This window comes from Elaeis guineensis, chromosome 2 (genome assembly GCF_000442705.2).
Source record: "Elaeis guineensis isolate ETL-2024a chromosome 2, EG11, whole genome shotgun sequence".
Taxonomy (NCBI): Eukaryota; Viridiplantae; Streptophyta; class Magnoliopsida; order Arecales; family Arecaceae; genus Elaeis; species Elaeis guineensis.
In genome coordinates, this window is record NC_025994.2 from 3,508,324 (window position 1) to 3,577,926 (window position 69,603).

Genomic DNA, 69,603 nt, shown 5'->3' on the forward strand with positions numbered 1-69,603 from the left:
GCGGTCGAGTTCGAAGCTCATTTAGAGAAAAAAGTATTTAGAAAAAAAATATTTTTAGGTAAAAATATTTAAAAAAAATAAAAAAATATTTATTATATATATAAAAGTTAAAATACGATTGGGTCGGGGTTGGGGGAGAGGCGAGTTAATCGACCCGAACCTAATCGGGTCGGCTCTGGGTCGGCCCAAATGTTTGCCCGAGCCAGCCCGATGGCCAAACGGACTCTATTTTTTTAGCAAGAGCTCGGCCTGAATGGTTTGGGATTGAGTCCGAAGTCCGGTCCGATGGACTTCGGGCCGGCCCGATGGGCATCCTGATGGTCCGACCCACTTCCAGCCCTATCCGCAGGACTGCCTCCACAGTGCTGCTTTTGATGAATTTGGAAGATGTGGGAGAGGGAGCGGAGGATATGCGATGTGGGATTGAATTTCATGTTATTATTTTATGTTAATATTATTTTACATGCTCAACTACTTATAGTTTATTTTATATTTATTGTATAAATTTTTTAGTATTACTGTTGAAATTTATAAATTTTTTATTATTCCACTAGCATAGTGCACATTGCTTTTATTTATTATAATTTAATTATTTTGTATGTTGTTTTGTATGCTTTTACTTATTATAATTAAATATAAAAAATATTTTTACTTTAGAGAAAACTCTATTGAAATTTTTGATGAAAAAATTTTAATACAGAGTTACTCTTTTTTAATAAATTAGAAATCCATCTTTGAATGTATGTTCCGAGATGGTAGTTAAATTGCATTGAGTCATAAATTTTTATTCAAGAGTTAATCTTGATCGAGATCGACTCTTAGATATCCCATATTCAGACTTTTTAAAAAAATAATAATCTTATTATTGTTAATAGTTGATATTTTATTTCATTATATGGTACTCAGCAGTTATCTGTCCACTGTTCTCCGAATATATAGTGGATAGGATGCGTAGGCGCTATATTCACGTCGTATACTTGGAGAATCATAGAAAGATACTGTCAAAATTTTTATAATAATGAAATAAAATATCGACTAATAATAATAATAAGATTATTACTTTTCTGAAAGGGATAAGACCACACCTGTTAGTAATGATTTGAAATGGATAGGATTATGTATTTTTACTTTATTAAATTAGTAGAAAGAGATTTTCTGTATTACTGTTCAGTTTATATTCTTTAATGCATGCTGTTTCGTATAAAATAATCTGTGTCTAGATCTGGATTAGGATTTGGTCTGGAATCCAGGTTGGGATCCAGTTCGGATGAATACCACTAAAATTCTTTTTGTTGTTAATAATTTTTGTATTTGTTGTTAGATGGATATCAACAAAAGTTAGATGAATGCCAGAGATATTTTTTTGCTTGAATATTAAAAAAATATTTGAGATTTTATTGAGTTTACATGGCATAAGGCTGACAGTGCTAGTCGGATAAAGTATCCATACAAAAAATATGTCAATATAGTATATCATCACATAATACTTGTTGAGGAGTATCTACTACATTATGGTATGGATAAGAAGTATACTTACTGGATATGGCATGAGGAGGATGATTCGAATGAAGTTGTGCGCGATGACGACGATACTGAAAATAATAGTGATGCTGCTGAACCTATGGAATATGGTGGTATAGGAGAACTATTGAATGATTTACATCAAGATATTTGTTCAAATGTACATATGAGTACTAGTGCATCTGAAGGCAATTTTGATCATGAACATAATATTCAGCTTGAGGTAGAAGAGACTTCTGAACAGTTTGTAAAGCTTGTAAGGGATGCATGAGAGCCACTCTATCCAAATTGTGCAAAATTCTTCAAGTTAGAGTTTTTGATAAAATTACTTTATATTAAAATCATGAACCGATGGAGTCAGAAGTTATTTGACTAAAATTTGATATAGATTAAAGCAGCTCTTCCCAATAGAGAGAGACTTCCGAAATCGTATTCTAAAGCAAAAATATACATGCGAGAATTGGGACTTGGCTATATTCCTATACATGTCTGCAAAAATGATTGTATATTATTTTATAAGAATAACGAACAGGCAACTGAATATCCAAAATGTAGTGAGCCTAGGTGCAAAATCGATAACATAAAAAGAAAGAAGATACCTCAAAAGATTTTGAGGTATTTTCTATTGATTCCAAGACTTCAAAGGTTATATATGTTCACAAAGATAGTTGAAGAAATGAGATGGCATCATGAGCAGCTGGTTTTGGAGGAGAACATACTTAGCCATCCGGCCGACTCCGTAGTGTGGAAAGACTTTGATGTAAAGCATCTGTATTTTGCGAGTGACCCGTGCAATATCCGACTTGGTCTAGTGACAGATGGATTTAATTCTTTTGATAATTTGAGTACTTCCTACAGCATGTGGCTTGTGATGCTAGTTGTATATAATGTGTCACCTTAAAAGTGTATGAAAGAATCATTTATTTTTATATCTTTGTTGATTTCGAGTTCGAAAGCATCAGATAATGAAATTGATGTATATCTACGACCGTTAATCGATGATCTGAATGAGCTATGAGAAAATAAAGTACAAACATATGATTCTGTGAGTCAAAAAAATTTTAAGTTGCATGCTTTAATTTTATGAACCATAAATAATTTTTTTGCATATAAAATTTATCTAGATGGAGCATCAAAGGATATCTGACATGTCCAATATGCAATAAGGATGCATTCTCTTTACATTTAAAGCATAGACGAAAAATATACTTCATGGATCATCGACAGTTTTTACCCAGTAATCACTCTTGGAGGATCCGTTACAACCAATACTTTGATGGTAAGTCCGACCGGCATCCGCCATCTTAAGAGTTAAGTGGAGTAAAAATTTTAGAACAACTTGAAGTCATTGAAAACATCCAATTTGAAAAAATATCGGATACTCACAAGCGGAAGTGTACTAAAGCTGAGCTGAATTGAACGAAGTGAAGTATTTTTTTCGAATTACCATATTGGAAGCAACTACTACTTCATCATAATTTGGATGTAATGCACATTGAGAAGAATATTTGTGATAATATCATCAGTACAGTATTGAACATCTCAAAAAAAATAAAAGATAATACAAAAGCTCACCTTAATTTACAGAAAATAGAAATCTGATCAAAGTTGCATTTAGTTCATTGAGGTGATAAATTTTTTATGTCATCTGCATGCTATTCACTGTTTGGTGAGGAAAAAAAATTTCTGTGGATGATTCAAAATTGTAAAATTTTCTAACGTATACGCTTCAAACGTATCACGGTGTATTGGCAATAATGATAGCAATATCTCTGGCATAAAAAATTATGACTCCCATGTGATGATGCAATGCTTGCTTTCTATGATCATGTGTGGCTATTTGGATGGTGATGTTCCAACTGCATTGATTGAGTTGGAAATATTCTTTCGAGAATTGTGTTGTCGAAAATTAAAAATTAACTTACTTGAGAAGTTTAAGAAGGATATCATGCTCATTCTTTGTCAGTTAGAAAAAAATTTTTCACCATCATTTTTTGATGTTATGGTGTTCCTGACTATTCATCTTCTAAAAAAATTTTTTTTGGTTGGATCGGTACATTATCGATGAATGTATCTCATTGAAAGATAAAAAAATTATACGTACTTTGTCATATCAGTTATAAGATATAAATATATTTTTAAAATTTAAATTTATTTTTATTTATAGATTCTTATGTACTCTAAAAAAATATGTGCGTAATAAAATACGGTCTGAAGGGTCTATAGCAGAAGTATGTATAGTTACGGAGTGTGTCACATTCTACTCGATGTATCTTGATGATATCGAAATAAGATTTAATCATACATATCATAACACAGACTGTAAATAGGGTGACAATAAACCGACACTGTCTATATTTAAACAAACGGTTTGACTCATTGGTGGGAGGAGATATGAATTTATGGACGTGAATGAGCTATCCAAGACACACTTCTACATTTTAAATAATTATAAAAAAATTAAATATTTCATTAAGTAAGTACTATCTTAGCATACTATTTAATATTTTAAGTAATTTATTTATATCGATGTAAAATTAAAAATCATGTCTTGTTGCAGTGAGCATGAGAGTATACTATGCAGAGAGAATAATACGGATGCTGATGATCGACATAGAAAAAAATTTGCAAAATAGTTTGTTGATCTTGTAAGTTGCACTAGTAATACGTTATATAGAAATAATTATTTGAATCAATATAATTTTTTATGTTATGGTGTAGATGAAATATAAGTATTTCAATAAAGAAGAAGGTGCAATCGATGAGTTGTACGATTTAGCATGTGGCTGCGATTGAAGGGTTAACCACTACACATCTTATAATATTGGAGGAATGAGATTTCACACAAGAGAGCTTGAGATGCAACGACGGATCCAGAATAGTAGGATTGCTATGATAGGATATGAAGGAAAAGAAGAGATTGAATATTATGGTGTACTGATAGATATCATAGAACTGCAGTATGGGTTCGGTAATTCTATATTCTTATTTCAGTGTGAATGGTGGAATATTAGCAATAAAAAGATTGGTATTTATATCTATCCATACTTTATCAGTGTAAAAATTACATGAATATGGTACCAGAATGAGCCGTATATATTAGTAACTCAAGCGAAACAAGTAATATATTTGAAGGATCTAAAGTATTAAGATAATTGACATGTCATACAAAGAATAACACCTAGAGGCGTATATGACATACCAACCTGACTAGAGATGGATAAAAATTCAGATTTATATGAAGAGAGTTTTTCAAAAGGAAGAACAAACATTAGCCGAGCTTTTTGTTGACGAAGAACTTGTAATAGCTTCTTTGAATAGGGCTGATCTGCCGTCCAATGAAGTTGAAGCTGATTTTGTATTTAATCTTGATGAGTTAGAGGATGACGATCAGTTCATAAATGACGATGAGATAGAAGAAGATACATTAGTCGATTATTGTGATTTAGAGGAGGACCTACATATCGAGGAAGATATGAATATTGATGAGTAGATCTATATTCTTTGTGGAATCTTCTCTTGCAATAATGGTATGCGATATAATTCAATTCATTAGAATGTAATTTATTTTTTTTATTATTATTCAATATTATATTTATTTATATATCAAAAATTACAGATATGGTAATAAGAGATAGACGATGACGTTCGCATTCGTAGTGTACTCCTGAGGCTGAGGCACCTTCATCTATTTCTACTATCGCACCAGCTCCGTTGTCAGAGGGTTCTGTACTAGCAGGTCCTAGTGAGGCATGTCCAAGTGAGGTGGATCCGAGTGAGGTGGGTTCGAATAGTATTATTATACTTCTTATATAATAAAATTTATTTATTTTTATTTGGATAGCTATCATACTAATGATTTATTTATTGTTGTTTCAGGTCAGTCTCCACCGATGGTGAGGTGAGGATGAGGTCCATCGAAGAATCTCGCTCTAGAGCATTAGAGATGCGAGCACTCAAAACAACGTCTCCGTATTGAGATACCACCCGGCTACATCAGGTCCATTCGGAGATGGTGTGAGTCGTGGCAGATCGAGTTGGATATCATATGCCACAGCTATGCCTCTGTGATATTTTTTGATTGGCATCATGTTGTATGGGCTTAGAGAGAAATTTTTTACATTCAGTTACAGATAAAATAAATTATACTGTGAATATTTAATTAGTACGGTATTCTTCTAATATTTGATATTGGCAGAGTGTATTTGATATTATTGATTTGAGGAAGATCGCGTGCGGTGAGCTGTGGACGCTCATTTATGTTTGCGTTTTAAGGAGTATTGCCACTGCATCCATTAGTATTGGTATCATGTGATGCAGGATCATGGGGTGGAGACAGTGCAGCAGCGGCTCTATGACAGCATCACTATAGATGATTGGGCTCTCATATATTGGCATTACAAGGATCCGGCATATTAGGTTATACATCCAAATTTTTTTAGAGTTTAATGATTAAATTATTTATTCTTAAATTTAGTTTATTACCTATTAATTTGATAACTAACTGTACAGAAATGATGTGCCCAGAATGTCATGAATCGGGCGAGACGGACCGTATCGCATTGTGGGAGTTCGAGGTCGTTCGTTCGTCATATGGAGCAGATCGTAAGTAATTTTTAATTAGTATATTTTAACTTTCTAACTATTTATAATTTTTTTAATTAATTATTCTCAAATTATAGAGAGATGCAGAGAGTGACGAGTTTTCTGATAGGATCGATATCCACTAGTGGACCCACCAGCGACGGTTAGGAGAGTGGACGACGGGGAGCCAGAAGCTTTTTGTAAGTTTTTTCAATTATTTTTTCATTCACAGTTTGATTTTTAGTATGAAATTAAAATAGCTATAATTTTAATTTTCAGGACCGTATGATAGTCATCAGTTTCCAGCCTGCTCTTGAGGGCTCGACCGCACCCACAGATGATGAGATCTGTGATCAGATATTTGGTACGAGATCCTGTTATGTTAGGGGTCTAGGGCATAGGATCAGTGCTCCATCATCCTCACGCTCGTCCAGGGCTGACATCCATGCTACCTGCGATGCTCGACTAGTGAGGTGCAGAGGCAAGCTACTGAGGATCGACAGCGAGCTGAGCAGCAAGCTGATGAATTGGCTACACGCATCGACGAGTACCAGCTGCTCCAGACCCAGATGATGGAGTAGATAGTGCAGATGGAGCGGATGATGCAGCTGATAAGGTAGTAGCAGGCCGGTCTGAGCTCTTCCGAGCTCTCTCCTTCTCGAGCCCGTTCTCTTTCTCCAGATGCCGACACTTGACGGTCTCTTTATGTAGCTTTTTATTTTTATTTCAGATCTTTTGTAATTTTAATTTAATACAATAAAATGATAAAATTTATTTATAAATTTATTATATATATATTTTTTATTTTTAATTTATAAAAAAATATTATAAATATAAATTAAAAATATATATTCATAAATTATTTTTAAAAAAAATATGTAAATTTTTAGTGATGGAATTATTTTTGATAAAATATTGATCGTCAAAAAAAATATAAGCGATGAAAAAATTAATCATAAATAATTTTTTAATAAGTTTAAAAATATTAAAATTTTATATTAAATTAATAGTGATAAAAATATTTTATTGTAAATAATCATTATTTATTAGTAACAAAAATTTACGTCAAAAATTATTATTTTTGCGATGAAAAATTTACGTCGCTAATATTTTTTTAAATTTAAATTTTTTAAAAAATTATAATTAAATTAATTATGATGAAAGTGATTCATCGTAAATAATTATTTTTTATTAGTGACGTAATCTTTCATCGCAAACTACTCTTTTTTATGATTAAAATTTTTCATCGTAAATAGTTTTCAAAAAAAATTTTAACGACGAAAATTTTTGGTCGGTAATATCTATTATTGACAATAAATTTTTTTTTTATCGTAAAAAATTATCAACGACATCATTATTTGTGACTAAATATTAGCGACGATAATTTCGTTGCTAATAATTATTGTCGATAAAAATTTATTATTAACGATAAATTTTTTATATCATTAATATTCGATTCTGTTGTAATATTAGTCTTTATTTATATTAAAAAAAAAAAGGCATCTATCTCCATCTCCCATGTTCAATTTATCAAAGATATAAAACAGATCTTCAATATCTTTCATGCTTTCTTTTGTTTTTACTTTTTTTGTCCTAGTCTTTTCTTTTACCCTATTCAACCATTCCGTCTCAAGGGTATCTCACGTGCAGAGGTCCAGCAAGTAAATAATAACAACTATCAAACAAGTGAACCAGGGGCGTTGTAGTGGGGGACCACCCAACACACCATTTTCGTACTTGGGTTCTACAGTAGAAGTGGGCCAACACGTGGCACTCCCGTGGCCCGCTCCATCTTTGACCAAACGTTTACATGGCAGACGGGCCCGATTCCTTAAAAAGGACTATCCCGACGCGGAAAGCAACGACCACGTGGCTTGTCCGCGAGCCATTCCCGTTGTAATTTTTTTTGGTAGAATTCCCGTGGTAAGTGATTCTTTGACGGAAGCACGGCGGGCTGGGGACCACGGAGGATGCCGCGGATCTCGAGAATCAGAGCGCCGAAATTTAAATACGCGAGGGAACGTGGTTGGTACCATGTACCATATCCAAACGCCCCTATCCCATCTTCACCGTATATAAAGTTGAAATTGGATCAGACCGGATCGGACACATTTTTACTTAAACCTGATCCGTAATTCTTTTATAGGCTTTGGACCAAACTTTGATCTGAAAATTTTTTAAAATATGAGGTCCGAGCCCAGCCTTGATCCAAGCTCGAGCCAGATCTACACCCAATCGGACCGACCCGATCCTAATCGATCTCTTTACCTCTACACTCCTTTCGTCTAAACCCAGAGATGGCGACAGGTGAAGACTGAGGATGCAAAGATCGGTATTGGTGATTATTGGTGACTCGATGGGCAAAGATGGAAGACCGATGTTGCCGTGTTGACGATGATAGGTGGGGGAAGACAGAATCTTGGAGTCAGTGATGGCAAAAAATTAGAAGATGAAAGATGGAAGCTGATAAAAATCGTCTAAATGTTCGACGAACACCGATAGTCGATGGGTGAAGAGAAGACACCCGAAAGTTGATGAAGGCCGTCCGAAAGTCTGACGAACACCGATGGCCGATGGGTGAAGAGAAGACATCCGAAAGATGAAAGATGAAAGTTGATGAAGGCCGTCGGGAAGTTTGACGAACACTGATGGCCGATGGGTGAAGAGAAGACACCCTCATCGGCGATGGGAGAAGACGAAGACGGTGACGGCCGGCGGATGGGCAAGGACCACGGTCCACTCCATAGCCAGAGGCTAGGGCATCACATAGAAAATTTGAAAATTGGGAAGACTGAAGTCCGAAGAGGCGAAAACGAAAGGCTAGGGCTGGGCGGCGGGCTATAAATCTATAGACTATAATCCTATTCGGCTCAGCCGCTCAGGCCCTAGGCCCAGGAAGACTAATTCATAAAAATTAAGAATCAGACTTGACCTAATGAGTTGAAATTAGACTGGTTCGAGCCAAAATTGATGGGTTGAACTTCGGATCGGATCCAGTCTGAAAGATAAATGGGCTCTATAATTAAGCCAAAATCCACCCTGAACTATTTCAGGCCTAGCTCGAAGCCCGGCCTGAAGTCGGGCCGGCCCGAGCCTATTTCCAGCCCTAACCATATGGCTGAAAAATATTAATTATCAGAATGCAGAAGGTTTTTTAATAATTATTTTTTAAATTATAGTAAATGAGGATTTATTTTCTAATTTACCGTCCATTACATGCCATGTGAGAAATCGTGGGGGTTCACCCAAGATTTCAAGTCTAGCGAGGATAAAATGATAGATTGAACGTATAATTTTGATCGACTGAATTGACAGTTGAAATCGTAGGTTCAATCTATGATTTTATTTTGAAATTGTGAAGAAAATTATGAGTTGAATCCTATGATTTCATTGAAATCGTGAATTCAACCCATAATTTCAATTTTCTTTAAAATCTAGATGAGCCCACCCTGCTCCCAATTGATCTATCCGAGAATCTTGATATTTCAACCCGTAATCCCTTATCCTCACCTTAAAATCCACCTAATACCTTTAAAAAAAGATTGTAGTATGTCGAAAGAAAAGAGAGCTCGGATAGAAAAAGAGAAACAACCTTCATGTAGGTATGAAGAAGATTTATTTTGGAATAATAAGTGTAACGAAAATTTTAGATCTGATTTTTCTTGAAGAAAAGTTGGAGGTGGAAGGATTGTAGATCTAAATCATTTTACTGATTTTCAAATCAAATTTTTATTTGAAAGGATAGATTGGCTGATGTGGGACAATCCTAAAAAGAAAATCAATCTTAATAATCAAGTCTCTTCTATTCATCAATAATAAATCACGTCCGCCAGGGGCTCATTATTCCCAGGACAGACAGTATAGTTGCCTATACTCTGCTCAGGAGGCGTGATTGATTGATACGAGACTAAAGCGAGATCAATCTAAATGATACAGACGAATGTCATTCGACAGATCAGTAAACAATTAGCAATAGAAAATTTCATAAACAGATAGCAGAAATTAAACATGCTCACGAGTAAATGTAAAAAAAGAAATAAGAATGGAACGAGAGAAAATAAAACATTAAACCCGTGAGAAAATCCAAGAAGATGATAAGAATCTGGATCATGGTAGTTAAGAAACTACTCTGATTAGGTCTCTTAATCTTTTAACCAAACAGATCTATCGATAAAGAACTAGGTCTTTACCAACATTGGATTAAAAAAAAATCAAAGATCAACTGTTAAGGAACGAAGGTCCTTGACAGCATATGATCTGTAGAATAAGAAATCACTCCTTCTCTCAGCACGACAGATGAAAATTCTGGAGGAGACAGATCTTCTCTTGACAGAATAGGCTTGCGTGGATAGATGGTGGAGTCGATCAGAGTCGCAGAACATTGAATCTTAAGTAGAAGGAATAGGATAGAAAGTGGGCCTCACACCCTCCCCTTGTGGGACAATTTTGGGTCTCACACCCTCTCCCTCTCGGAGCGATTGACATAAGTATTTGTGGAGTTTGTAAAATCATTCATTATTTTTTTTCATGAAAGATATAAGGATTTATATAGGACTCTAAGGGTCCTGTTTGTTTAGGAATCTCTTATCTTTACAAGGAAGAAATCAACCCTCCACAAAAAAGTAAAGCATTATAATCTACCATAGGAAAGAAATCAGCCTTCAACAAAATAAGTAAGTAGCCAAGAACTCTTAAGAAATTTTAAGGAAGAAATGAAACTCCATGTGGGTGCTTGATGCTGACACAACTTGGCATGAGCACGACACATGCTGGCATGCATATTTCTTCTCTTGGCATGTGGAGAGTGGTGGCTCCAAAGGTGACGTGGATAAATCCAAGTATGGCCCTATGGACCCAAAGCCAAATGCATTAAAATTTATTGACTAAAAATAAATAACTGAAGTAGAATCAATTTAATGAGGCTTCTTCGATCCAAATCGAACTTAAATCATGTTGCCGATTTTTGATGGCTCTGATGTCCACACCATTGGCTAGCTATAATTATGCTAAATAAATCAACCTATCCTAGTTTAATTAAATATTTTTACAGTAATTTTAGTTTTGATAGTTCAGTTTGTTCTATTTCATCGTATGTGAAAGAAAAAATTATCAAGTATGACTGTAGTGTTCTTGATCAAATTTTGGATATTCTATCATATGGTGATGAATATTTCAATAGTACTTGTTAGAGTCATCGAGGTTTCTATTAACATACATATATAATTAAATTTTTTTTTGAGGATGATAGTTTAGGTCGAACCACTAAATTTAATGTATATCTATTACCACTTGAAAATAGACTAATTCGTAATATTTTTACATTTAATTGTCTACCAAGAGAAGGTCATAGAGATAATGTATCACACCTAGATATTTATGTCCTCAAAATGATTCTTTTGGATGATAGAGTGAATTTGTCATATCTAATGATACATTTTATGAATGAATGTCTTCAAAATTTCAAAACATGTTTACCCTATGGAGCTATTATGGTCGCTATCTTCGAGGCCTTTGATATCCTTATCATTGATGATGATGAAGTTATTAAGCTTAGATCCATTAATACCTACAAGTATGCATCTCTGAGATATATGGAAAATATATTTACTGATAGGATATGAAGGCGTATCTGTGTATGTCTAAGGTACATGAAGAAGAAAATGATAGTGAGAGAGAAGATTAGCCTGCCGACAGAGATCAGTCTAGACATCCTGCTCAGCGTACACAGTCTACATGATTTGATTAGCAGTCTTTCGATTTACATGCATTGTTTGCTCAGATAGATGCATTGGAGATATCTCTCACCACATCGATCGATGCATGGACTGATAGTATCGAAGCACAATGGATGAGAGATTTACATGATTTGATCAGTTCATACAACAATTTTATCATTAGTTCCCTATGCCTCCATAAGATCTTGCAACAGATGATTAGGTTTCGGCTTCTGGTTGCAGTATATGAGGCTCCACCTGATGATGCATCATCTTTTTTATTTATTTTTAGAGTAATGCAATTTGGTTTGTTATAAGCATATATATATTTTTTTTGGTGTTCACCTAGTTGTCAAATAAAATCATATATTTTGATCAGTTTTATGTTGAACTTGAGATTTCTTATAAACTATTATATTTCAATTAACACTATTATTCTCATATATTTGTTTACTTTTATAATGGATCACCTGTACATTATTCTCATGCACTTATATAGGGATAGTCATAATCATCCCGATCAAGAACAGGTCCGATGTCTTCAATGGGTTGCATATATAGGTGCAACTTTGTATCGAATAAACAAGGATGTGGACTTACAATTGAAAAGATAATCTCAATATCTTCATCTTTGATAATCGAAACAGATTTATACTTCAATACTGTTGGCTGCACAACAGTAGGATATCTATATTTTATTATTATTCTATTTTTTCTTCTATCTATATGGAAGACTCTACATAACCTATCCTTCAACTTCTCAAATTTCATTCCATATTTAATTCTAATAACTTTTTGTGGTCGTCCAGTATTCTTTATTCTATATAGTCCATTAACCATAGAATCATTAATATACATAAGGTCATGACTGTTTTTTTCATATTTCACTACATATATAATTAATAAATTGAATAAGTTCAGCATGGTTATAATAAAATCACCGTACATACATTAAATAAATCCACTACTATAAAACTTAAGAAAATCAAAATAAAAGCAGGGATGCTTAACTACATCGAATAAAATTTTTATTTGTCATTAAATAAATTATCTGAATAAAATAATTTGAACTTATGATTTCCAACAATTGGAATAAATAATTTGCATAGAAGAATTTGAACTCATGATCTTCAATAATCTAAATTTGATGTCATGTCAACTAACAACAATCCAAAATTAAATTTGTTGGTGTATGCATGTTAGCATGAATCTCATTCTCATCAAATTCTAGATGTAGCTAGAATTAAAACATTTATAATGTTAGTATCTAACTTGCATTTGATGTATAGTATAGGATTGATGTCGGTTTGCCATTATCTAGAAGTCGAGACTTCCATTGGAAGCTGGCTTCAATTAAAACTAGATATGCAACTTGATTTGGGCTCAACATGAACTTGTTCATCTAATGCTCTATGCATTTTTAAGAATATGGGTGATTCAAAAATTAATCCCAAGTTCACCTCAAGTAAGATTGAGTTAGATTTGACCTTCAACCTAAAGTAAATTCGACCCTAACCAAAACCAAACCAACTAGGATTAACTCGACCCAACCTGTTGTATAGATAATAAATAGTTAATATTTATATTTTCTATAGATTACTCATATATTATATGGCTTTATATCTTGAACCTTTTTAATTGATATTTTAGTGTACTATCAAGATTAATGAATAATCAACGCATTACTCCAATATATTTTAAAACAACATAAATATTTTAATTTTCTTAGGATGTTTATTCCATCAAATTTAACTCAATTAACATAGCACAACTTAAGGTTGGATTATCTTGGATTAGGGTTGCAAGATTTAGATGTTTGATATTAGATTTTATCCTTAACCCAACCTAATCCATCTAACTATCAGAATCTAAATTCAATTATGCAATTGGGAATCATAATCACCTCTTTCATGTTTAACCTAGTTTAGACATCTTATTCGTGCCATCTAAGTTCCAAAATCAATACAAAGTCAAGTTGCTTTTTGAGTGAGAAAATAAAGAAGGGGAAGACCAGGAAGACTTACTATGGGGAAGAAGGGGGCAGATAGGAGAGGTGGGGAGCGGGGGGACCAATTGGAGGGCAAGAGAATATTGGGGCGATCGGAGGAGTGGATGGGGAGTAGGGTGGGGCCAGACGAGGGAGTCGATGGGGAGCAGGGTGCGACCGGATGGAGGATGGAGAGCACGTAGGGGGGAGGGAGGATGGGGACCATGGGCAACGATTGGAGTGGTGGGGAGCAGGAGGGCTAGGATTTAAGAGAAGGACCACTAGGTGGCGATTAGAGTGGTGGGCATCAAGGGGGTCGGGATTCAAAAGAGGGACTGTCGGGCAGCGGTCGGAGTGGTGGGAGTAGGAGGCAGGATTCAAGAGAGGGAGCAGGCGACGACCAGCATGGTGGGGAGAAGGGGGACCGCGGTCGGAGAAAAAGCTGGATGAATTACGGATCTAAGTCACTATTTCAATGAAATCATGGCTTAAAGTCATGATTTTGTTACTACTAAGTCAGTAGTCCGCATTCCCACGCGATGATGCAGAGCTGGCGATGAAATCATGGGTTGAACCTATGATTTAATTACTGGCAGCCACACCACTATAAATCCACAAATAAGTTTGTGTTCGAGATATTTTGAAAATAATTTTTAAAAAATAATATTTAAAAAAATCTAACATAGAATGCCCCTACTAACTATTCGGATGGGTGATAGATATGGATGCTATTCGGATACGACTGAATTATCATCAATCAAATTAGTAGAATATAAAAATTTATATTTATATTTATTTTAAAAAATAAAATATAATTAGATATCAATATATATATATATAAATATAAATACAAATCAAATTATTAAAATTCATGATTATAGAGTCAAATGGTGAATCGAGCTACAATCATATTAATTATATGATCATATATTTTTTTAAAAATTTAGAGTGCTATATAAAATTAAATAAAATTATAAATAAAATTAGATATTTAAAATCAAATTGAGTAGTTATCTATCCTATTCATATTTTTTTTAATAGATATAGATATTAGTCGGATGCTCAAATTTCTATCCATATATAGATAGATTTGGATATAAAAATATATTCGGATAGATATTATTTAGTTCACTTTCATCCCTAACCATCTTGCGATCTTCAAGGCAAAATAGAGGCATTTTCATCATAAAATACTAAGGGCAATACCACAATGCTGAGCCCTAATAAGTGCCCATGAAAAGGTTAGATTATTCGCAATATGACTTCTTTATCTCAAGATTTTTGATTAAATTATCAAAATAGCCTTTTAGAAAGAAGAATATGGTGGAGTTACGAGAGTAGGATAGTCGTCTGATGCCATCAGATGTCGGGTCATGTTGGTCCATCCAATTCATCGGATCGGTGGTCTAGGCAGAATACTGGAGTGGTTGATATGATGCCATGTCGTGGGCATTTAGAGGGGAGAGAGTGGGTGGTGGGTAGCTGGTAGTCACATGAGATGTCGTGGGTCTAAATAATGGCTAAAGGATTGGAGCCATTGGTTACAACGGGATATGATGTAGTGGAATGAAAGGAGGAGTTGATTTGATCTATAAGATTATATTTCGAAGATCAACATGTTAATAAAGACAAATGAATTGAAGAACTTTTCATTGGATAAAGAAAATTCTCTTAAAAATTTTTTTATAAATATCTCAAAAAGCTACCATATATAATGTATTACATGCACATATGTAGAACATACTCTACTAATCCTAATTTGAACATTAAACCCAATATATAATTATACTCAAAATGGGACTCGGCAGTAAAGAAATATGCTAGAGTTATTCTAATATAAATATAGAAACCTGGCTAAAATTTGATACTAACTTTTATAGAAAATATATAAGAAAATATGATAAAACTTTTGAATCCCATTCTCTTGTATGCTCGCTCACATGATGGAAATAAATTAAATACTTATGTATTGCAGTCTTCGATCACAAATCCACTAGCTTCTCTGACATTTGGCATGATCTGGTTGGTTATAGTACCTGCCAAAGTTTTAAATCTCATAAGATGAAGATATTTTTGATTTTTTTTTGGAATGAGATGTCTCGATATCCAATTTATCTCAATAGTGGTACTGATTATATGTCTCAGTAGATATCCACCATCTTCTTTCTTTTTTCTTTTCTTTCTTTCCTTCTTTTTTTTTCTTTTTCTTCTGCCTTCTTTTATTTTCTTCCTTTTTCTTTCTTTTCTTATTCCTTCATTTCTTTCCTATTCTTTTTCTTGTTCTTTCTCTTTTTTTTCCTTCTTTCTTTCCTATTTTTTTCTTCTCTCTTCCTTCCTTTCTTTCATTATTATTCTCCTTCTTTCCTTCATCTTTCATTCTTTCATTTTACTATTTTGTTTTCTTAATCTTTCATTCCTTTCTTTTTTTCTCTTTCTTCTTTTCTTCTTGTATGAATGAGTTTTGGAGTTTTGACTCCCTTTGTCTCATTTTCTCATAGAAATAGAATGGAATGGCCGAGATACCCTCTGTCCCACCAAGATATAAAGCCTTAGTACCTATTGGTTGCATCAAGATGGGGCGGGGAGAAGAAGTCATGTATAAGAGAGGTTGGGATGAAATCTCATAGAGCGGTCGGTGTCAAGAGGGTGGTGGGCAAAGCTTTTAAAGAAAAGAAAAAAGTAAAAGAAAAGAGAATATTTGGGGTGAAAGTATAGCTAGAAACAAGTGAAAGAGATGAAATAAATTTGAGAAAGAGAATAAGGGGTGTGGAAGGCATTAATCATTAAATTGGTTGTGTAGGATGATGGAGATATCAATATGCCTTTATAGTGGACAATAGTGGAGCTAGGATGAGACTGATCATTGTTGGACTAGGTTAAGAATTATTGGTACATAGGCTTGATATAGAGCAGAAGGTATATGTACAGACATTTTCACATTTACATTTAAAGAGAGCATGAGCTAGGTTATTGTAGATTGCTGAAGTTAATCTTTATATGATATTAACAAGTTATCTTAAGCAATCATAGCCATTGAGTTCATTTAGCTACTTGCATCATTCTTGGTGCATGAGATCGCAATTATGATATTTTGCAAAAAAAATAGTCATTGCATTTTTATTTCTTGTAGCATCAATCCAAATTTATTTGTACTTATAGAGATGTTCGTTTTTACTTTTATAGATTGAGATGCCCTATGCCAAACAAGTCTACTTCACTCTAAGAACAGAAAGGAAATGAGATGAGAAAATAGGATGAATACAAAATAAAATTGAAGAAAAATAATGTAATGGAGAAGAAAGTGAGAGAAAAAAAAAATTTCCTCTCTAGCCACTCTTTTGCCGCCCACTATCTCTAATGATCCTTATTGCCATCCACTACCATCATCTCTACCTTCATGCCACTATTATTGATACCCACCAATATTCACCACCACCTCCAATCACCATCACCACCCACCCACCATCATTAAGAATATCAAACATCAACCCCACCATCAATGATCTCTGCCAGCCACCATCACCATTGACCTTCGCTACTAGCCACAACCACTAGTAATTACCATCAACTACCATTTATCACCATCAATAATTTCTATTATTACCAACTGTCATCAAGTACTATCTCTTCTATAGCCACCGTCATCAATGATTTCCACTATCACCCACTACTAATGATGATATCCACCACTATTTATTCATTATTCTTGACAATCTCTAATATTGCCTATCATAAACAATAATTTTCATCATCATTTACTATCATTGACACTCTATAACATCATCTGTTGATAATGATAATCTTCACTACTATCCACTTTCAATAATATTCTATAACTGCCATTACCAATGATATCCATCACTCTCTACTACTACTAGCTCCACCATCATCTACAACCACTAATAGTGCGAATGAGTGATCACAACTGAAGACGATGTGCATATTTTATTATAGTAATGTATGTATTATAAGCTATCAAAACACATATTGTAAAGTTAAAATCTTTTAAAAAATACTCATTTTTCAAGAAAAATAATTTAATATCTAAGCATGGTGGATAGTGGATGAACTCTATTATAGTCTAATGTTAATAAAGATCTCTACCCCATCTCCCACTATCAGCAACAACCTCTATAGCCATCCACAACCCTAGAATGATGATCATCCATCACCACTGATGATATTTATTAATATAGAGATATTTTTGCCCACCATCAGCAATTATCTCCACTACTATTCACCACTATTGATGATCCACAAAACTATTTATAAGCATTAAGTATAGTAGTGGAGATAACTGATGTATGTGCTGTAAAAGATGATGTAAATATTAGATAGAAGTTGATATACAAATTTTAAATTGATAATGTGTGCATTTTAAACAATCGATCTACTAGAATTCCTTACATGTGTTTCAAAAGACGGTGCACACATGCTAATTATTAATTTATAGATTTTAAATTGGTGATGAGTATATTTTAAACAAATGATGCACTCATTAAATGATGATAGCTAAGGCATAAATTATAAGGTATTAAAAATCTATAATTGTTAATAAATATAGATGTTGTAAAAGGTGTACACATATTTGAATTAGGCAACTCAAGAACATACTAGATTAATGGTGCATATATTTGAAATAGGTCATGAATCCATTTCAATATATCTAATTTTTAGTTTTTTTATTTCTTCAATTTTTTTAATATTTTTGATGATCAAAAATATTGTTGCTAGATATTTTATCCATTTTACCAGAAAATAAATATTTTTAAAAATATTTTTAGTTTAATACATGTGTATTAGTAGTTTTTAACTTGCCTATATATTTGCACCACACAAAATTAATTCATCATCAACTACTTATAATTAATGGTCAAAAATGTAAGGCTAACCATGATTTGATTAATTATTTTTGTATGACATTTGAAGAAGCTATATTTGGCAATTTGTCACATATAAAAAAATTATATTTGGGTGGTTACGTGCTTGATTTACTTTTTCAAAAAAGTTATTGGGATAAGATCAAGTTATTCATGCAGATAAATATAGAAAATTACTAAGAAGGAGGCAGGCAAGAAACCAACAAAAGAGAAAATTTATGACTAAATAATTATTAATTTGTATCACAGAAGGAAAAGAATACTTTTTTTGCTTTCTCACACCCAACACTCATATATGGATGCTTGACTATCTTGCATTAAACAAAGCTTCTACACCTCTCTTATGTACTAGAGTCAGAGAGGATTTTGTCTCCATAAATTAGTCTAACGATCTCCATTATGGTATCTCATTTTCTTATGGAGGAGATCAACCGAGTCTTAAGAGGATTTTGCCATCCAGACTCTTATCAATTTATCCTGCTTTTTGGCATGATAGTCATTCTACTTTGGAGAATACTTGTTAGTGAATTCAATTGTAATTCTTTTATGTAAACAATTTATTTGTTATTGTTTCTTTACCTATGAGCTCTTACTTCCCCTTAGTAAGGTTTTTTCAATGTTCTTATCTTATTAGAAAGCTTAAGTCTTTTTAATATGGTCTCAATCTGCTTGCCTTAATACATATATCTATTTGATTGATCCGATTGATCCATAATTTTTTTAATTTTCATGAAATAACATTGTTTGTTAAAATATGTGCATCATCTCCAATGGGAGCATCCACTGGCCACCATTGGTGATTGCAAGTAGTGATGGAGATTGTTGGCAGTGGTAAGTGGTGATGAATATTAGCAATAATAGGTGAATAGTGGTGAAGATCATTGGTGATAGTGGGTTATTGTGGAGATCATTTTTCATGGGTTGATAATGAAAATTAATATTGTCAGTGGGTGATCATATTAGAAAGTATCATTAGTGGTGGATAATATGGTGAGATCATTATCGATGGTGGATCATTTTAGAGTATCACTGATGGTGGCGATGATGGAGATCATTAATGGTGATAGCTATAGTAGAGATCACTAATCATGGTGGGTGGTGGTAAAGATTGTTAACAAAAATAGGGAGTTATAGAGATTGAGATTGTTGGTGATGGTGGCTTGTGGTGAAGATTACTGGCAGTGGCAGACATTGATAGAGATCCTTGATGATGGTGGGTAGTGACGGAGATTGGAAGTAAGGGTGGATATCAATGGTATTGACGGAAGGAGATAGGGAGCACAAACTATGGTGGATGACAAATGAGATTGCTAGTAAAAGTGGATGGCGATCGGATGGTAAGAGATAGTTGGTAGTGGTGATGGTGAGAGAGTATAGAGTTCTCTTTCTCTTTTTCTTTCCTCTTAAGCTATCTTTCTTCTCCTTAGTTTATTTTATATATATTACAGTTTTTCATCAACCATATTTCCTCTCTATTCTGAAGGTAAAGTAGGTTGATATGGTTAGGGGTGTACACGGTTTGATATGGATTAGTTAGGGTCAATATTTAAATCGAACTGGCTTGAATCAGTTTTTTAAAATCGAAACCAAAATCAAATCCAACCATATAAAAAAAAGTGTTCAAACCATTCCAAAAAAATGGTTTCGTTTAATTTGGTTTATTGGGTTGTGGGCTATTAGACTTCTATCAAATGGATACTTTATGGAATAGGTTAAATGGGTTGCTGTCTATTTTAAGTCCTAATCATGCTAAATGGGTAGTTTATGGGATAGACTAAATGGGTAGCTTATGTTTCATTCGGTGGATGGACAGAGTCAAATGGATAGAGTTGGAGTGGGAGGAGCAGGGAAGCACAATAAAAAATTAGGGATATGAGCAACAATCTTGTGCAGTAGATGGATAGAGCAGGAACAAGTAGAGCCAGAGTGAGAGGAGAGAGGTTTGAGGATAGGCATGAGTGAGAGCTGGTGTAGAAGGAAAGGAGAGGTACAATTGGAGCTAGAGTGAGAGGAGAGGTGATCGGGTATGAGCTTGAGCTGGAGTGGGAGGAGGGCAGAGATATGAGCCACTAGAGCCAAAGTCGAAGTGGGAGGAGAGGGGAGGCTTGAGTTGTCGAAGCCAGACCTAGAGCCAGAGTGGAATGAGAAGGGAGGAATGAGCATGATCGGGAATTTGGAGATGCGAGGGCTATGGGGTGGTTAGGACATAATATAGGAAAAAAATGAAATGAATCGGTTTATGATATATATATAGGTCGGTTCGATTTAAATTAGATTTTTTAGAATTGAAATCAAGATCGAACCTTTTTCTGACTTGTAAAAATTTTTAATCTGAAACAAAATGAATTTAAAAAAAGTTGATCCAAACAGAACCGAAATTAATGGTTGATATTGGCTTGTACTCTGATTGGTTTGGTTACACACTCCTAGACACGATGAGAGATATTTTGGTTTGAGAAAAATAGAATGAAATGTTTATATAAATACAAAATAACCTAAGCCATTACTACCAAAAGTTAAAACACATTGGTTATTTTTGCAAAATATCATTGCAAGAAATGAGCATGTAACACAGTTTATAAACTTTCTGATTTATGCATATACTTATTCATAAAATATCTATTACATAGAGTTTATCGTCTATGCACATGATATATTATCAAAAAGCACTATTGGTAAATTTTTTATGAGATAATTTTCATGGAATAGTTGATATGATATCCTTTTCACTTTAACTTGTAATTGGTGTGACTCAACAAAATTTATATTTTATTTTACTTTGTGGACCTTTGCTAGTGCCATGGTGATGCATATTGGATCCAATATCATGTAAAGAATGATGCTGTTCTTATTTAGGACTCTCATAGTTGACTTTTTTTGTTTTGGTAAAATGGGGAGCAAACTGTTTATAGTAGCAATTACAACATCCTTTAAAACAGAAACATACCCAAAGGAGGTAGAATCACAGAAACATACCCAAAGGAGAAATCTAGAATTCACAACCTAAAGAAGACGGTAGAACATAGGTAATTTACAAAACTCTTATTGCGGTCAATCCCCGTCACCCGATCACCGACATCGTGCACCTGCAAAAAAAGTCCTCACTGACCGGAGATGTCTCCGGGGGGACCCTCCGACGGTCAAGTCAGAAAGGAGACTAGGCAATAGTGAAAAATTAGGGGCTCAGCGAGAGAGAGAGAGCTACAGAGCTCAAGAGCTTAAAGGCGCTTACCAAAACTGTTGCCTTACCACGTTTTATAATAGAATGCGGTATGGTCCCGTCTTTAATGGTGCAGACAACTGGGGAGTTGTCAAATCGTCGGAGGCTGTCAAGTCACCGTGGGTTGTCAAGTCACTGGAATTAATTCATGTTCTTGACAGGACAATGCCCCAGGACGGTCGCACAGCATGTCCTTGACAGGACAACAGCCCATAGCAGTTGTACGGTGTTTGGACGGGCTGACCGACTATATGTCGGTATTTGACTACCGGGACGTCGGGTGGTGACCCGGAGATACTGTCGGCTGATCTGGTGCCTTGTGGAAGTCGGACATCGGACGTCGGCTGCCACCCTCGATAGTGAGTTGGTGATATGGTTCGGTCGTTCAGCCGATCGAAAACAGTATTGATCTGTTCGGCCGGCATATCTTCGGTCGGATATCGTCAGCAGTCATTGTCGGAGTCGTTGTTGGAGTCGTCCGTCGGTCTGGTGGGTAGAGTCGACGTCGGTCGGATCGGCCTGAGGATAAGTCGGCGCACAGGGGTCAGTCGATATATCCCAACAGTTGCCCCCCCACTCCTGAGCCGGATGACGTATTGGCCCACGTTTCCATGTGGGCGATGGCTTCGAATGAAAGGAGTGGTTTTCCATCACGTCATGCTCCGACATACCTCGTTAGGACGTTCGGTAGGATCTAGCATAGCCGATCAAAGTAGTGTGCCCGTGCTAAGGGCGGTGCAAGCCCCGATCGCAGACCGACGTCCTGACTGCCGTACAGGTTGCATAGGATCCGATAGTCGAGAGTCGTCCTGACTGTAGGTCAAGCGTGCACGTCGGGTCGGGTGTCGGCCAATCCCCGAACGTGGCATGTCAACACGATCATTCCGTAGAATTCGATAGTCGAGTAGTGTCCAACGTGCTCGAATAGGATAACGATGATAAGTCGAATATCCATTGTCAGGCCCTTGGTCGGACGTATACGTCGCGATGTATGATAAACGGTGGCGAGCCGAATATCCTTCGATCGGTCATGACCAAGTTGGTATGTTGCAAGTGCGACGTAGCTTGTTGACACGATCATACCATAGAATCGATAGTCGAGTCGATCATGTCGTAGAATCTGATATCGATACGATCATGCCATAGAATCTGATAGTCGAGTCGTGTCTGACGTATTCGATGAGGATAACGATGAAAATCGAATATCCGTTGCTCGGCCCTTGGTCGGGCATATACGTCGTGATGTGTGATAAACGGTGGCAAGCTGAATATCTTTCGATCGGTCATGACCAAATCGATATGTTGCGAGTGCGACCGCAGTCGTCTTAGCATTTTGCCCTTCTTAGTTGAAGCTAAGTCGGCAAGTTAGCCAGCCGCGTTGGTCGAGGCCCTTGCCTTCAGAGGTGGAGGCCGTCGTAGATATTCCGCCCCTTCGATCTCCGTCGTAGAATCTGATAGTCGAGTAGTGTCCGACGTATTCGGATAGGATAATAATGACAAGTCGAATATCCGATGTCTGGCCTTGGTCGGGCGTGCACGTTGGGACGTATGATAAATGGTGGCAAGCTGAATATCCTTCGACCGATCGTGACCAAGTCGGTATGTCGCGAGTGCGACCACAGTTGTCTTGGCATTTTGTCCTTCTTAGTCGAAGCTAAGTTGGCAAGTTAGCCAGCCACGTTGGTCGAGGTCCTTTGCCTTCAGAGGTGGAGGCTGTCATTTCGGCGATGGAGCCGTAGATTCGACAATCGAGACGTAGATTCAGCGATCAAGCCATTGGTTCGGAGATCGAGCCGTCGGTTCGACGATGGAGCTGTAGATTCGGCGATCGAGACGTCGGTTCGACGATCGAGCCATCATTCGATGATCGAGCCATCGATTCGCGATCGAGATGTAGATTCGATGATCGAGCTGTTGGTTCGGCAATTGAGCTGTAGATTCGGTGATTGAGATGTAGATTCGATGATCGAGCCGTTGGTTCGACGATCGAGCCGTAGATTCGATGATCGAGATATAGATTCGACGATCGAGCCGTCGGTTCGGCGATGGGCCATCACAAATATTCCACTCCTTCGATCTCCATCAGGATCTGCGCACGAAGAGCGAAGAGAGGGGTGTAAGAGTCATACCTGTGATGCATCGGTCTCGGACTCTGCCGTCGGGGCGATCTCGGGCTCTATCGTCGGGGCGAGACCTGTTTATCGGTCGGGGACCTGCTGGGTTCAGCACAGTCTGATTTTTCTTCCGCTTCTCCTTCTGGCCCGCACCTTCGGTCAGGCGCTTGTCGGAAGCTCCTTCGTCCGTGCACATGTATTTGTACGCGCGCTCCAGCAATTCGACATACGTCCGGAGGAGGATCTTGTCCAAGAAATATGTGAATCGGGACCCCCTTAGCCCCCTCTTCATGGCTGAGATAGTCATTTTTCGTTGAGGTCCCGGACCTCAAGAGTGGCTGTGTTGAATCGGGCCACGATGTGTCGGAGTGTCTCATTTTCTCCCTGCTTGAGGGAGAAAAGATTGTCCGAGATTCGTGACAGCTTCCGACTGGTGTGAAATGGGCTACAAAAGAATGCTCGACTGTCCGAAGGAGTGGATACTTCCTGAGCGGAGGTCGGAGTATCAGGCCCTGACAGCTTTACGAAGCGTGGCGGGGAAGCCGATGCAGAAGAGGACGTCGATTGCCCCTTGAATTGTCATGAGAGCATTGTAGCTCTCCAGATGGTCAACTGGATCGGTGGAGCTGTCATAAGGCTCCACATGAGGCATCTTAAACCGACTAGGATCGGTTCATCGATGATAAATCGGAAGAGAGGTTGGGTGGTCCTGAAGTCGACGTCGTTCGAAGATTTCTGACCATCCATCTGGAGCTGGGCAAGCCGACGGTCAATTTTTTTGAACTTGCGTTCGTAGTCATCTAACCGTCGGTGTTGAAAAACCCTAGGGGTCGAATCTCCCGATGAATTTGAGAGTGAGGCGGACGGTGTTCGGGGCCGCTTCTCCTTCCTCGTCCGCTCCAGCTGGGAAGGAGAGGGACGCCGAGACCGGTGGGTGTCGCACCGTGGCCGCCTCGCTCCTTCTCGGTGGGAGTGCTGAGATGGCTGCTCTTGAGGAGAAGACAGATGTGGATGCGAGTGTCGGCGGTTGCTTCTGGATGGCATAAGGTGCGCCGCCGATTGTTCCGCCGGCGGTTGCGGCAACTGAGTCGGTTGTTGTTGGAGGTTTTTGACCGCGTCTGTCAGAATGGTCATTTGCCGCACGATTGCCGTGATCTGTGCCTCTGTGGTCACCACCGGATGCGGAGAGCTGGGTTCCGCTATGGAGAGTAAAGGAGGGGCTCTTTCCGACGGAAAGAGTGCCTTGCCGACCCGGTAGCTCTCGATCACTGAGCTCTGATTTTCATCATCTCGAGAGGTTTTTTAAGCTCTGTGGAGCTCGCTGTCTTACCTCCGTCGACCTCCCTTCCTGGCGTGCCAAATCTGTTGCGGCTAATCCTCCCGTCGTCCGATCGTCGGGGTCGCGCACCTGCAAGAAAAGTCATCACGACCGGAGATGCCTCCGGCGGGGACCCTTCGACGGTCAAGTCAGAGAGGAGATTAGGCAACAGTGAAAAATCGGGGCTCAGCGGGGGAGAGAGAGAGAGCTAGAGAGCTCAAGAGCTTAAAGGTGCTTATCAAAACTGTTGCCTTATCCCGTTTTATAGTAGAATGCGGTATGGTCCCGTCATTAATGGTACAGACAACTGGAGAGTTGTCAAATCGTCGGGAGCTGTCAAGTCACCGTGGGTTGTCAAGTCACTGGAATTAATCCATGTCCTTGGCAGGACAATGCCCCAGGACAGTCGCACAGCATGTCTTTGACAGGATAACAACCCATAGCGGTTGTACGGCGTTTGGACGGACTGGCCGACTATATATCGGTATTCGACTGCCGGGACGTCGGGTGGTGACCCGAAAATACCATCGGTTGATCTGGTGCTTTGTGGAAGTCGGACGTCGGCTGCCAGCCCCGACAGTGAGTCGGTGATATGGGTTCGACCGTTCAGCCAGTCGGAAATAGTATTGGTCTGTTCGGTCGGCATACCTTCGATCGGATATCGTCGGCAGCCATTGTCAGAGTCATTGGATCGTTGTTGGAGTCGTCCGTCGGTCCAGTGGGTAGAGTCGGACGTCGGTCGGACCGGTCCGAGGGTAAGTCGGCGTACAGGGATCAGTCATTATATCCCAACAACTCTTAACTTTGATTAGAAGTGTAGTATTATCTCATTATTGTGGTAGCATAACAGAAGGATAACCTCTGAAAAAGAATTATAATCAGGTTGCCTACAGAAAGCCAAACCAGCTGTTCAAGTAATGAAAAGGCTAATTAAATATATGCAGCATTTGGACTAGAAGGTAATGATAACTCACACATGAACTTAAAGCAACCATAAGTATAATTGTGAAATCATTATCATCCCAAGCCATCAAATAATTTAGAGAATGTACAACATATGCCTTAAACATCCCCAGTGTGCAAAAATAGTAGCTAATTTGATGGTTCACCTTCTCAGTGAGCTGAAGTGATCACATGCAACCAAAGTGAGAAAGCAGTAGAGTAATTGAATAGGCTTCAAGAAAACAGCAGTCATCCAGATCTGCCCTAGCTGGCATGCAGAATCTTAATAGTCATTATGGTCCAACTGAATAAGAGGAACAGAGGAGTAATAATCATAGATTAATGAAGTATCAACAGATGGATGAAAGTTTAATTCAGCAGCCATCATTTGTTTCGAATATAACACACACTTTTGCGATCAGCCATTAAAATAGCAAATAGTTCTGCAGGCAGTACATCAGAGAATTTAAAATTAATATCTCCTGTTAGAGCTAAACTCACCATAAGATTAGTAACTTGATTGCCTTCATGGTAAATGCGAGATACCAGAAACCGCTACCTAGTTGATATCTAGTGCTAAATATCATTTAGTAGAGGCAAAATGAATCCCCTTCCAATCATAGGTGCTATGCCTGCAATTCAACAATAGCAACATAAAATCCCAATCAAGCAATAATTTGCTTAGCATGTGGAACCGATTAAAGTAGTTGTTTACCCTCTAATTACCCGGCCTATATGGTCTCGAATGACAAATTTGGTTGCAGCTTTGGTCTCAGTTACAACAGCATCAAAATTAATTTTAGAAGCTCCTAAAATAGGAGGTAGCCAAGATACCAAGACATTATTTAAGATTATAGATAATTGCCAACCCAGTACTTTAATAGAGGTAACAAAGTATGCTATTGACCTGAGGGGATAATAAGGCAACAAATCTTTCTAACCAGCTGAGTGGGATAAGGAGTTTGCTGGCAGATTCTTTCACTGCGAGCCATCTAAATCAGCCAGGCAACATAAGCATACAAAGCTCTCTTTCTTGACTCTACCTGGGCCATTGAAGTATAATCTATCTAGGTTGTAACTTTGTCCACCTATGCACTGCAATTTACCCCAGCAGCTAGCGACAGAAGAACATGATACAATCACATGCTCAACATCCTCCATCGATGATTCACAGAGGTTACAATAGTGACATCCCTCATTTATGATTCCTTCATATGTTGAAGATTTTTACGAAGTAAACCGTCCCATAATGGCCTCCACTAGAAGGTTTTTAACCCTCATGGTGTATTTAATTTCTAAATCCATCTAAAATTATATCGGTTTCAACCAACATAAATCTATTAAATTTTTGATTGCTCATTTTTTATTGAACAATCGAAATCATCTCAAATTAAATTGATCATGATAATGATATCCGATTGAAGTAAAATTTTGTTAGTGTGTTACAAATATCACCGAAATTATCGTTGCAAGTTTTCGGATTCATTGATGGTCTCTATCTATCGAATCATTATGCAGTCGTTCGTGACTGTCGAAATCAAATTTTATTGATCAACATAGCTAGGGCTACTGGATCGAGGCAATCTTTTGTGACGATACTCTAATGATAATTATTTAGATAATGAATGGTGAAGATAATTATTCACTATCACTAATAAGTTTAATAAATAATTTTTTTATTTTTTACGATAGCAATTTCTATCTCTAATAGTGCCGTTGCTAATGATTATTAGCGATGGCCCATTTTGTCACTAATACCTTTTTCACCGTCGTTAATAAATTTAATAAATATTTTTTTGCAACAGCTAATTCCATCGCTAATAGTGTCGTCACTAATGATTAGTAACGAGGGCAAGTACCATCTCTAATACATTTTCTGTCATCGCTAATAAATTTAATAAATATTTTCTTTTGTGACGACTTATTTTTTATCGCTATTTGTTGTCAGTAAAAAATTTTATTAGAGACGGCAAAAATACCGTTGCTAATATTTGTTGGTTAAAAAGATATTAGCGATAGAATTATTGCTGTTGATAATGTCGTCGCTAATACAATTTATTAGCGACGGCTAAAACGCTGTTACTAATGGCCGTTGCTAATATCTGTTGCTCAGATATGGAACTCAAGAGGAGAGATGAATTGGATCTTTTTAAAATTTTTGTGATTAGTGCACTCAAGTAATGTGCTATACTTGTTAAGTGGAGTGAATTGATTAGCTATGAAAAAAAATCAATCACAAATGATAGGTAAGCAAGTATAAAATACAAAAAATAAGAAAAAAGATGTAAATACAACAAATACAAGAGATTTATAGTAGTTCGATGCCAACCTTGTATCTACATCCACTTCCCAAGTCCCTACTTGAAAATTCAATCTACTAAATAGATTTCAAGATACAAAACGTCGGACAACCTCGATCTTTACTATCCAAGCAAGAACACTTATTTCTCGGATACAAGCCAATCCTCAACACTCCAATTTTAGGTTCAGATCAATCTATCCGAGTTTTGGAGCTCCTCAAAACTCAAAACCCAAAATACAATAGCAAGAAAAATAGTGTATAGAAATTTTAGACAACAACCCTTTAAATGAGTACAATAAATGCAATAGAAATACAATACTTAAGAGAAAGAAGCTTTCGTTGAACACCCTCAATGAATTGCACATTTGATTGCAGCTGGAGAGTGGTTGGTGAGCTGATTGAATGCTTCTTTTTCTTTTTTTAGAAATTTTTGAACTTTTCACGGATGTGAGCTTTGAATGCTTGTAAACTTATGATTTTCCACTTCAGAGAGAATTTATAATCACCATTTGTACTTAAGAATATCTTAGTGTCGGTTTAGAGCTGTTGGAGAGTGTTTAATGCGCATTAAATATACTAACAACGGACTGAAAACTAGCCGTTACGCGTGCTCGTAGGAATGGGACGTCCCACTGGCAATGGGACATCCCATGGGGCATCCCAATTGACCAGACAGAAAGTTTAACTTTCTATTTTGGTCTCAGGGGTCATCTTAGGTGGGTCGTTCCACTGCATGGGTCGTCTCAAGTGGATCATCCCACTGCATGCCATGAGCCAAAATAAAACATGCTGGCCACCCAATGAAAGGAGATGATCCAGATGGATCGTTTTATTTTGTGCCAATCTAATTTTTCATGCATTTAAGATCTGAAACTTATTAAAATACTTCCAAATGCTCTCAAATGGCTTCAAATCAATTGGATACTCTCATAAGGCATTGAAAACTTCTCCAACTTACAGAAACTTCAACTTTGGCATACTTGATGAAGCTTTTCAAATCCAATCTTTTGGACTACCTGAAGCATCAGAAAAATATTCTTCAAAGACAAGAAACTCATTAGTAGTCTCCTTAAATGGTTTGCGATCATCAAAATCAATTCTTGGAGCAATAATATCTTAATTTTTTATAGTGTTATTTGGGTTCTTTGATCATGTATAAATATCTAATATCTTTCCAATGAATAACTAATGTAGGACTAAATATATATTCATACGGATCCACATAATATCGATATAGAATATTTGTTTTACCAATATTTTTTACCATGTAATATATGCAACTGAACAAACATGTTGGTCCCTTGCTTGTTAGTGCAACATTAATTTTAGTAGGGATGAATGAATTATTACTAGTGATATGATAGTCTGATTGCTTGGCTTATGTAATCGGCCATTTTTAATATCATATTGTGAACTCTTGGAAGGTTTATTAACCATTAAGTACTTGTTTGGATACTCCTATAGAATTGGACTAAAAATCCTATAGAAATCGAGCCTGTTGGCCAATCTAGCTTACATCTTCTTATAATAGGGTTGAAATTAGGTTAGATATAGATCAGATATCACTATATTCATAACTATATTTATTTTATTTGATGAATACAGACACGAATATTAGTTGGATAAAAAAAATTATATCTATATTTGTTTTAAATAAATATCGATATAAATTAGATATTGGATGTATGGATATAAATATGGATATAAATTGGATAACTAAGCTTCATGATCATAGAATTAAAGATATTACTAAATAAATGATAAATCAAGTAAATTACATATTTAATATAATCATATATTTTTTTAAAAAATTATGAATACTATATAAAATTAAATATAGTTATAAGTAAGATTGGATGGTTATCTATCCATAGCTATATCTATTTTTCTTTGATGGATATGAATATGAATACGATTACTTGGATGCTCAAAATTCTATCAATATCTGAATAGATTTGGATATGAAAATGAATACGGATGGATAATCTGGTTTGCTATTACCTCTATCATAGGATTTGTCCAAATCGTAGCCCAAATTCCTTTATCTGGATCTGACGAAGAAAAATCTTTACACTGGATTGGGTTTGGGAGATATTTGGTTGATAAAGCCATACTTAAATAAGCAGCCCAATTTATTAATATTGTAATATTTTTCAATTCAATCCTATAGAAAAATCTAAATAGTCTCTAAGTGGGACTCCAAGCTATTGGCTAAGTGACCACGAAAAAACTAGCCTACTTAAAGACTATACTGTTCAGAAATTATGGTGATGATTATTCGCAGCAAAAGTAGAACAGGATTTTCCAAAATGGCCGAATTCATACATTAGCATTGTAATCTCACCAATCACCCACAGCTTGTGAATTTGCACCTATCCATAAACTACATTGCCTCCCCTCAACACCTGTGTACCCTTAAAATCAGGAAGACAATAACAAACCTATCAATAATGTTCCCTTTTGATACTTGCAAGGTTAGCAAATGAAAATGATGCTGCTCGGAGAAGACACCAATTAATCTATCAATTTTAGAGTCGGTCTTGATATTTTTTAGATTTGAGACTAAATAAAAAAAATTGAATTTTTTTATTAAAAATAATATATTTTAAATATTAATTATCATTGAAAAATTAATCTACATGCATAATTTTTTATAGATATATTCATTAAACAATGTATAAAATTTATCATTAATCTATTTAATTATTTTTTTTATAATATTATAAAAAATATTTTTACACCTTATTAAAATATCAATGCAAGGTCTAGGATCTGAGATGATCGTCCAGTTCGATCTGCCTTGGGCCGATCTTGATCAATTGTGTTTCCCTTTGAATCTTCGAGGCCAGCAAATGAAGACGATGCTGGTTCCTTGGTTCGGTTGCATGAGCGTGCCACAGTATATTCCTTCAAGGGAAGCTGCAAATTTTCAATTTTACCAAGATTCGAAGCGTAGGTAATATGTATCTGGTGACCGGGACCATTTGAAAGCAATCAGGTCTCAGATCCACGTAGGCATCGACGTGGTCTCTGCTTCTTGTACGTATCCCCAGAAGGACAGTTATTTATTGGAGAACCAGCACACCACACCACTTCATTTCCAGTACCTCCTCCACCAAGCTAGTAGAGACCTGAACTCGATCTTAATCCAAATCCACTCCCCATCTCCCCCACTCCCAAATTCCTCGTCTCCGATCGACAAATCAGCCGGCCCTCCGTCGAGCTTCTCCGCTTCATGATCGCCGATGATGGCCTCCGCCTGCGTGAACAACGCCGGAATGTCGCCGGAGCCCTTCCTCGACTGCTCCTTGCATGCCCCTCCTATGGCTGGCCAGCCCTAGGATCTCCTTCAGCCGGGACCTCGCCGACGACACCCCACCGAGGGTCGCCGCCGAGAAGCTGGAGGCTGAGACGCTGGATCTTGATGCCGCCGGCAAGGATCTCGCCGACTTCGAGTTCCGCCTCGACGATCCAGTGGCCATGCTCCCTGCCGACGAGCTCTTCTCCAACGGGAAGCTGGTCCCACTCCGGCTGGCCACGGCTCCACCTCCGGTGGCGGCCGTGGAAGGGATCCGCTCGCCGGAGGCGACCGCGGCGCCGCATAGTTCGGCGGATGTTCTCGGATCGGATGCCTTCGTCGCCGAGTCTCCCAAGGCGCCGCGGTGCTCCAGCCGGTGGAGGGAGCTGCTCGGCCTCAAGAGGCAGCAGAGCCCCAAGCCGGAGCCCCAGAAGGCCATTTCCGCCTCCACCCCTTCCAAGAACCCCAGCACCAAATCTCTCCGTCATTTCCTCCACCGAAGCACCAATCCAAAATCCTCTTCCACCGACTCCTCTCTGAGCCTTCCTCTCCTCCGCGACTCCTCCGACACAGAATCCGTCTCATCTCCTCCCGCCTCTCCCTCTCCTCCTCCTCATCCTCCTCCGGCCTCGACCACGAGGACCTCCCCCGCCTCTCCCTCGACGTCGACAAGCCCTCCCAGATCCCGCTCTCCCTCGGCCGGAACCCGCCCCGGGTACGGGTCTCCCGGCCGAGATCCGCCATCCCGGAGGGCCGCCAACGGGCGAGGTTGGCCGGAGCCCGGTCCGACGGCCGCCGGAGCCAGCGGAGAGGGGGCGTCGGTGGACAGCCCGCGGATGAACGCATCGGGGAAGGTGGTCTTCCAGGGATTAGAGCGGAGCTCGAGCAGCCCGAGCAGCTTCAGCGGCGGACCGAGGATCAAATACCGGGGCATGGAGAGGTCGTATTCGGCCAACGTGAGGGTAACACCGGTGCTTAACGTCCCCGTTTGCTCCCTTCGCGGCTCGTCCAAGTTCGGCTTCGGCCACCTCTTCTCTCCGCAGAAGAAGGAGAAGGAGGGATTGCGGCAGGGAAGCAGAACCAAGATCGAGATCTAGGTAGGTACCCCTAAAAATTGGTGAAGAATTTGACAAGAAAAAACTTGATCCACTGTTCGTACATTGCATTAACTTTGTTTCTTCTTCTTCTTTTCTCAAAAATTTCTGGTGTTCGTTTTCTTGCTTATAGATGTACGTGCATAATGTAGTGTTTTTGTTTTGTTTTTTTTTTTTTGATGAATTTTGCTTCGGGTGTTGATCGATTTGAATTGAAAAAACTCGGTGGTTTGTTTGAGCGTTTGTGAACGGAGTGCGTCTAAGATGCGCCACTGAGGCAGCGCACGTTAGCTTTGGATCCCGTACATCACTTCGTCTGTTATCTACTGTTGGGTAGATTCCTCCGTAGATGCGTATGGTAGCGTTGGTCCCATATGTTAGCCACCGTACAACTGCTCCCATGTGATAGATCGCATGTTACCTTGTGGTGTTCCCTTCGCTAAAATGCGCCACTTCGTCTACCGTATATTATTATTATTTTATAATTTTATTGTATTTGTCGACGGGATCAACTCTTCGGATCTCTCTCTCTCTCTCTCTCACTGCCGTGGTAATAAATTATTACTTATACAATAGTTTTCGTGCTCTTGGATTCATGTGGAGGTATTAATAAATCATTAATGTCTCAGGTCACATCAAAGACGGAATCAAAAAGGTGGTGGGAGTAACGAAATTGAGGTAGAGGACGTGATTTGATCTGATGGTTGGGATTCCTTTTAATATTTTTTCTAATACAACTACTGTGGTGGCAGGAGGGAGCAGGCTTTACTTAAAGCCTGAAGCTACTTTGGGTAGCAGGATTCCCTTTTACTATTTTTTTTACTCTTCTTTTGGCGTCTTTTGAGTCCGTGGTAGCTGAAACTCAGATGCCACGGCCATGCTTGAACAAGGGGAGAGAGAGAGAGGAGCAGCAATCAAGCATTATGATGATTGCCAACAACTAAACCTTTGTCCTCACTATGACAAAAGTTAAAAAAAAAAAACCCTTCGTCCTACTTTTTCAGGAGCTGCGATAACATCATCCATGCTCGTTGATCTCATTACTTTGGAGCAAATCAAGTTTCTGGTAAGCCACAATGTGCTGTGATAGCAATTATACATCATTCTGGGTTTTTGGTGGGGCATGACATCCTAAGTTATGGACCAAGACCTGGCTTCTAGGAGAAATTATCGCATGCGCCAGATGCAAATGAACGAAAAAATCCGGGGATATGCACAGCAGAGAGCACGAATCGGGAATGATGAAATACATAGGGTTGCGTGGCCTAATGCACCTGGTGCATGCAATGTGGAGGCGACTTCCAGAGGAATGTATTTGAATGGTATGCTCTAAAGCGTTTGCAAGGCTTCTCCACTCGCATGAGATAATTGGTCCCATCAGTTTTTAGCTTTTTATAGATTCAATCTGTTTGCGTAGATATTAGCTCTTTTGTCCTTCTCATGGACTCATTTCACAAATTCTTGAAGGGACTTGGATGTACCTGCCACCTTCTCACAACTGGAAGTTATTTAAATATCTTTTACTTTGAAAAAGTTCTATCAAAAAAAAAAAAAAAAATGGAGAGAAGTGGAAATCAAAAAAAATTTGAGAAATAAGAGCCGGGGGGAAAAAATTGAACAGTAGCCAGTGGGGCCATGTCAGCCAGTAATTGCTAACGCTGTCCGTTTTCCGTTTGGACTTTGGACATATGCGGAGGCAATGAGATTGGATGCAGGCATTATTGGGAGATGAGAAAGTCGGTGCGTTGATGGAACAACCGTATATGTCTGTTTTTTTTTTTTTTTTGGTAAAGAACTATATATGCGTTCATCAGCAGGAAGACATGTCCCTCTCACCCTCTCCTTTTTAAATTTGATTTGATGGCAAATGCCCTTGGCTTTCTCTGCAGCAACCAGGGCAGGTTGGGAGCAAATTAAATTTGGTTGCTCGAGGATCGGGACGTTGGGGGGCGGCCGATAGCACGTTGGGCATTGGCCCAGCCCAAGAGGTTTATGTGGAGCAACAAGGATGCTTTTTGTGTGGGTTCTGGGCATTGGAAGGTCCAGGCCTCGGTTCTGGTCCATATTGGCTCTTTGACCAAAGTCGCCCTCGCCGACCACCGTGAGCTGCCTTTCTGTCCGCTCGGAAAAATGCGGCCTTTATCCACACTTCTGGGTCCTTAAAGAGCCAATATAGGAGTTGGTGAAATCGCCCGTCGCCTCTTTTTCAAAATAAAATTACGGCTTCAACCCTTTGTCCATGAATAAGGAATATCAGAAAACTTGAGAAAATCAACGTCGACAAAGTATGATTTTGTGCATGCATATAGAAGATCAGGAGGTGTCAAAATTAATTTGCTACTGTTGTGGAGGTGATCCATCACCCATGACACTTTTCTTCCCTTCAGAATACAGCTAGAGGCTCGTAGACAACTCAACAAAATTACCTTGAACCCCAAAGAGTGATAGATGGCTACGATGGACCAACCCCTCACGATCACTCTTTTCAGCCTCCAGCTAGGACGTGACCCCGTGACCAGACCTCCGCATCGACCTCATGGTCAGATCACACCGAGACAGAGAACGGAGCTCTCATAAGTTGATAGGAGACCACATCAAGTCCTAGATGTGGGCATCGATGCAAGACCTCGGTTCACATCGACCATCGACTACTGGTTTCTCGATCCACATGGACAAAATTCACAACTGTCTAACAACTTTAATTTGCATAATCGTGCGAATATTTTCTATCCTAATGGTTTATTAGAATGTGGCCTGGTGCCCTGACGAGAGTGGCATAACGGCTTAAAGATTCTGTCTAAACTGCCTATGGCTCCATCTTTATATAAAGAGGTATCAAGAGACCTCAGATAAGCTCGATTGGAAAAAAGAAGAATATACCATCACTCTCTTCCCACTCTCATTCTTTTCTCAACTACCCAAAGCTCCAACTATCTTTGGCATCGAAGGGTCCCCTATTAGAAACCCTCCGACGGGTATGGATTTTCTTACAGGTTTTCTCTAATGTCTCGATCTCCGAATGACATCCCACTTCAGCCACGTCATTGGCATCCAGAGACTTGCGGCAATAGCTACCTTATTGATTTGTAAGACCGGCTCTCTTCCCTTTACTTATCTTGGCTTGCCACTTTATGATAGGAAAATTTCTAAGCAATGCCTGAAGCCTCTCTTGGAGAAGATCACCCCTAGATTTGCTTCTTGAAAGGTGAAACTTCTTTCTTGGGGTGTTAGAGTAACCCTGATTAATATAGTTCTTTCTGCCTGTTGCTTATCTTATGTCTATTTTCAAGTTGTGAAACTAGATGGTTTACAAGATTGATCAAATGAGATGTTCTTTCCTTTGAAAAGGGAAAGAAAAGGTGAAGGGCTTTGATTGTCTTATGAACTGAGATAAGGTTTGTAGATCTAAAGAAGCATCGGGCTCTGGCATTAAAAATATTAGAAACATCAATTTGGCATTGTTGGCAAAATGAGCATCAAAATTTTTCTCTAGTGTAGGAATATCTTGGCTGAACTAGATTAAGTTATCTGATCATTCAAGGAAAATATTTGGGATGAGAGTTAGAAGAAGTTTGATTGGGTTATCCCCAATTTGGAAAAACATCAGCCGAGATCTCACTGCATTCTGGAGCTACACTTCTTTTAGAGTTTTTGTATATGTGTCTCTAGGTACGCCTTTATTATTTCATCCAAGAGGAATAGTTCTTCCAATTCTATGATTTTTTCTAGAACATTTTTCTTTTGAATATCATTCAAGAAAATTTTAGTTTTATTTGGTTTGACTCAAGTAAAAGATGAAAGGTATAGCAAGAGAGTGAGTTTGACTTGCAACCAATCTATAGATGAACGACCAATCCTCTAATGCTAGTACTATTGTGAGATTGGTAGTAGGTGGCATGAGAACCTTATTAGATTTTGGGAAGATGCTTAGATTGGTAGCGCACCACTCACATATCTCTTCAGTGATCTTTATCCTCGTGTCTTTAAAGAAAATATATCAGTCATCTCACAATGGAACTTGAGATTGCTCTGTTGGAGAATTTTCCTCCATGGCCCTTTGTCCTACCCTTAGATGATACAATTTTAGGAGTTACTTGATCTTATAAGCTCTATCAGATTATCGAGGGTTGCCGATATGTTGGCATGGAAGTTTATTTAGCATGTCTCCTTCATAGTGGATTCCTTCTGTGGGTTCATCAATAGCAGGATTCTTCCCTACCCTTACTATGATATTATTTGGAAAAGCCTTAGTATTAGAAAAGATTAAAATTTTTTACTGTCTTGCCTTGAAAAGCAAATGATACATAGAAGAAGTTCTTGCTAAGAAAGGTTGGTTGGTGTGCTTGGGTTGTTCCCTTTGTGGAGCATGGAGACTATTTCTCATCTTTTCCTTAGGTGCCCTTTCGCTAAAAGCATTTGGATCACCGACAAAACTTGTCTAAATCTAAGAGGATAGCTTTTAATCTTTATATATACTTTGTGGAATTCTTCGAGGAAAAAGAAATTTCAGCCATCCGTGAGAAGAGGTTGGGAAGCTCTTGATGGTCTTTTGGTGGAGCATTTGGATTGAAAGAAATAAGAGGATTTTTTTTCGATAATGCTGTACCATATTTTTTGACCTTCAAAAGATCCTTCACATATTTCATCTTTGTGACCCTCTATGCTAGGAGAAAGACATTCAAGGCCACTACAAAATCTAGGGTTGTTTTTTCTCTTTGATTTCATCTTAGAACTTGCAGCCTTTGTGTATTTTTCTTGCTTATTAGCACCCATGTACATTCTCCTCTTCTCTTTTCTTTCCTCTAATCCTCATACATTTTTTCTTTAATTCAATTGATTGGGGGAAGTATCTCACTTCCTCCTTTTCCCTTCAAAAAAAAAAAAGTTCTTCTGATGTGTAGACATAGGCGATGGTTGTCGCCACCATTTGCCCTCAAAAATAAATATATACATTAGCAACTTGTAGAGGACCTCCCAAGCCTCTGCGGTCATCTAGCGTGGCTAAGATAAGTTTCAAGCCAATGATGCTGGTGTATTAAACCTAACTTAAATCCAGAGGTGCATGTGCTCTCAAAACTATCAAGGGCTCTAGCATCGATTGAGAGCTCACCAAAGCCCTAGATTTCTAATTCCATCCTACAACTCCATCTCTTGATTTGCATCAAACCTCCAATCTTTAAGCAATAAAACTAAAAGAAAACATAGAAGCATATTCAAAAAACAAAATTGAGCTACATTTATTTGATTTAGTTGTGGAAGTCATGATATTAGTAGGGAGTGGCAGAGGGTAAGGTCAATGAGGGATGGTGAGACAATATAAGGATATTTTAGATGTTTAAGTTATCAAGGTGATGCACACATGACACCACTTCTTTAATTCATGTTCATGATGATGAATGACATGATCAAATTGGATAGCTAAGCAAACTTGAAGGACTTCAATAAAAATTTTTGAATTCGAGGGATGTGAGTGCAAATCGCTTAAAGCAGAGGAGGTCAAACTATAATTTTTTTTTTTTAAAACCGTTTCTCATCATTTTAAACCACTATTGATCTTATCGAGATTTTGGACATGGATGATGGAAGCAGATCCAAATTATATATATGTCAAGTAATAATTTTAATTCACCAATAATTGAATAGAAAAATGAATTTTACTACTTATTGAATATTAATAATGCACAATCTTTTGTCACTTGAATCTCATGCAGAAGAAAGATTTCAAATATTTTTTTGAAGATAAAAAGATATTAAATATCAATCTCCTAAGTCACTTTAGAGTAGGTTGAATCTTCATGCCATGATTTTCAGCCTTCATATAAGAGCAAGTTGAATCTTTACTTTATTGTTTGCTCAACTTTCATGTCTAAGCAGATTAAACCTTTGCAGGTTAAACCTTTGCACCATGGATAGAACTAGCATCTAATCTGTGTTGTGAATTGGTATTTAGATTAAAAATTTTTTTTATCATAAGTAAAGGATTCATAACTTGCACCATACGGTCATGTTCATCTGAAATTGAAGGAAATATTTTAAGCAATTTATGGATATATATTTTTTATAATGCTGAACATAATATTTTGGTAAATTAATCAACTTAGACTTGCTTTAATCTTCATTATCCATATCCTTATCATTTAGGCTGGCAATTCAAAAAAATTATCAAAGTATTATTTGATTGAAAATATTTCATGAAAAAATACGTATGTAAGTGATTGGAAAAAAAAAACAACAAACGGTTACATGCATTTTAAAGTTAAATTACCTCCATCATAATTTTTTTGCAGATAATACTATCAACAATTCCTTATAAAAAGATTACAAAGTTATATGTACACACACACGTATATATCATGAAATAAAAAAATAAAGAAAAAGAGCAGCAACTAATGTATCTTGTTTATTGGGTTGTACTTGCAGATTTTTTAGAAGGATCTACATTCTTAAAAAAATCAATATGAATCTATTTTTTAAGAATTGAAATAATAGATTCTTGTTAAAACTGAGATAAAGGAGAAATATGTACATAACCCTTTTGCAAATTATCAGCTTGAGATTCAGTCTCCAAAAATATGTCAGTTACTTTGAAAGTATAAACATCATTAAAACTCTAAAAATAAAATATAATCTAAAAAATATAAATGTGATTGAGGATGTTTTTTATAACAGTCAGGATACTAAATCTATCGTATTTCATGTTCATTGCAAAATTAATAGCTCAAGTATCAATTAATTGTTGAACCAATTTTTTAAGGATTATAAAAATTATTGTACAGATTCCATCTTGGATAACACTAATTAATTTATACCTTCAAATAATAAATACATAATAATTATTTTCAAGCAAAAAATATATCTTTTTCAATAAATAAAATATAAGGCTAAAAATACATTGCCATATTACCATGACACAAGAGATTGATTGTTTCTACTATACTAATTATACCAAAAGATATTATCATAAACTTTTACTACAATCTTGTGGTTGTAACATGTTTATACTACTAACAATAAGAGGTGTTGATTACTTTTAAAGTTGCATTGTATGCAAATTTCATCCCCTAAAAAATCAATCAAACAATCTAAGATATAGTGTATGCATATTATCATCACAAATAATAAAACATTATACCAAACCAAAAAGCTATGAAGATCCAATTTCAATAATTTTGTGATCATTTTTCTATTAGTAGTAGCTTCTCGCTGAGGGCTAACAATAACTTGTTCCTTCAATTCTTTAAATATGATATAGATCAATTTCACACAATTCTGATAGAAAATATTTAATAACAAGTAATGAGTATAGAACTATGTCAATAAAATATAAAATCATAAATTAAATATTTTTAGAGACCATACACAATTACTTATTGATTAATTTAAATAGCTCTAAAATAATCCAAAACCAGCAAAAGCACTCTACACAAAGAAAAGGGGTGTCCTCCATATTAGGCAAAGATCTAAAATAAATTCAGGAGTAATTTAACATGATCAAGAAATTTTTAATAAACTAACAATAATAAAAAATAGATAATAATTTTTTGATGAGCTAAGTGCTCAAATAAAATATTTTTATTAGGCAAGAGCCAACAAATTATAAAATCATAAATTTAATGCTTTTGAGACCATACATATGGATCTATTAGTCAATCTAAATAATTCAAAAACTTTTTTGCCATTAAAAGTAACCCAAAAAGAAAAAATATCATTTTATACCAAGATTTAAACAAATTCAGCAACAATTCAATACAACCAAGAATTCTTTTAATAAACTAACTATAATAAAAAAATACGTATGCTAACATTTTTTTAATTAATTAAGTTTTGGAATAAAATATATATTATTAATCAATTTTATCATTAATCTTTTTTGAGAGGGCTAAAATACTTTTTTAAGAAATTAGAGACTTTTAATCAATTTTATCATCATTATTTTTTTGGGGGACTAAAACACATTTTTAAGAAATCAGGAACTTTTAATCAATACTTTTTTGAGGGGCTAAAACATATTTTTAAGAATTGAAGAATTATCTACAAAAACACCCCCTTCTTTTTTCTTGATTCTTACTCCTTTTCTTTTTATCCTCCATTCTTCTCCTATTCGATTTTATTTATTCACTAACTCTACCCCTCTCCTAATCCCATTCTCCACTCCATCTGCCCCCTTCTCCTCCCATAGATCTTCTTCCTTTTCTCCTCTTTGAAGCCTCTCCTCCACTCTGTCTGTGCAGTTGCACTCTCCACTATCATAGAGTATCCTGATTTGGATTACTTTCTTGATTGAGCTCTCCACCGTTGTCTTCTTTATATGGGTTCATTATGGACTGAACCCATTTAGAGGTAAGTATCCCTCCATTCCACTCCATCTCTAACTCTAATCTCTTCCATCTTTTGTTTCCATCTACCTTCTCCTCCGGATTTTTTAGCTATAGTGGTTCTTCTATTCTTTTGAAAAAAAAAAAAAACTAACCCCGATCTGCTCTCCATATTAGATTTTTTTTGATCTATGATCCTCCTCACCAAACTCTAACCCTAAAGAAAAAATTTACCCAAACCCTAGTCGCTCTCCATCTCCCATTTGCTCCCCTTCACCGTCCCTCACTAAACCCTAACCCTAGTTGATCTTGCATTCTCATTTTTTTGTTAAAAAAAAAAACTTCCAACCCTAACCATGATTCTCCTTCAACTTTCATTTTCTTCCCCTTTGATCTCTCTTATCGAATTCTATCCCCAATAAATCCTACGTCATCCCTAAAGAAAAAACCTTAATTCCCCTCCATGCATCTTCGATTTTCCTCCCCTCCAATACCATCCACCTAGCCTTAACCCTAACAAATTTTGTAATTATCCCAAAAAAAGGAAAAAGACCTAACCCTAATTCCCTTCATCATTCAATTGTTTCTTATTTGTTTCTTTTTCAAAAAAAGAAACTTCAAAAAGTGTGTAGCCAACCCTCTCATTACCTTAAAAAAAATACGAATTAAGGTCGTTCGTATAAACTTGTTGTGCATTCTTTTTTTATAAAGAGGACACCACCACACAGTTCCTGCATACTGATTAAAGTAACACAATATATGATAATTCACACCCAGACAATCGTGCAGACTATTTTTTGTTTCATTGTCACGTCATTCCAAGGTTATTTTTTTTATTTTGACTTTTTGCTTTCATTTTTCTCCCATGTTGACCTCCAATCTCCTTAAAAATTATGTAATACATGATTGTCCATATGCAATTTTCATGGATAATTTTTTTTTTATTCAAAAAAATTTATCAAAGTCCAAATTTTTATTTTGACCCTCTTCTTTCTCTCTTCTCTCACATAGACTCCCAACCTCCTCAAAAACCATGCATATGCAGTCATCTGCATAGACTTCCCATGGGTATTTTTTTTATTTATAAAAATTCTACCTAGCAGCCACGTTATAAAAAAAAATAGCTTTTCTTCTCTACATCTTCGATCCCAAACCATAGCCTTGCCTCTTCAATACCTCATCTCCTTCTCCTCTCTCTCGATACCCATCCTGATCCCTTATTCACCTTGGGAAGATGATGGTTGCTATCTCACTAGCAACCATGCCCCGATACAGTACCTAGCCTAGCCTCGTTCTAATTTCTCTTGCATCGAATGATGCAGCATGGATCGACAATAGTTGCCATCAATTGGCAGCAACATATCAATGTTTTGATGAATAAAAAAATAAAAATATAAAGATATCCGGAGAAAGTAAACTTATAGCCCACACTTAGTTCAGTCCTCCTCTACTCAAATGATGTACAATGGGATCTAAAAGGACACAGTGTTCCTATAGCAACCCTCCATTAGTCTTTTTTTTTAATGAATACATAAATAATGGAGGATAAAACCCATCTTAGTAATAGTAATCTTTTTTTCTGCTAAAAGTGAAGGATAACAACTGACCCAAGCAATGAAGATATTAAGTTGGCTATGATAAAACAACTACAGAGACTGTCTAGAGAAATGATAATCATAGGAAAGCCACTCCCAATTATATGTGCATTGCTCCTCCATGCTGTCCCATGGAGACCCTACCTCCCTATTCGATATCCACTCCCACAAAAGCTACAATAAAATGAAACATGGCATTTTCTTCTCATTTTTAGACCTTTGAAATGAATATATTTTAGGCTTTGTTTAATGAGTACTGATCTGTATTAATAAGGCAAAAATGGCTCATTCTTTTTTTTTTTAAAAAAAAAAATACTCTCTTCTCTAAATGTTTGACAATATGTGTTCTCAATTTGGTACATCAAACCTATAGTAAGACAATACATGGCATCTCCATATCATTTTTTTTTTAGTTTGGGCTTTTCAAACTTCTATTTGAAGCACCTTTAACTATTTTTTTCTTTTATTTTTTCAGCAATGCCCTCACTACCCAAGCATCAATATTTCAGCAAGTAATGTAAGCATGTGGCTATTTTATGACTCGATACATGGGTCCACCTTTACTCGACACATAACATAGCAAATGGCATCACCAAAATCTAATATATGACATTCCAAAAGTGCGTTGAGCTCTCCTTTAATATATTAAATAGATTATAATTATGATGGCTATTAATAGCTAAAAAATTTTTCACTATTAAAAAAGACCTTTGTTCCTAAAATCCTAAGAGAGAATTATCAGATTAAGTGCTTCATGGGATATGTAATATAAGATCGATGATCGATGCTTAATAATAGTGTCATTTTTGCCTCAAATACATAAAGAGTGAATCAAGTCATCTTTTTTCTTCTGTCATAGATTAATAGCTATGTAATATAATTGGTGTCTTGTCCTATTAACTACCTTTTTGATGGGTGCCCAATGGTTGTCTATGTAAATAACTCCATTTTCTCACTAATTTCTCTTAGATAGTTAATATCAGTAATCAACTATCCAAATATGACCTCTTATATGAGTCATGACCATCTGTCCACAAGCATTTTAAGTTTTATAGTTGACTAAATTAATCCCATATTTACTTTTAGGATAAATAGAAAAACCGACCTGATTAAGGCTATGAAACAAGCAATATGTTTACAAGCCCACTTCATTCATCTCAATATTTGGCTAAAATTCAGCTCTCTCAATTAACAAACTAGTTCAACTAGAGTTAAACTACTTGTTGTTAATTTACCTCAAAATACTGATATGCAACTTTGTATATTTGTTGTTATAAATTAATATAAACTATAAGATTTTTTGTATTCTCCTAAATATTATAATTTACATGAATATCCTTCTAAAATTAATATTTATCTTCATAAAATAATTATTTTACATATATACCCTTCTATTAATTTTTTTTACATATGTACCCATATCATCTGAAGTCATTAAGAAATTAATGGCTTAAAATTAAAATGACTAAAATATCCTTAGTAAATACACATACAAAAAAATATTGATGAGGGTATATATACAAATAATAATTTTACAGTATATTTATATAATTTTATTTATTTAGGAGGGTATACCTACAAAAAAAATCCTTAGGTTGCATTTGGTGCATTACCAGGTAGTGATAATCTGGATTACCTGCAATCTGGATAGATTGTCAGAAATATTTATTACTATGTTTGGTACATATAGATAATGTTACAGTAAAATTATTAAAAATTTTGATTGACATGTTTGGTATGATAATCAAATTACTGGTAATGTAATATCAAATTTTTAAAATATCCGTAAATCAAATTTATTAAAAATCACACCCCATGCACAAATTTTTTAATTTTTCAGAATAAAAGAATAAAAATATATTATATATTATGACATATAATATATTATATTATTATTTTTATTATTTTTATTTTTATTTTTTTCCTTCCTTCTCCTTTCCCTGCATGCCACAACCCCCCATCCCCCGGCTGCTCCGCTCCTAGCCCCTCGATCGTCTGCCCTCGGCACCCCAGTAGTCACTTCTCCGACACTGCCTTCGGCCCTTCGATCGTCCGCACCACCCCCTACACCAACCCCTATCCCCATGGCGAACCGATGCCCCGCACCCTCCGTAGCCACCTCCATCGCCGCCTTCACCCACCCGCACTGCTACCCTCATCTGCGCCATCGGTCCCCCACACCCACCCCCTGCAGCCGTCCGACACGATGCTGTCAGTGGCGACTAGCGTCGCTTGATTCTCACTGAGCCCGATCTTTCCCTTTCTCATATCAGATAAAAAAAAGAGAGAAGAAAGGGACCACCGGCTCCTCTACGCCGTGTCCTCTTTTATGCAATCTCCTCCTTCTTCATGCAGTGACTACAGGCCGCCATTCAGAGAGACGATGGTGACTTCGACGGCAACATTTGGGCAGCCGGCTTTGTCGGACTGGCTCGCTGGTGGCCCGATTAACCAAACAAACAAAAAAAAGGAGGGAGGAGGGGTCGTCGGATCCCACCTTGACCGATATTTTTTCTTTGCTTTCCGATGGCTATTGACGGTCGACGGTTGGGAGACAGCGGCGGCTTGCCAATTCACCGATTTTGGGGTCGATGTCGATTAGATTTTGTAGAGGAGGGCACCGATTTTGGTCCCCCTCTTTTCGCTGCCCATCGTGAGGAAAAAGATTATCTGGATTTTTAAGGATATTTTTATCCAAAAAAATTATTACAAGATTACTAAATGCGTAGTAATCTGGATAGCCACTCCTCCCTTTGGTAATCCAGATTATCTCATGAGAGATAATCTGGATTACTTGATAATCTGGATTACCAATCTAAAAAGCATATCAAATGTGATAATCTGGTGGGTCTCTTTTAAATTGCCAATAATCTAAATAGATTGCCAACTATCAAACGCAACCTTAGATTTTTTATATGGATGACCTCTTAAATATTAGATTTATGTGAACACCCTTCCAAAATTATTATTTGCATGCATGTCCTCATAAAATATTATTTTTGTATGAATACCTCTGGGATAATATCTAGCTGATGTCATTAGCAAAATCATATTTACTTAAATAAAAAATAATTAAAATTATAAAATTATAATTTTATTTTAAAAGTGGGTAATAGGTTAATGGATCTCACTAAGAACTTATCCAACCAGTTGAGCTACTTCAAAAATGAAAAATAGGTTAATAAGTCTGTTCGAGAGCTCATCTGACCAACTAAATTTCCCTTCTTCCCTATAATAATTTTTTTTTGTTATGTAATCATGGAATCGATCTTTTCTTTTTTAGTAATATTTTTATAGAAATATTGATAGCAAGCACTAGACTAGTTTGAGTATTAAAACATGTTGAAATAGATAAAAATAAAATATTTTTTTAGTATATATATCCTCCTAAATATGTTAAATTGTATGAATACCTTCATACAGTTGCTATTTATATGTATATTTTTATAAATATCTTTTTCGCATATTTGCACATTAAGGTATTTCAGTCAATTCAATTTTAAACTATCAATTTTTTAGTGGCATTAGATGGCATGAGTACATAGTCAAGAAAAAAAGAAAAAATAAGGGCAAACATGCAAAATAAGTATTTTATGAGGATATACATGCAAATATCAATTTTAAAAAGGTATTTATGTAAATTCTAATATTTAGGAGGTTATGTGCACAAAACTCCTAAATTATATAGAATGGAGTGTGTTTTAACAACAAAATTAAATACAATCAAAATTATTAGCTCAAAATATAAAATAGATATCTTAAAAGATCTCAAGCTTTCATTAGATCTCTCAAATGAGTTGTTCATGATATCTCAAGTATATCCCAAAACTAAATGATCAGACTTGAACTTGACCTAGTTAAAATTGAGTCAGTCTTTAGCTAGGCCTCGCTTTGTTGTGTTCGGATCATTTGCACCTTAGACCCTCAAGCTTTTAAAAAAATTCCAATAAAAGCTCCCATGCTTGCATATAAACCTCTGCAAGTTTATGAAATGATACCATTCTAAGTAGGGGTGCCAATAGGTTGGGCCAGTTTGGGTTATGAGTGACCTTGACTCAACTTGATTTGTTATTCGGATCCTAACATTGGATCCAAACCCAATCCAATAGAAATTAGGTCAAATCTATGGCCAAAGTTTTTGACTCAATAGGTCATTCAGATTGGATCAGGTCAGATCATGTCGATGTATAATTTGGTCCCAACCTAAAAAATTGAGATTTAGATTCGATTCATATCACACATATTCTAAAGTGAAAGAGTTAAATTTGTTAAAATATCCTAGCTTTATAATAAGATGTGGATATCTCTTTGGAAACATGTTATGACACACTCAGCATGACAATTTTTTTCCAACAAGGCTCAAAAAATAATTGAAAAAAGTTCAAAAAGCCAAGAATTCTCTATAGATCGAATGAATTATTATGTTGAAAAATATCTAATAGATTGAAATAGATGTGGATAGAAATGCTAAATCTATCACAATATTAATCTATTATCTAAACGTCAAATTCTTATCCAAGAATATCACTCAGCTGTCTAGATTGCTACAACATCCCCTACGTTATGTGAATAATATCAAATCAAGAAGCTTGGATTGGTGAGATGATGAAGCATTTATTTCAAACCAATTGATGATGGATCCCTCCATTAAATGGTTCTACAAATTTTGGCACTTAATTTCTGATGCTTCAACCATAATGCTTTAAAATAAAACAATACAATACAATAAAATAAAATAAAATAATGTTTAAACCTTCGGTTAAAATAAAATTGTACAACCTCTCATACGCTTGTTGCTTTATAAATCATGAAGCAAAACAAGGAACAAGGTTAAGGAATCTAACAACAAAGGTAATTTAAGATTCCATAATTTTGGTTTTCAATTTTTAAACCTATTATTTCTGTCAAATAATTCCATAATTGAACAATGCTAGCACAAAAACCATATAATTTGTGTTGGGTCGGCTTGGGTTAGGCCGAATAATAGGTCAGAAGATCCAAATTAGATCCACATAACAATCGTGTCGAATCGGATTGAGTCGAGCTAGAACTCAATAAACCTAGATGTGACCCAAAATGTGGTCTAATTTTGAAACCTGACCAAGCCTCATGCATCCTTAAATCAGGTCCACATTGGGTCTAAGTGGGTCGGTCAGGTCATGGGTCAACACGACCCATCTGGAGCCTTAATTCTAGTCATTTAATCTTCTTAATGATTTGAAGGATCCCAATATAGCGGTGGCCATGGTTTTTTGTTTTTCCATATCCATGTACCACAATAAACTTGCACGGTGGGGGTCTATATGCGTTACATGGGCCCCTGGGCCAAAGCCACAAAAATCCACACCCAATTTGGCCACGCTAGCTTATCTCATTGGTAAAGCCTTTAGATGATCATCCAAATATCCTACCATCACTACTGTCTAGGGTAATGCTTATGGACCACATGATGGTCCAATGCGTCATCTCACATTGAAATCCATTAAAAAACAAAACTTCCCCATTTAAGCTCACATGCATCACAACAACTGTACCTTGCTTGGTTGGCATCTCTCCTGCTTAACCTTGGGATGAGTTTAGGACATGGTGTTGTTATTTAAGAATCTCAATATGATACCAAGTATTAGCACTGCATCAGACCATCATATGTTCTGATGGACATTGACTCAGAGAAGCTTGGATTCTTGTTTGGTGCAGCAAGAGTCTTGTGTTCTACATAAAACGAAAGTATGAATGCTTTTCTTCACCATGATATAAACTGCACGAGTTTTACTCCCCCACAAACTTTCCTGTAGATTTTGGCTGTCAAGAATGATGGCAACAATAGTCTGTTATCATAATTTTCCCGTAAGGTGGACAAATGGTTTGTTGGCAGGAATAACTAAAGATCTGCCACGCACACAGATTTTATAGCAACTTGAACCATGAAAATATGTGAAACTTTCAAAAACCATCACTTGCAAGTTTTACTTAAGCTTGGAAATACACATGTTAGTGTGATGAAACATTTAGAAACAATTTGAAGTTACAATTGTAAATAGAAAATGCTTTTTTGTGGAAGTCTTACTTGCTCTATAATGTTAAGTTGTGATCAGCTACAACCTCCATCATCAAGATGGATGATGATGTGTATTGAGTGAGGGTGCAATGAGCTGGGTCGAACCATCAGGCAGAAAGATCCATTCCATTTGAAACCCAGCTATAGGAGCTCTTCAGCAATGAAAATCCTAACAAGCAGTGAGAAATATGATTTATCGTGAAGTAATATGTTACGTTGTTTACTTGAAATATTATTTACTATTTTCTGTTCTATTTTACATTAAATTTCTTGTTTTCTTTTTTGTGGTAAAATAGCATTGAATTTCTAAGGAAAGTAAACCATCGTGTTGTTTGATGCCATAAATATGTTTTAGATTATTAGATATTGTCTCATTCAGTGGAATTAATGAGAAACTTTTTGAGATTCTTAACAAGATGAATTTAGGGGTGCTGTTCTATTGAGCAAGCTGTTTTGGGCTTGAATTGGATTTAGGTTTCAGTGCTTTGGTTGCAGAAAAGTGAAGCCAACACTGACCTTTGGACAAACCTTCATTCACTTTAAATATCGTCATTATTATTTCCACTGCAAAGATGAACAAAATTTTCGATGAGGCCTATTATCATTATTATTGCCGTTAAGCAATGTTTGTCGAAAACATTAACATTATTGAAACCTAAAGTTTTTGTGGTGTGAGGAGATTACAACACTTTGGAATATTTTAAAAATATCAAGATATATGGTAAGGTCCTTGGCAGTCCCAGTATTAAATCCCACCTTCGCCAAGATTTGGAGGGGCTAGGGATATTTGAGGAGGCTTATTAGCTTGTTTCTCTTGTTACTGTTTTATTTCTTCCTCGTTCATTTCAATTTCTTAGTGACACGAAGCAATGCAAAAAGATTTTGTTCTAAAAACATATGTCCAATCACCACTCTTGATACCCTAACAAATTATGGTTTTTATGAGGCTGACTTCATATAATGCCCAAATTTAAGGCTGGATTGTAGTGCCAGCAATCTATTATTATCTCTCAATGACTCCAAAATACTCGGTCAAAACTCCTGGCCTATTGGTTGAATGGTCAACCACTTGCCATGACCGCAGGGTTTCCGGGTTGAATGCTTGACCCCAACTCCTTTGTATATATTCACCTCCTTTTCTTCACCTCTCTCTCTCCTCATCCACCGTTTCCTTGTCTTCAAGTACCTTTATTTGTTTGATCCAAATTAAAGCATCATCCTCTTCTCTTATTATAGAGAAAGAAGCAAAAAGATAGAAGAAAAGATGATGGCCCAGGCTGAGGGAGCCAAGAAGATGAATCTGGACAGGCCCAGCTCATCCGGGAAACAAACACCCAAAACCACCCGCAGGAAAATAGTTCAAAGGTCATTATAAATTTTCTCCCCTTTTTCACTTTTGTTCTTAGTGCAACACAAAAATTTTGTAGTTGGGCATAGCATAAAGGTTTGTCATACAGCCGTACCTTTTTGAATACTGTATCTATACATATCATACTGGCATTCAATATGCCAATATTTACAGTACTACACTTACCAATATTATGGTAGAATGATATTGATACGGGCTTCTGTATCGAGACAACAAATCTTGGATTAAATATTAAATAATACAAAATAATAAAAAGGTGGGTGAAGAGCTAGGATGGAATTACATAGGTGGTGTGCTATAATAGTTCTTTTATATATTTTTTTTCTAAATAAATCATCATATATATCTTTTTTGAATTTTATTATCACTTGAAGAATTGTTCATGAATGAATTCATAACGCGCTTTGAAATCAACCACATGCATTGTATGTGCCATGCTCTAGTATAGTAGTATACAGAAAACAAGAGGACTTGTTTCTTGATGTCTATTTTTTAAATAATTGGCCGAGCACAGTAATGGTCCAAAACCTTCCTCCACACTCACAAACACATTAATGTTTGTTTTGTAACCATCGTGTAATAAATTTAGCATGATCTTATGGGCCATGGTAGACCTATCTCTAGATCGCGAATTAAAGCTCATCAGTCAACTGATACTATCAAGCTACAGCAAGTGTCACAGCTATTTCCAGGCAGTGCTAGGGGAGAAATATCTCGGTTCACTTCCACTAAAAGAGTCTAATAATTTGATTGAATTACTTCTACTGAATAAGCTTAGCAAGTCACAAGAACAAAAATGCTACAGTGGGGTAATTCTCCTCCACCCCTAGAGCGGTCTAACATTTAACAAGGACAAGATTTGGCCCAACCATGTGTTATGATCATTAGGAGACTTTACTAGAAGCTAAAAGATGTCAAATATAACATCTTGCATGAAACTTTCATTCTAAATACGAAAAATTTGCGAGAGTGAATATTGGATCAGGATGCAAGTTTTTCAGAGCATGATCAAGATATAAGTTGTCATTGGATTGTCATATGTGCATCATACTTGAAGGGTAGACAAATATTTGCATATTGTGGTATTTTGGTTGCTCCTTGGGCATGGCTGTTTTTGTCCCACATCTCTTTCCATGGCCATACTTTTATGCCGTATGGCTTTGACTGTTGTTGCGTTTAGTCACTGTTTGAGATACCTTGAAACATTTTCATACGTACTGCCGACCTATGCCGACATGAGACTTTCACATGCACATTGTCTGTGGCATAGAACACGGTTTCCACACTAACGATGGCAATTTATGGCCTAACTCTAACTCCACTTGCGAACCACCCACTTTAAGAGTGTTCCAATTTGATAAAATGAATTTGGGTTATAAATAGACCAACCTATTTAGACTTATTTATTACATAAATTAGATTCAAATTTAGATCTTTGATTCGTTTAATAATTGCACCAGAGATCTATTACACATGTTTAACATATTGTATCCAATTCATTTAACTTGTTTAATTTTTTTAGATCAATTTAATTCGTTAAAAATCTACTTAAATCATTTAATCTATTTAACCTGACTTGATCTATTTAATAAATGAATTATGCGGATCTAATCGAATTATCTATTTAATAAATAAATTAGATTCATATATAAATTTTTGACTTATTTAATAACGGATTATATTTTTGTTGATAAATTTTTGATCCGACCAGCATCAAAGCTGATTTGTATCCGGTCGACCCAACTCGATTATCACCTTGAATCCACACACATATTCCATGGAACTAACACGAGACAAAAACAAATAATCATTGCACATAGAAGGGTGCACTGATTCAATTCTCTTTTTAATGTTTTACATTTTTTTTTTTCTAACAGCGAATAGATAAGAGATGTAATTACTTGGAAAAGAGTATATTTGTATGGAAGTCAATTAAGAAGGGCTCAGTTTGGTGATAGTCTTGACCAAGTTTGTTCATTTAGAAAACGAGCCAAGCTTGAACGACTCATAAATCAAATGTGATCGAGCGCTTTTGACTTGCAAAAATAAATGAAAGCTCTGACTTTTCTTGTTGATCAGCCTGATCAGTTAACAAATTTGCTTGGTTGGAGCTCAAATACCCCTTCCACAAAACAAAAATAAAGCAGATTTCATGTTGACCCCACTTGGCATACTTGCAGCCCCTGGTAAAGGGAGAGATGAGAGTCCTGGCTAGAAAATGAGTTCTCAATTAAGCATTATGAATAATAGTTAACCTTGGGTCAATATGATTTAGAAAACTTCTCAGTTAACTGATTCCATAGGTTATATCTTAAACTTCTTTCTGTAGCAAATGTAGGTTGAAACTTAAACATAATACTATGTTATCCTATTATTTATCTGATTGCCACTTAAGTGTCTTGGATCTCCATGGGATGATATCTTAATTTTTATATTACTGTTACAAATTGTTTTGCTCCACATTTTAATGGAAGCTGACATCCTACTGCTGAACCAACTTTTTTCCCCCTCAGCAACCTGGTCATGTCAGCCACGATCAGTTCTGTGATGCCATGCACGAGAAAGCACTGAATGGTGAAATGACATGGAGGAAGATCTCTACTTTGTCTCTCCAGGGGAAGGGAAGATCCCAGAACAGCCCCAGTTGCAACAGAGGTTGAGATCCCAAGCAAAAACAGCTCAAGCAAAGTCTTTTGGCTTTTGACTGAAGATAGATGAAACACATCACCAGTTATCCTACCCTTCCAACCTTTTTTTTTTTTTATCAGCCTGTTGATATGCCAAGAGAAGCTACTTTTTGATCTCTATCATTCCACTTACTCGTATATTTAAAATTATCTTGTTTACAGCCACCTTCACATGAAATGCTTGGCAATTGATTTTATCATACACTCAAGGTTCATGATCATATGATCACTAGACTTACTCACCAACTCCTTGAGATAACAAGATAGGGTAGATAATTAATGGTCCAGGGATAAGAAACTATGACAAGGATGTGGTCCCTGAAAGGCTGTCTTTGTTATATGCCATAAAGATGCATGCACTTAGAGCTTGTAGTCATCACCTTTTTATAAATGTAACTACACTGCATCCAATTCCAATCTTACGAGATGTCGACTGTCGACAGTGATTGCAAGCAAAGAGATAACATGCACTTGTCATTGTTTACATCCAACTGTATCACTAGATTTAGCAAATCATGGGTTTGATACAAGCAAGCATCAGTTTTCATACGGAGAAACAATAGAATATTCTGGCAGTTAGCATAAAACCTATGATTAGCGACGAATAAACAAAGATATCAGGAGGCGATGCTGGCTCACCATGGGCAATTAGTTAAAAACTAATACATGCAGACCTTAGAGGAATAATTTCAAAACTATGGTTGTGAACAGGAGGCTCAGCATAAAGGAGAATTCTGAACTCTGAAGCACGATTTATATGTAAAATACTGAAGGCGGATTTAGATGGCGAAAGAATAATAGAAAAATCTGAAGAGGGCCAATGGGCACATTGGATCCAACTTGTGGATGGTGGGGAAGCTCAGAAAGAAGTGAGCCATAAGCAGCGGCCATGTTTGCAGTAGGGCCTACCAATGGCACTAGTCTCTTTCAAGCTTCCAACTTCAAAGAAAAGAGAAGAAAACAAGGCTAAGGAGAGCTGTCCACAGCCCCACATATGGATGGCTGTTGCTGAATGTCAGATTCTCGGTGGGACCTCCAAAACATTCTCGCAGCCTCCTGTCCAATCCACCGCAAAGAAACTTGCTACTTGATTCTCTAGCCTAAGACATCACAGCTTGCACGGCCCCACTGATTTCACATCAGCACCAGCATGCTGCACTGCTTGAGGCTTAGGATTAGAGCAGATAAATATTTTATATAAAAGGAGAGATGATCAGATTTCATCTTTTGAATCCAACGTGTTTCCATAAAAGGAAAGTGGTCGGCGAGAATCTTAGGTGGGTAGGATGGGATTTGAAAGATAATATATCAATGGACTGTCCCATAAATGGCCAATATAAATCCTGCCATGAGTACTTTGCCTGTTTGGTCACATGACAGCAGACACCCCAAGCCCCGAGAACATATAACCAGACGAAGGTCAGGAGTTTGAATAGATACTAGGAAGTGCCTGCAGAGAGATGATAACATTTTCAATGATCAGGTGAAAGATAGTCCCTCCCACCATCAGTACTAGTTTAAAGGAAAACATTTGGTACCATACATTAAAAGTTTCAAATCAGAGTGACCGTATGCTTTCCTTTAATGGAGATCATGAAGAAATCTAATGTTATGGTATAGAAGGGAGGGCATCATTAGTTTCACATTGGTTATGAGTCAGAGAAATTTTGGCTTATATAGGAAGGGACCATCCATTCCATGTGAGGTGCTTTTTGGATCGGAATCCAGAATGACAAAACCGTGGGGTCCATGAGCCAAAGCGGATAATATTTTATATGCCGAGCCATAAGTGGATACTTTAAGCATTGATAGGGTTCACATAAACTTGCCCCATTGGCAATCATCGTGCAAGAGAATGAAACATTGATTTTCTTCAAAGAGGGATTTATGTCATGCTTGGAATGTAATCCATGAGGATTTTGATGAGGATTGTCTGAGTGTGGATAGTTCTGTTCTGGTATTTTATTTGTTTGATTGTCAGTCCATTTATTTATTTTTTTGAGAGAGAGATGAACTCCATTCAAGATAAATTATCCAGATTCCAATACTTGGATTGCACCACCCAGTACTCAAACTTCAAACCTCATCCTGAAAGAGGGGTCTGAATGATAGGGGATCATCCAGTCACATATACAAGAGATTCTAAAACTAACAGATCTAAGGTTCGGTTACAAATTTACCCAAGTGTCAGACTATTGATCATTCAAATCGACTATTAATCAGAAGAATGTTTTCAAACAGAAAGCATGAAGGGCTGGATGTGGGTATTGGCGATGCTTGTACATTAAAAGAAATAGTGGAATGGTGACCATCTATTTACAGCTGCTGATTACAGCAATCAGCGAACATGATGGCCTACTATCCGTCTGGATGCACAAAAAAAAAAAAATTATAAGATCACATGAGATCCCTACAATCACAGTGCCATCAGCTCAAGTTTAAGATAAACTCAAAATGACCAGATTTTAGTATTTCTTGGCATTTACTAATATTTGGTGGTTTCCACATAGTAATTAGATTGTCTATTAGGCCAACAGCAGGAGAGGAGACAACAAGAGAGCAATCCACTTCACACAGTCTGACCAGATTTCCTGCTGCATCAACCTTAGAAGAAGCCACAATGTTGTGGTACTTGAATTGAGTTGAGGGGTACCGGACAGACCCTCTAGATTTGAACTATTTGCTTCATCCTGTCAACATTAAAAAAAGAAAGAAAAAAGAAAAACAAGGATTTGAAAAAAAATTAGATGGTGACTCAATTGCCTCACTGATTGATAGATTTTGCTGGAAGAAATAGACTGGAGACACTGAAAGGAGTACATCATGGTGGAGCTATATGAACTTGACATTCTGCGATATGAACAAGGAATAATCCACCAGTGGTCCAAACTTGTTGATGATAACAAATTCTAGCACCAGCCCGGTTCTTATTTTTCTTTATCATACTTGGTCGTGGACAACATAGTAGCTCCATACTTCAGAGTCATCAAAAATGTGAGGAAAGACTAATGCTAACATTTATAGGTCAAAACATCAGTTCCATTATTAGATCATGAAAAGGTGATTACATATTTTCCTTCCACAAACTGAAGTCCTCATTAGTATTTAATATTTTCAAAAATCTATAGCGCACTAAACTCATTAACTTTGACTCTAAGCTCATTAACCATACACTACTTACCAGAGTTGTTATTTTGATTATTCTCAAAGGAACTTTTAAAGCAGTTGGAATGATGCTGCTGCTTGGTGCTGCTGCTGTCTGATTCTGCTGCACCATTTGAGATCCAAATGTACAAAAATTCATTGCCTGCATGAGACCATGCTGGTAATTTCTCAGAAAAGACAATCAGAGGCATAAGAAATGAGAATATGAGAGCCACACACCTGAGTAGGTGATTGCATGGGATGCAATCCAAGATATCGGGCATAGGTTTCTGGAGGATGGACATTCTGCATCTGATTCGGAAGGTTCACTGCATTCAAGGCTGGAGATGGGCATAGTGGTCTCTGGTTTGCTGTTGAAGCTGAAGCAATAGACTGATTGACAAATGGAACTTGTGGTAGTTGGACTGGACCATGTATAGAGGGCATAGAAGCATGACCCACTCCCATACCCATGCGTGACATGTACTGTTGGACACCAGGAAACATCATTGGTGCCATGCCGCTTCCCATCCACATTATCTGAGACAACAGTGACAATGAATATATAGAGATCAGATCTAATAAAATGATGGTGTTCATATGCTAAGTTATAATGTGTCTACCCCACCTGAACTTGCAGTTGAAGGGACTTCAAGTACTCAATTGCCTCATCTAGCATTGATGCTTTGTCTGTCTGAAAATTTACAAATTTACCATATAATCAGCCATGGTGCGAAGTCGTAAAGTACGCTGACAATTGCAAATAAAGTGCAACAGAATATGGTGAAGTGGGCATACACAGAATTTATCCTCCATCTACTATTACAAACTTGATTCATTCATGACTATGTGCAATGTTCCCGAGAATAAAGTAGCTAAGGCTTAGAATTCGCAGAGAAAATTTTATAAATTGCTATTACAGCTCGGTATGATTATTAAATGGCTACAAAATCCTATTACGATAATCAAATGGTTAGAATTCTCTGCATACAAAGTGAAGAAATATGAATATTGTACCTTGTTGCAATGAGGTATGAGCTCTTGCAATGCCTTCATCTTTTCATTTATTCTGTCCCTTCTTCTCTACATGATACCGTAAGAAGATAAGTCGCCAATCAGAATGCAAGAATAAGAAGCTAGTAATCAACTTTTACCCTCTCAGAGAGATTATGGACTTCAGCAGCACGGCTTCTTCGTGTAGATGTAGACTGCTGAGCTGGCTTGTTTGCCTCAACAGACTCATACTCAGCCTCCTGAAATTTTAAATGTCTCCATGTTGTCAGTGTTTTGAGATGCCAGATGGAATGCATTGAAAAATTTTGAACAGGAAAAAGAAAGTTGAGTACCTCGCTCTGGCATTCGGATTCCTCTGCATCTCTTCCCTTTCTTTTGTGGCTCTGATTGCTGGTAATCTGCTGTCCTGTTCTTCCAAAGCTACAACCAGAGCCACCTGATGATGAAGTAACAGTAGTTTCATATGTGTGTGTTCTCACTCTCTCAGATAATGATGTCATCTGAGCATCCTTCTTTGAGCCTCTTGAAACAACTACTGCTGCATCACCGCTAATGGTATGGCTGGGATCAGCTAGAGCCTGAGTCTGGTTGCTCCCAGAGATTCTTGATCCAATTGTCATCATCGAGGACTCTCCTGCGCCTACCTGAATCCCCTTCCCAGATCCCTTCCCCCGCCGACCATTTAACGATCCCAAATCAGCCTTCACTGGCCTTGAGAAGTGCGAAAAATTTACGAAATTGCTATTTCCCAATCGAGGAGCCTGCTGGGTAGGAGCAATAACATGTGATTTAGGAGGTGGCATTGTGTTTTCCTGGAAACGTATATTGGATTGCTTTGGATCAGATCCAGAGAAAACACTTGTTTCATCGTTTGCACCAAACTTTATGGGTCTCTCTCCCTGTGCAGTGGTGTCTTTACTCATCTTATTGGTACCACTGGCATCTACATTTGGCATTTCATTGAAGAATTCCGAACACAACTCTTTTTCTAGTGAATCATCAAGAGGGTACTGGAACCATGATGCAGTTTCATCTTCTTGAATTAAGTCGCTCGAATTCCCAAGAGCTCCCCCACATTTCAGTGCTGGCTCGGCTCTCTGAGCTTGTTTAACTTCACCAAAGGTGGCGGGGGATTTTCGATGGGTCTGACTGTGCATGATTACATGCCCATCTTGCCACAAGAGCTCTAGAAGCTCATTGTCTGGCCTGTAATAAGATCGAAAACATCAAATTATACATACTAGCTCATATACTGTCGATCTCTGACAAGAAGCTTATGCACCATCAATATGAGTGACGGTTTTCTAATGCAAAATTTAATATAAAAATGGAAAGGAAAAGAAAAAGGAAGGAAAGGGAGAAGATGCTGACTCAATAGGTTTTTTCTGATTTGTTGCAGGAAGACCACTAAAAGATGTGGAGTCATCTTCCAAATTCCAAGCAGGAACATATTGATTCATTGCGCAACTGTTAGCTTCCTTTTCGAATAGAAAAAGGAGGCAAAGTGCATCAGAACCAAAACAAACAGTAGTATAACTAATAGTCAATGATCAAAGTTATGCATACTGCAGCAGAAGTTCAACTATTTAGCATATGGCCAGCACAGGGAAAAACTCAACTAATCAGTAAGCACAAAAAGTAGAGACCCTGACATGCATGGCAAAGTTAAGTGAAGAAGAACGTATCATCAGGAGTTAATTTCGGTGTCTTACACATCTTCCGAAGAAGAAGTTGATGACTTTTAAAATCATAAAGACTGAATAGCCTCTAAAAGAATTTTCTTTTATTATAAAAAAAAAAAAAACAATGATGAAAATGATATATACACTGAATACAGTACCACAATAATTAAATCTCAGAGAAAAAGATAAATAAATTATGACTTGATGAAATACTGAAAGAAAAAGAGCCCAACTTTTAGTCAGTTGTCCTCAATGATGTCTATATTGATCGGTCATAGCACACAGGAAAAAAAAGAAAAACTTGACAACAGAAGAAACAGAAGTGACAAATTCAGCAGCTGAGAGCTGCAAATTCCACACAAAGGCCCAAAAAGGACAGAACTTCCGCAACTAAAAAAGCAGAAATTGCCAAAGAAGCCACCAAAAGCCAACTAAAACTAAGGCAAAGGGTAAGCATGGAGGGCAAGAGACAACAGAGCAGAAAGAAGGGTCCTCAAATAAGCCACCACATCATGATATGAAAAGAAAAAGAACAAGAAAATTTCCGCCAAGCAGGAGTAACGGAAGAATACAAGGAACCCAAGACTAGAAGAATCCCAATATTTACCAAAATAAGTCAAAGTTTTTTTCCTTTTTTTTTTTTTTTTTTTGTGGGGGTGAGGGTTTTCAATTTAATGAAGAAGAGAAAAAAATGCAGAAGAAGTGAACCAACTTCCCCTCAAAGTACTCAAACCCAATCACTAGATAACATAAAATTGATTCCATTTCATTTAATTAGATCCACCTTTATTAATAAAAAACCAAAACAAGAACAATGAAAAAAGGGTGGGGGGATCACAGGTGGCAAAGCTAAAAAACAATCCAGAAAACAGAACTTTCCAAACATATAGTCAAAAACAATTAGAAAATCGACAGGAACATCATATGATCACATAAAAGTTCATATGACTAAAAGAAATCACATTCAAGAACTCAAATTTAAGCAGAAAAAGATGTTCAAAGAAGGGAAAAATAGACTCTTTTCTCTGGTCAGGAGGCAAAAACGATGCAGCAAAGGCGGATGAAAGCAAGCCTACAATGATGAGAGGAAACAAAAGAAGACCAACCTTCCTTTCTCCAAGAACCTTCTTTTCTCTTCGAACTCTTGTGTTATGCTGTTCTCTGCTTTTGAGAAGAGGAGATGGACACCATGAAATAAAAATGGAATAGATTTCCTTCCCGCTGCTGTCTCCGTCCAACTCTTTGCGAGGAAGGCTCAAGAGCGTGTGGGGCTGGTTTTGGCTGTGAGCCTCTGGGTCTCAACCACACTCGTATTCGGATTTGGGAAGAGGACATGACATCATTGTCATATCATATAACATGCCATATTTATGGTGTTATCTCTGAGCAATCTGATGAATAATAATTATTAAAGAACCTTTGTCTGCTTTTCCTTTTTTTTTTTTTTTATCTATGATTTGATAAATACTATCCATATCATGGAATATACCAACAAAATTATAAATCCAGTTTTTAAATTTGAAGTGAACAAGATAATATAAAATTTAGATCTCTCCTTAAGAATTTAATAATAAAAAAGAAGCCTCTTACTCATTCCCGAGCCAAACCATGACTCGAGTCCAAGCCACTCAATTTATGGTAGCACAGCAGGCAGTAGCACCCAATTTCAGCTATGATGAGCTTTATATGCGCACAGGGATTGTATCGGGTTTGGTATTGTTTAGATTCCCCAGTTGCACCTCCTACTTATGTATGATTGTTGTTGTCATGGTCTACACCATGTCTTCATTGTTGTTGGCCTTTTTCTTGTCTTTAAATTCTTTATCCAACCAAATAGTTGGTGTATAAGCTTCCGGCCGGGGTCCTATGCATCAATTTATTCCAAAAACTTCAAAATCTAAAGTAATTTTTGCATGTGGATCCAAATAGCCTCTTTGTTGGCAAGTTTGTCTTGGGATAGGTTTGATTAAATGCATTTACATTGGTTCATTCAAGTTAGGTCTTATTACTTTATATTCAATGTGATCTGATTTTATTAACCCCCTTGCATGCATTTGGTTTAAAAATTGTCATTATTTTTTGGTTTTCAAATTTTGAGCCTAAGCCAAGAATTGAAATAGGTGTGGATTGAGTTTTTCTCTTTTAGGAGTAGGGAGGGAGATGCACCTACATTATAATTATTTAGGTCTAAATACTTAAAGATGCATATATCTAGGACTCAAACTCAGAAGTACAACCATGCATTAAACTATGTTTTAAATTAGTTATCATGTGTGTTTAATATCATATTACAAGCTGATGTCGCAACCATTTGTAATATAATTCTCTTTCTCTTGAATTAGCAACTAGAATATCACATGCTGCATGATATTTAGCTAACTGATGACAAAGCTGCACTAATATTTATTCTTAATCAATTGAAGGAGTGACAACCATCAGATAGTCCTTGAATTGGTCATGTGTCTCTATTCTACATCTCATTGGGAATCAATTACTGATGGAACTACTTTTGTGCTGAGGGATACTTACAACAGGTCTAATTCAAAAACATGATAAAAGTAGGCTCTTGAAGAAGCCCATGAGCAACCTTATTGCTATGTAGTATTTGATCATAGTCATCTATCGAATACAATCCTTTCTCATGAGTTGATTAAGTGCATAGAGGTGAGGCTTAAAAGCATGTATACTAGCTATATGAAGGAGATTTTGTAGTGGGGGAATATTTGTTGGAGTTGAGAAAAATTCTACGAGTGAGAATGCTTTCCCTAGCTAAGGAGTGCTGTAATTAGGACTGTAAATGAATTGAGACAAAACTGAGCTTAATCATATGAAAGGAGCGTTACTATACGTTAAAGCAACAAATTACAAGTTGAGCTCATGACTTGGGTTATTTGTATGGAAAGTATTTGTTATGCTTGAGCTTGTACCTAGCTTGTTTATGAGCCAGTTAAACAAGCAAATTCTAAAGCAAACCCTTCTACTTATTTCTTCTGGTTCGGGATTGTTGGCTTATCTCATGGTAAGCTAAGGCATGATATATATATATATATATATCACCTTCCCTCATGCCTATCTGCCGTCGAATCACCCACTGAATATATATCTCCAAGTGTTGATGGTCCAGTGGTGGATGGGAACAAAAGAAGGTAACTCATCTTTCTTTTGCACGAATGAATGGATGTTTCCTACGATTCTTTGTCGAGATATTGGAGAGTTATTTCCATGCTAAGAAGGTGAAATCCCGATCTTCAGGACCAATATTGTCTTTCTTTCTATCTATAAAATATTACATAGAATTAAATAGAAAAGACTAAACAATTAAAGAAGTCTTCTGGCACAAATAATGATGCCATCGGAAGCGAAATGTTATAATGACCACCACCCTAAAAAAAAAAAAAAAGAAGAAAGATTTACTTCACCTCTTCTCCTATTATTATAATATCCGAATACATGACGTGCCAGCTGCCAAGCACAAGGCTTTTCTTTCCAAATTGAGGAAAAAAGTGAAATAATGAGTTAAAAAAGGAGTAACGGCATTGACAACAGCGCACAACAACGTACGGAGAACGGCAGGGTCAGAAAAGAAGCTGCCATATTTGTCTACTCTTGCACGCACTCGAAAGCACAGGAGCAGTATAACGCGAGCTCAGATGCGGAGGATCTAAATCTCATGCACATCATCTATTATCTAATTATCTATATTTTATCCTCGTAAAATATTCTTCAATGCAGCGAGGAGGCAAGTTGACTGTTGATAAAATCTCATGGGGAGCAGTGATCATTAGCTCTGTTTGTGGGTATTTTCCTATCTAAATAAATTATCTTAGTTTCAAACCTGATTAGTGATGAGTAACTACTTTATTCTTATAACAAGAAATTAAAAAAAAAAAAAAACTTTTGCTGATGGAGATGATTTGGGTTTCATTAAGTGTGACAATTGTGAATTGGCCTACCAGTCTATCTCGCAATCTATTGGAGTTAAATGGATTTAGATTTGATATTAACATGAGACTAATTAAGATAACTTCTGATGCTCAATAATATTTTGATAAACTCAATAGGATTAACAAAATCTCCCGTCTGACTAGAAACTAAAATGCAGAAAATAAAAGAAGTATGTTCTTTTCTTTTATGAAAGTTTTAATTATTGTAGAAGCAAATAAAAGTAAAATAATTATGAAGTAATCTAATCTAAATAGAATAAAGGATACAAATTAAGTATAAAGATAACTATTTTTCAGGCTTCTTGGATGTCCGTTAACGTTATATCAACTTAATGAACAACCTTACAGAGCTATGCCAAAAAAAAAAAAAAAAATCTTTCAAATCAATAAAAAGCCGCAAAAGAGTTGCACCATAATCAATGGAGTAAGATTACCACATGGATATTGAAAGAGAGATTCAAAATATAGATTGTTATAGGGATACTTATGGATTTCTTAGGAAGACTTAGTCTGCCATACGTACTATAGATAAAATTAATAAAAAAAATACTACATCAGTATTTTGATTTGAAAAATTCTACAACCACCTCAACAGCAGTGTGCAGACATAATTAAGCAATAGTATGTTGATATGGTTGAAGAAATTTTCAGTTCATAATGTTGATGTGGTATTTTTTTTTCATTGGTTTTATTTATAGCACATTTTAGATTGTCTATCCAAGAATTTTTGGTATTTATGGGCTTGTAGGGCCTTTTATAATGACTAGAACTCGTAGCATACGCCTAGAATTTAATTAATCTCAAATTGCTTCAATGCTAAGGCTTTTGATATCATGCTTGAGGGATGTTTGAGACATAACACCATGTTTGACAGTAAGTTTTGTGCAATTCGATATGTTTGATAATGCCCTAATTGCTGTCAAATCAATCCTAAGTTGACTGATATTCAAAGTAGATTTCATGATAGAGTTCCTGCCATCTAAATAAGTCTGACTGCACGATAACCACCATCAATTGTTGCTATGATGTTGTAGATTCTACCATCGAATTATAGATATGGACCATACTTGCATAGGTTTTGCTTTCGACTATGATGTGATGATGTTATAGATTCTACCATCAAATTGCATTTATGGATTATACTTATGCAGGTTTGGTTTTCCACCAGAACTTTGCCATTTGACCTCTAATAGATGTGATCATATTGTGTGAAAGGATTACTTGGCAATGGAAAAGCTAGAAATAGTTCTACCTTAAAATTTCTCCTACACTATTTTGGGTGAATATTTGAATAGCTATTATTACTGTTGGTGCAAAAATTCGCTTGCGCCATAGAAGCTGGAGTCGGGAAAGTCGCGATCGCCGTCGGAACCTGCAAGGGAAGTCTAAACCGGAAGTGGGGTTGCTCCGGCAAGACCCTCCGACGCTCAAGTCAGTTCTCTGCCTCAACAAGAATGGAGCGCTCGAACGGAGAATTTAGCAGAGTTTTGAGATAAGAAATGAGCTTAGAGAATAACGTATATGGGTCCCCCTTTTTATAGGCGGAGGAGGTAACGGATTGATGGCGACGTTTGTAACCGTCTGGTAGTGGGCCGCCCATAGTCAGGAAGAATTTATTGCGAAGGGTAGTGGAGCGGAATCGTGGCTATCGCCGTAGCTCGCCACGTGGAATCAGTTGCGAGGAGTGGAGCAGCGTTCGTCGTCGTGACTTGCCAGCGGATGGATGGGAGAATCGCCCGATATCCGTTGCAGGAGGTGGAGCAGGATCGTGGCCGTTATTGTGGCCTGCCAGGGGGTAGTGGAGCTGTGCGGAATTCGTCACAGGAAGTGGAGCAGAGCTGCGACGGTTACTGCGGCCTGTCAGGGAGTGATAGAGCTGCACGGAATCCGCCACAGGAAGTGGAGCAGGATCGTGGCCGTTAAAACAGCCTGTCAGGGAGTGCAGATCCATCGGCTGAAGCTCGGAAGTGGTCGGAGCTGATGACGGAGTTCGGCTCCCGTAGGAGTCCGGGCGGAGTCCTCTGCAACTCAAGTCAGGTGGAAAGTCCGGCTCCCGTGGGAGTCCGGACGGATCTTACTGGCAATCGGAGTCAGCGACGAAGCCCGGCTCTTGTGGGAGTCCGGGCGGAGTCCCCCTTTGCGGTTGAAGTTATCGTCGGAGTCCGGCTCCCGTAGGAGTCCGGACGAAGTCTGTCTGCAGCCGTTGGAGTCGAGGACGAAGCCCGGCTCTCGTAGGAGTCCGGGCGGAGTCTTCCTGCAATCAAAGTTAAAGGCGAAGTCCGGCTCCCGTAGGAGTCCGGACGGGGCTTACCAGCAGTTGATGTTGAGGACTAAGCCCGGCTCCCGTAGGAGTCCGGGCGGAGTCAACTTGAGGTCGGCATCGTGGGCGGAATCGTTGATTCTGTTGAGGACTTCGGCTGTGGGTATTTTATACCCAATAATTACCATTGGGAATTGGTCAAATCAGGATGCCTAGAGCCATGATCTGATGGAGGACTCGAATGGATGATTGAAAAGATTGGAGGGGTCAGTTAGCGATTATGATATACCTCTGAGGAAGTCGTGTGGTGGTCATCGAGCTTGGGTGGTGATCGCAGTAATGCAGGTCGCTTCCAAGATGAAGCAAAGGGAGGAGGTAGTGATTAGGCCTTCATACTGATGTTGGATCCTGAAACAGCATAAAGATGAAGATATTTATCGGAGAGTATTCGATGGGAGGGGGTCCTCTAATGCGTATGTCAGACATACTCTTAAAAAATACTTGAGGTGCTGTGAGCATGATATATAAGGTAATGATATGAGCATATGAGGGCTTGAGAGCATTTATTTGGAGAGCCCTTCAGGAGTGGTTCATATAGGTGAGGGTTAACACTCGTTGCTAAGGAATTTAAGCTATGGATCGGCTAATTTTGGTTGCTGATTGCATCTCGAAGGCCTCGCACAAGAGTTCAGCACAAGCATTATGCTCTGCACATCTTGCTCTATGGTTATGAAAATTGCTCATGATCATGGCTTAGGTGCCACTAGTGGGGGAAGAATTTAAAATCTTTGCATACCTTCGGGTCGGCCATGTGACGGGCTTTGATTGGTTAGTTGGAGGCTTCATGCCGAGCTTTGATTAGTCAATTTACCACGTTGGCTGTGATCGGCTCTAAGGCATATCATTTGTCCCCCAATTTTGAGGTTGAGGTAACCTATTGGCTCAAACAAAGCAAGTAGATTAGTTGGTGAGGACAATCACCAAGGTGAGTTATGAACTCGAACTATACAATCGAGCCATAAAATCGAGCTGCCACAATTGTTTTTTTGATGTTATCATATAAAACTTCCAAAATTTGCATTTATGGGGGATGTGTTAGTATCCACACTTCTTGAAGTGGTATTATAAATGGTGGGACTTCTTAGAAGGTTATTGTATGCTTCGTTGATTGCAATCCTGGCGATGGTTTGACAAAGAATGCCTGCCTAACACATTCCAAGGATTGGACCATCAATTCGAACAATCGCATCGATCTGAGCCTTCAAAAGAGAGCTTCAAAATAAAGAGCTATAGAGGCATTTGTAGAGAAATTCTTGAATAGACTTAGTCTATCTTGTGTGCTATAGATAAAGCCAACAAAAAGATACCATAACAGTATTTTGCACTAAGAAATTCTGCAACCACCTCAACAATAGTGTGTGAGGTGGTTAAGCAGTATTATGTTGAGAAGATTGTAGAAATTTTTTGTGATAACCCAGCCCGATGGGCCAAAAGCCCACTAAGCCCATTAAAAAAAAAAAAAAAACAGGGAGGAAGACTCCCGATCGGAGTCTTCCTCTTCCCCGGTTCCGATCAGGAATCGGAGTCCTAGGGCCATTAAAAGACCCTAGGACGAGCTCTATAAGAACCTCCCTCCTCTCCTCTAAGAGTAGACCCATCAGTCATCGACGATCGCGGGAGTTTTTCTCCGATTTTTTCGATTGAAGCCGCGGCCCCTCGACTTGTGCTCGCCACGATTTCACGCCGGTGGAGGTCATCGGAGGCTGTGGTAAGTCCCTCCTCCTCTTCCTCCCTTCTCTCCCTTCCTTCCCGTGCCGGTGGGCATAACTGCCGGCGACAGGAATCGCCGGATTTCATCGAAAAAGGGAAGCCCTGTTCAGCCTCTCCCTTTTTCTAGTTTTTAAGGCGCCGACGGTCACGCTGACCGCCGGTATTGGCGCCTCCGAACTCGGGAGAAGGTCGTCCCTTGCCGCCGGCCACCGTCGGGCAAGGTGCAGCCATGAACGACCGATCAAAAGGTACGGAGACCTCTAGGTCCCCTATTTTGGCCAAAGAAGGCCACAGAAGAAAAGGAAAAAAAAAGAAAAGAAAAGGAAAAAGAAAAGAAAAAAAAGAAAAATAAAAGAAAAGAAAAGTATATATTTATATAATAATAATAATAATAATAGTAAAGAAAAAGAAAAAAAATATATATTTATATAATAATAATAATAATATATATATATATAATAATAATACACATGAAAGAAAGTTTCTCTCATCCCTCTCTAAAGTCTTTCTCTCTCTAGAATTGAACTCTTTCTCTCTCTACTTTCTCTCTCTAAAAATTTTCTCTCTCTAAGAAGCCTTATGAATCCCCTATTAGGCCATCTTCTCCACTCCTAGGGACCTATGACCTTAAATCGGTTTAGAGCCGAAGGAAGAGATTTATTGGACTAATCATCAAATCGATCATTTCCTTATATTATATAATTTTATTAAATATATGAAATAAAATTTATTGATAATTTAATATTTTAAATAGGACTGTCCGATTCTTTTAAGGAAGATTAAAAGGTCCAGGACGATCGAGGTAAGTGGATTTTATGTTCCTTATTTATTTTTAAATGATCATGCTTTTATGTAAAGAATTACTATTGATAAAATCATAATTTTTCATAAAATAGGATCGGCATATGTGATATGAAAAAGCATATTTTATTATGAGTATTGATTTTATGAATATGTCTTATAAAAATAGCATGATTATGAAGCATGAATTTCATTATTTTTTTATTTATGTATATGTATGTTTTAAGAAAAAGATAAAATGATTTCAAAGGCTCTCAGATGGCTATGAATGAATCCCTTCGGGAAGGTCGACATTCGGAGCTAGCATCCATACAAAACATGATCCTGCCAGCGGGTATAAAGTTGGCACATGAATTAAGAACTCTATCGATTAAGAAATATGATCCTGTCACGGGTATAATAGTGACCTTAGCACGAATGTCTGTGAGCAATATTTTGAAATATGATATGAATTCATGATGAAAATGATTTACGATTCATAATTATGAAATATACATGATTTATGCATGTATGATGAGCTTATAACTTGTTTTATTATATGCTCTATGAAATATTTATTTTTACAATAATTATTATTTACTAAATGATGCATTATCATAGAAAACTTATGCTTGATCCGGTAAGGAAGCGGAAGTCTACTTACTGAGCTGGTGTAGCTCATATTCTTTTTATTTTTTTTTTCATGTACAGAGAAATAAAGCTAGGACTGATGGAAAGAGAATCCAGGCTTGGAGATCAGCAAAGCAAGCTTGGAAATTTTGTACTAGGAATTCAGTTTATGTTTATGGATTGTAGTCATTATGAATTTTAAGACTTGAATTATTTTATCTTTGGATTTAGATGCTCTGAACCAGTTTTGATCTAATTAAATATTTAAATTGAACTTTATTATTACATTTATTTGTGATACACCTGTTATTATATTTAAGAAGATGAATTTTGGCTTCGTGTTATCGTGGGTCCATCCCTCGGTAGCATGGCCGTGTTATATCCCGGATTTGGGGCGTGACATTTTATGGTATCAGAGCGATAGGTTTAATCAAGGGTAGAACTTAAAACCTAACAATGGGTAGTTAGGTTACGCATAGTTAGACTCTGACTTAAATTATTAATTATACTGCAATTCTGTTATAAAATAACGTAATAATGTTGACATTTGAATAGGAAGTAATGAGCGATAGGGAGGGCGAAACCTTGGCAAATATGGCTGCTAGGACAAGAGGAGCAAAAAGAGCAAGATTAACATCGCGGGGAGCTGACAATCAACCAGTTGAGCGGGCTCCTGACGCACCGGCCACACAGGCATATATTGCTAGTGTATGTCAATGGTGGCTCAGCTTATCCAGCAGCAGGCACAGACTGCTCCTCGACCGACATTATCTATGGAGTCATACTATGAGAGATTCAGAAGGCTCAACCCACCTCTATTTGAGGGTGGATCTGATCCTATGGCTGCAGAGACATGGATTCGAGAGATGGAAAAGATGTTTGATATCCTGCAATACCCTGAGAATGTGAAGGTCCGATTAGCTGTTCTTATGTTAAAAGGAAATACCAAGTTTTGGTGGACTGCAATAAAAGCTGCCTATGGGAACAATGATGATCAGCTCACTTGGGAAGAATTCAAAGAGATATTTTATGATCAGTACTTTCCGGGGACAATGAGATTGATAAAAGAAAATGAGTTTCTAGCCTTAAAGTAAAAGGATGATATGACGGTGTTAGAATATGCTAACAAATTTAATGAGCTAGGCCGCTTCTGCCTCCAGCTTATGGAATTCGAAAGGAGTAAAGCTAACAGATTCGAACAAGGTCTAAGATATGGAATTCGATCCTGTCTGTCTTCTCATATTTTCAATAACTACAAGGACGTACTGGAGCTAGCTTTGAAAGTGGAGTCTGAATTGAAAAGAGTAGATCTAGAAAGAGGAGATAAGAAGAGACTGAGATTAGCAGAAAATCTAAAGGATCAGCATAAAAATTTCAAAAA

The 69,603-nt window shown here is 37.1% G+C and overlaps 1 protein-coding gene, 1 long non-coding RNA gene and 1 other non-coding gene across 4 annotated transcripts; 2 read left to right on the forward strand and 1 right to left on the reverse strand.

Annotated features, from left to right (window-relative positions):
* The first annotated feature begins 31,688 nt into the window (after window positions 1–31,688).
* On the forward strand, window positions 31,689–34,163 carry LOC105033611 (uncharacterized). The gene is made up of 3 exons (XR_012138439.1): window positions 31,689–32,977; window positions 33,604–33,652; window positions 33,727–34,163. It is a non-coding gene; the product is annotated as an uncharacterized protein (transcript).
* A 15,946-nt stretch (window positions 34,164–50,109) lies between these two features.
* Window positions 50,110–53,176, forward strand: LOC114913881 (uncharacterized). Its single transcript, XR_003799795.2, has 2 exons — window positions 50,110–50,307; window positions 52,825–53,176. It is a non-coding gene; the product is annotated as an uncharacterized lncRNA (long non-coding RNA).
* Window positions 53,177–55,435: 2,259 nt separating this feature from the next.
* LOC105033626 (transcription factor PIF4) lies at window positions 55,436–60,145 on the reverse strand. 2 transcript variants are annotated; one of them, XM_010908513.4, is made up of 9 exons: window positions 59,945–60,145; window positions 58,528–58,634; window positions 57,489–58,362; window positions 57,297–57,395; window positions 57,160–57,225; window positions 56,771–56,836; window positions 56,383–56,682; window positions 56,180–56,305; window positions 55,436–55,688 (listed from the first exon to the last, which is right to left on the reverse strand). In XM_010908513.4, the coding sequence occupies exons 2-9, from the start codon at window positions 58,614–58,616 to the stop codon at window positions 55,524–55,526; spliced, it is 1,785 nt and encodes a 594-aa protein (XP_010906815.2). In that variant the 5' UTR covers window positions 58,617–58,634; window positions 59,945–60,145; the 3' UTR covers window positions 55,436–55,523. The 2 variants fall into 2 exon arrangements, with proteins under 2 accessions (XP_010906815.2, XP_073107553.1); XM_073251452.1 differs by lacking the exon at window positions 58,528–58,634.
* Between the last annotated feature and the right edge of the window lie 9,458 nt (window positions 60,146–69,603).

Bases quoted from the DNA above. Each gene is read 5' to 3' on its own strand.
- LOC105033626 (XM_010908513.4), bottom strand. From the start codon at position 58,616: ATGAATCAATATGTTCCTGCTTGGAATTTGGAAGATGACTCCACATCT. The intron at 57,396-57,488 runs GTACTCAACTTT...TTAAAATTTCAG, and splicing joins AATCCGAATGCCAGAGCGAG to GAGGCTGAGTATGAGTCTGT. The intron at 56,683-56,770 runs GTGGGGTAGACA...CTGTTGTCTCAG, and splicing joins CCCTTCAACTGCAAGTTCAG to ATAATGTGGATGGGAAGCGG.